We start from the raw sequence: 72089 nt of genomic DNA, 5'->3' as shown, positions 1-72089 counted from the left end.
ATGTAGCAAAACTGGGTCACCAATGCTTGATGAAGTTTAACAGGAGCTACTGTTTAGACTGGATTTGCTTGTGTTAATACACATTCATCAAAGAGAAAAGAAGCAGAAGTCTCCAAATTGCAGTGCTCTAAAAACCCATTAAGTCACAATCCAGATCAGCAAGTATTGGATGTACTTCAACATCAGTCCTTGATGTTGGCATCTTAAGGCAGGGCAACCTCCCACTCATGAGAAGAACAAAGAACAAACACAAAATAGCAATGACATCCTATATATTATAGCCATTACCTGCAGATTAAAGTCTTTCCATAGAGATAAGACTGGCCTGTATTTCTCTGGCTGCAAAAATCTTAAGGAATTTGATTTAGAATTAATTGTATTTTAATAATAATAATAAATTTATAAATAATAATTTAAAAAATTGCTGGATTAGGTAATGAGGAATATCCAATCGATATTATGAGGTTCCTCAGAGAAGAGGAGTATTATTCCATGTGCTGGAATATTCCATAGATTTTCAATGGTATGCCACCATGCTACAAGTTATATAAGTGTTAGAGGCAAACTTCCCTTATATTCCACAGAGCTCTGTATCAGGGGAATGTTTTCATTTGCTCATTGACTGTTACCATTAGCTTTAGGAAAGAGAAGCTGCTCATTTGTTAATAAAACATAAATGGAAAAATAGATTTATCTTTCTTTTCTGTTTCTAAAGACTGAACCTGAAAAATGTGATATTGCTTCAGTGAGAGAAACAAAGTGCAGCAAAGTTTAGTTATAACAGTGTCCTGAAAAGAAGGTGAAGTGTATTCATCCTTTTCCACAAATGATAACTGTTGTTATAGTACTGCAGCTTGTGAAACAGATTCTCTCAGCCCACATTTTCATAGCTGCACCATTAGTAAGCCCCATACTACCTGGTTTACACTTCAGTTTGGCTCCTCCATACCCTGTTATATTGCTGTGAACCTAGATACACAGGCCTGTGCTTGGTTTGGTTCCTGACAAAGCATTGTGCAGAGTGAACTTTCATGGATGTATGTTCCTGTAAAGCTTTCCCTGGTATGTAGGTATTAATCTCTGGATTCAAGAAAGAGCAACTTTTTAAGGGAAGCAAATGGAGCTGCATAAAAACCATTGTAAACACTTCCTGCAGCATTGGAAATGTCAGCTATTATGCATTCAGTGTACTTTTACACCCACAGGCATTTCCCCTGACTGATGATTCCCATGGCTGAATAAAATGCTCCAATCCATTATTCAGACGGTTTTACTTAAGTATGTTTCTTAAGTGACCTCTTCTCACCTTTGTGAACATGTGATTTTTTGCACTCATGTTGTGACTAACATGTATTAGGAGCAATCTAATGCATTAAAAAACACCTAATACACAAATCTCAAATAGCTGCCGATGGATAACCATTAATGAATGAAAAAGGCAAAAAAGCCCCCTATAGGCTCTGCAAGGATTGCTTCCAATCCTTCCACTGTTTTCAGCAGGTCGCCAGAGGCAAGTATGTATTTCCTGATGGTAAAATGTACTAATAATGCAAAGACTGAGGAGGTGGTTAAATCCTGGGTACAGGAGAAGCGTGGGATATTAGACCTGATCAGCAATCAGACTTAATGGAATTGTGGGCCCATGGAAGCGAAAGATGGAGGTTATGCATATGGAGGTAAAGGGTTCTGACAAGGGGTTGTTTTTGCAATCCAGTGGTGCAACAGCCCACAACCCATTGTCATATCAAGACATCTTAGGTGATCACCACAGGTGTGACAATGCTGAGCACATGAAAGAGACTCTTCTTCTTCATGGATGTTAGTCTTCTCTCTGCTCCAATTTGTGTGCACTTGGAAAAGGGTTTGAAGAAAACAATCAAGGGATGTGGTTTTGAAGAGTGGAGAAAATGCCCTGCAGTGAATGACAAAGTTACCTGGTTTCTTATCATGCTAATATGAAAAAGAAGTGACCTAATGATTATGAACAGTTATTTCTTCAGTATCTTTCTCCTGATACTTGTAGGTGCCCTATCACAACCACAGATCTTCCTCTTCGGGTGATTGTGTCTATACAATGATGCCACCTTCAGTCAGGTCTTCAACAAACCCAAACTCCTGCGTTTGCAGACTACACAGGGCTCCTGAACGGCTGTTAAGCTGCCTTAGAGTGAAGTGAGAGAGAATATAGTTTATTTACTAGACCCATTAATCAAGTGATTACAGCCCAAATTAATTTTTATGTATATTCCATCTTACCTGTCAAAACACAAAGCAGATGTTGTAGTGAAGACAGAGTCTACTCAGATCATTATCATATAGAATCACAGAATCATCAAATGGTTTGGGTCAGAAAGAACCTTTAGATCACCTAGTTCCAACCCCCATGCCATGGGCAGGGACACCTCACACTAAACCATGTCACACAAGGCTCTGTCCAGCCTGGCCTAGAACACTGCAGGGATTGAGAATTTATCACTTCTCTGGGCACCCTGTGCCAGCACCTCAGCACCCTCATGTTAAACAACTTCTTCCGTATCTCGAACCTGAGCTTCCCCTGCTTCAGTCTGAACCCATCACCCCTTGTCCTATTGCTGCAGTCCCTGATGAACAGTCCCTCTCCAGCATCCTTGTAGCCCCCTTCAGACACTGGAAGCTGCTCTAAGGTCTCCACACAGCTTCTCTTCTCCAGGCTGAACAGCCCCAACATTCTCAGCCTGTCTCCATACAGGAGGTGTTCCAGCCCCTGCTCATCCTCGTGGCTTCCTCTGGACTTGTTCTAACAGCTCCATGTCCTCCTTATGCTGAGGACACCAGAACTGCACACAGTGCTGCAAGTGAGGTCTCATGAGAGCAGAGTACAGGGGCAGGATCACCCCCTTTTGACCTGCTGCTCACTCTTCTTTGAAGGGTAAGCATTGAGAGATGTCAGCCTCACATTGGGTAGATTTACAGGTGAAAAATGATCACTGAGGATCACCCAATAACTCTTTCCTTTAAACCCAAACTTCAGCACATTTAAATTATATATTGGAAAAAAAAGAAGGGAGTTGGGCATGTTGACTATAGTGGTTCTGACTTGTCATTCTTTATCAGGCAATTAAGTGCAATGTAATATTTCCTTGACAAAGTAGCTCTGTACAGCTGTGTCTTTCTCCAGACGTAACATAAAGCAAATTAGGATGTGTGCATCCATAAATCTCCATGGCTGCAGCTGTAGCAGGAGTAGAAAGAGGAGGAGGAGGAGGGAGTGATGACGCATGGAGTGCTTTATAAAAGATCTGTATCATCTCCAGTTTAGTTTTCCTTTTGCTTTATTTTCTCTTTTTATTATCATCCTTGATTTCAAAATGATAAGATTATGTTACTCCATAAAAGCCCTTTCTGTCTAAGGATTTCAGCCTGTGGGCATCTTACATCTCCCTGGCTTTCACAGCAAGCCGCAGTTCCTTGGTGTGAAACTGATGGGCAAACTGAGACCTTCGGTAATGAAGCAATTTTATTACAGTTAGAATCATGGGGGGAAAAAAGCCAACCCCAAACCCACATGAAGACACCTCAAGTACATCCTGCTACGCCAAGGTAGAGCTTAGCTAAATCTTAATCCTTCTCTAGGCAGAACCCAGGTTTTTGTGTCCAAGACCAGTTCATTAATTCCAAATCCATCCTTCCCACCTGCTCCAGATGAATGTGTGTTGGCTGCTTTCCATTCAACACACACACTCTGACCCTGGCAAACAGAGCTTCTGTGCTAAATTGGTTTTTGCCGAGTGCAGATGCAGTTATTCTCTGGACTGAGTTTTTTGCAAACCTTAGAGATGGGAGGAAGTGAGGAGATTCCAGGCCTCCCTTGGGTCTGTTTTCCTGAAGCAAAACTGATTAGCCATTTCCCTGTGCTGGCTGGCAAACCGTCTCAACGCTGTGTTTACATAAATCACAATAAGCCTAATTCAAGCAGCAAGACGTGTGCAAACAGAAATCACTGCCAGATGCTCCTGCAGATGAGGACACTGAAGAAACCAGCAGCTAATTCAGTCACCAGCTCCCACAATCCCATTCTTTACGTTGGTAAACTTGGGGTAATGGACCCCAGAAGATGTGGGGAACAAGGTTTGGAGATTTGCAGCTGATAAATGCATCCACAATAGGATGTCAGAGAGCACTTAGAGCAGTAATGTTTTGCAAGTGAATACAAGTGTTTCTCACTTATACTGCAGTTATATGAATTTTATCCTATGAAAGGTCTATAAATTGTTGTCCTAAACAGACTATTCTGCAAACAGTTCAGCAGTGAAATGATGTTATAATCCTTACAAGTAGGATTAGAAGAGGTTGAGCTTGAAGGAAAGAAGCCCAGATTCACCATCTGAATGTTGTCCACATCTCTCCCTCGAGCTGCAACAGGGACTGATGTGTTGGGGGAGATTTTAATCTTCATTATGATTCTTCCATTTCCAGGAACAATTACTGTTTCTTAGAGATGAAGCCAGCTGTTGAGCTGTTGCGTCAAGTCTTCTACATTTGTGCTAAATCCCAAGTGTTTAGCAATACCTGGGAATCAAAGATAGAAATGATGGATTCTGCACTTAGGAAAGAGTAATGCTGGGCACAAGGATAAACTGGGAGAGGAGTAGCTGGACAGCAGCCTTGAAGAAAGGGATCTGGGGGTGCTGGCTGGGAGCAAGCAGGGGGCCATACCCATCAGACCTACATGAAGGCTGAAAATCAGCCTGCACCTAGAAAGCAGAGAACAGCGTATGCACAGCACTAACCACAAGTAGAGATCACAGCTTAGTGCAGGAAGACAAAACACAGGCAGGGAAACACAGACACAGTGTAGTGAAATGTCTGGGGCAAGGACATCTGAGCAGTCACAGCAAGAAAGCACCCTGTACCATCTCTAAGGCTTAGCTCCTTAGACCACACTATCTCTAACCCATCTGCTGCTAAGGAAGCTAGGCCAGGACAAAGAAAGATCCCATTTTCTCCCAGAATCATGGAATAGTTTGGGTTGGAAGGGACCTTCAAGGTCATCCAGTCCAAACCTCCTGCAATGAGCAGGGACATCTTCAGCTAGATCAGGTTGCCCAGAACCACATCCAGCCTCTCCTTGAATGTCTCCAGGAATGATGCATCCACAGCCTCAGAGAGGAAAGAATTTACCTCGTATTAGGCAGAGGCTAGAAGTGACTGTCAAGGTTGTTCTTACCTACAGACTTATTTAACTCTGTGCTAGTAATTGCAAAGGCAACAGGAAAAACAAAGTTATGCATCAGCCTCTGTGAATAAATGAAAACATGATGTGCGATGTTCAGCAGTCTTCATTAAAAACTGTTATTAGATGCTAAAATTTGTTCTCTGTTGGATGCCACATACATTTTATTAGCTACAGTCAGAGGAATCAGACTTCAAAACAGTGGATCTTAATTTGAGTAGGGAAAGAAACTTGTCTCTCGATGTTTAAAAATGGAGGAAGATTAGAGAAAGCAGAAGATAATAGAGGGAAGGGAAGGGAAGGGAAGGGAAGGGAAGGGAAGGGAAGGGAAGGGAAGGGAAGGGAAGGGAAGGGAAGGGAAGGGAAGGGAAGGGAAGGGAAGGGAAGGGAAGGGAAGGGAAGGGAAGGGAAGGGAAGGGAAGGGAAGGGAAGGGAAGGGAAGGGAAGGGAAGGGAAGGGAAGGAAAAGAAAGGGAAGAGAAAAAAAGAAGAGAAGAGAAGAGAAGAGAAGAGAAGAGAAGAGAAGAGAAGAGAAGAGAAGAGAAGAGAAGAGAAGAGAAGAGAAGAGAAGAGAGAGAAGAGAAAGAGAAAGAAGAGGAGAAGAGAAGAAGAGAAGAGAAGAGAAGAGAAGAGAAGAGAAGAGAAGAGAAGAGAAGAGAAGAGAAGAGAAAGAGAAAGAGAAGAGAAAGAAGAGAAGAGAAGAGAAAGAGAAAGAGAAAGAGAAGAGAAAGAAGAGAAGAGAGAGAAGAGAAAAGGAGAAGAGAAGAGGAGAAGAGAAGAGAAGAGAAGAGAAGAGAAGAGAAGAGAAGAGAAGAGAAGAGAAGAGAAGAGAAGAGAAGAGAAGAGAAGAGAAGAGAAGAGAAGAGAGAGAAGAGAAGAGAAGAGAAGAGAAAGTGGTTTATATCAGTTTAGGGGCACTGTTGGTCTGATTTCATCTCTAAGTCACATCTCTGGTTTGCCAATTTAATTCCACCTGTTTCAGCAATGTAACTTTACTCAGTTTAAAGCTGTTTCAGGGAAGGAGAAATATGCTCTGAATTAATCTTGGGAATGAACTGATGGAGAGTTGAGAGACAGAGGAGGGTGATCCCAGAGGGCAAAAGGCTCAGTTTCTCAGAATGTAGCTCTAAATAATTAATGTCTTGTTTCAGGTCCCTAGTAATATACTTTTGCTGTGGGACTCCTGCTTTCTACTGCTATTAAATGTATTACAAGTGCTCTGCATGAGTAACACCAGCTCACTAAAAATCTAATCTAAACTCTGCTCATCTCTTTGGTATGATTGTTTTCTCATTACAAGTCAAAGAAAGGAACCCTCCTGCTTTCTGTCAGCTTTGGAAGGAAAAAAGAGAAAATTACACTATTTTTCTGTTCCTTTCTGAAAAATCCATTGGTTCCAGCACAGAAGAATGGTAAAATAAGTATTGCTTTGTAATTATAATCCAAATTAATAGGACACAGCAAGCTTTGTGGGGTTCTGGACAGTGGGACATGGAAATCATGACCTTACTTGACCTAAAGAAAATAAAGTCAAGGAAAGACAAAGGTCAGAGTAAGTGCCAAGGCTCAGGTCTGCTGAATACACCAACAAATAGCAACAGGAGTTCTCAGTGTGGTGGTGTCTCATTCCCGTCTGATTCTTGTCAATGGGTGTAAGGACATATGGGCAGCAAGTACTTGTCCCCTGTTATCTCCTATGGATTAACCAGGTCCAGAGCAGCCCTGCAAAGAAGGACTTGGGAGTGCTGGCTGATGAGAAACTGAACATGAGCTGGTTTCAGTGTGTGCTTGAGCCCAGAAACCAGCCATGTGCTGGACTGCATCAAAAGGAGTGTGAGCAACAGGCTAGAGGTGATCCTGCCCCTCTACTCTGCTCTGGTGAGACCCCACTCGCAGCACTGTGTGCAGTTCTGGTGTCCTCAACATAAGGAGGACATGGAGCTGTTGGAACAAGTCCAGAGGAGGCCACAAGGATGAGCAGGGGCTGGAGCAGCTCCTGTATGGAGCCAGCCTGAGAACATTGAGGCTGTTCAGCCTGGAGAAGAGAAGCTGCGTGGAGACCTCAGAGCAGCTTCCAGTGTCTGAAGGGGCCTACAGGGATGCTGGAAAGGGACTCTTCATCAGTGACTGCAGTGATAGGACAAGGGGTGATGGGTTCAAAGTGAAACAGGGGAAGTTCAAGTTGGATATAAGGAAGAAGTTCTTTACTGTGAGGGTGCTGAGACACTGGCACACGGTGCCCAGAGAAGTGGTGAATGCTCCATCCCTGCAATGTTCAAGGCCAGGTTGGACAGAGCCTTGGGTGATATGGTCTGGTGTGAGGAGACCTTCCCCATGGCAGGGGGGTTGGAACTGGATGATCTTAAGGTCCTTTTCAACCCAAACCATTCTATGATTCTACACAACAAAATAATCTATTAAAAAAGAAAACCCACTGCCTGTAACTTCAGCAAACACAAATTGAACTTGCCTGCTTTGGAAAGAGCCTTGGTGGAGTGAAGGAAGGTCTTGTGGCTTCAGGGCTGGAAAAGGTTTGTTATGAAGCCAAGGGACCTACTTGTCATATAACTTGTTTCAGAGAGGGCATCAGGGTGAGACAGCACATGTTGCACAATGTGCATCTCTGCAATTACATTTGGTCTGGAAGAGTCAAAAAATCCCCACCTCCCCATGTCAGTGGTCACAGACCACTATCAGAATCACACAGCTTATAATAAAAGGCATAAAACCACAGCTACAATGAATAATAGTAGAACAGAAGAGGGAAGGAAGCCACTGCTCATATCATTAGAGTTTACCAAAGGGATTTGCTGAATCTGAGTGCTGGTGACCCCAGGAAAAGGGCTTTGCTCTAAAACACAGGGCGGAATGTGACATCCCCAGTAGACTAGGCTGGGAGAAAAGTTCTCTTCTAACTAAGCTTGACAACGGGTTCAAACAGAGTGTAGGCTGTAGTTATAGCATGGAAAGAGCACTGAGATCACTGCTGAACAGCCAGCCCTAATGCCCTGGATTCTTTGAAGCAGGCATTGACAGCCTGTGCCCTACACTGGAGCCTGGTGCTGTGTTTCATGCTTCTATTTCTATCTAAAAGGCAAGAAAACAAAGGAAAGAAAAAAGGAAAAGAAATCAAAAGCAGAGAAGAAACCCCTGAGGGCCATGATATATCCACTTCCTTCTTCTAGAATCATAGAATGGTTTGGGTTGGAAGGACCCTAATGCTTTTCTAGTTCCACCCCCGTGCCATGGGCAGGGACATCTTCCACTAGACAAGGTTGATCCATGCCTCATTCAACTGGACCTTGTACACTTCCATGGATTCCCATAATAAGGTGATATTGCCACCACACTGCAGAGGTTGGAGAAAAGGGGTCACACTGTCTGTAGAGTGCTAAATGTGGTTTGCCTTCCATAGTCAGTGGCAGGAGGCAGTCACCTTCCATACAGCAGCTCGGAGAGTTTTCAAAGGCTGGTCTGAGATGCTTTCCTGCAAGGAAGAAGTGGGTGTTGCCAGCTGCAGGTGGTTGGAGTTCATTCTGCGTCAAGGCACCCAGAGATGTGGATGATGTCTACAGAGCTGTCTGCTTTTTTAGGGTGTGCTCAACATATACATAACCTGGGCATTATTTGGGGAATAAACTTTACTTTTTATGGCAGGAAAATCCCTTATGGGGGTTCAAACAACTCCACATCAACAATGACACTGAAAACTTCGTTGATACAATGCATAAAATCATAGAATCATAGAGCAGTTAGGGTTGGAAAGGACCTTAAGATCATCCAGTTCCAACCCCCTGCCATGGGCAGGGACACCTTCCACTAAACCATGTCACACAAGGCTCTGTCCAACCCAGCCTTGAACACTGCCAGGGATGGAGCATTCACAACCTCCCTGGGCAACCCATTCTAGTACCTCACCACCCTCACAGTAAAGAATTTCTTATGTTTAATCTAAACCTCCCCTGTTTAAGTTTTAACCCATTACCTCTTGTCCTGTCACTACAGTCTCTGATGAAGAGTCCCTCTCCAGCATCCTTGCAGCCCCCTTCAGATACTGGAAGCTGCTCTGAGGTCTCCGCACAGCCTTTGCTTCTCCAGGCTGAACAGCACCAACTTCCTCAGCCTGTCTTCATACAGGAGGAGTTCCAGCCCCTGAGCATCCTCATGGCCTGCTCTGGACTTGTTCCAACAGCTCCATGTCCTTATGTTGAGGACACCAGAACTGCACACAATACTCCAAGTGAGGTCTCACAAGAGCAGAGGGTCAGGATCACCTCCTTTGACCTGCTGGTCATGCATTTTTTCATACAGCCCAGGATACAGTTGACCTCCTGGGTTGCAAGTGGACACTGCCACCTCATGTTCATAGAATGTTTGGGTTTGGAAGGGAACTTAAACATCGTATAGTTCCAACCCTGCTGACTGTCCAGCCTCCTGGTCTATTGGCCTAAGATCATGTTTCCTGATAGAATGGATCCAAGGGTCACTGTGCAGATGCTGGGGAGATAGGACTTTGTTGAATCCATTTATCTGTACATGTCTCATTTGCCTAACAGCTATCAGATCTAATGATTCTATTAATTCTGTATCATTAGCAAAACTGCCAGAGAAAGGATACCCTTAACTCTGGTCTCGACAAGTTTCTTGATGTCTCTTATGTTAAACAGAAATTGAAAAGGATACAGAAATAGCTTCACACATATGACCTCAAAGCTCAAGCTTTGCAAAGTCTACTGTTAACTTCTAAAATGAATCAATCCAATTAATTTTGTACATTGCAATCACTGGCTAGCAAAATGAATGTCTAGAGGATTCCCAGCCCCTCTATACCATTCTCTCAGGGCGATAAAAGGACTGTCTTGTGGATGGGATCTGTGGGTTCCCCTAGCAAAGGTACGAAACCCCAGTTTCAATACAAGAACTGAGGTACCTTTGGAGCTCAGGCACTTCCAGGCTTAGGGAGGAATGGGACTGAATTCTCTAGCTTACCCATCTGGAAGGTAAAATCCCTAATGTCCTTACTTTGGATAGGAAATCCCCAACCTGTGGGTCATGTACATCACTACTCACATCCTCATCAGACACAGAGTACTGTTTCAGTACATATTCTTATATCCATCATCCCTCATGCAGCCATGTCTAGGAAGACAGTTGAGATGCAGCTCAGTTGGGGTAATGCTATATTGATCTTGTATAGTACAGCTCATAAACAACCTGTCCTTCCCCCTGACCATAGTGCATAGCCTCTAATTTCCCATTGCAGTCACTGTTAGGTTCAGTTAGAAGTTGTGTTTCTGACAGGTGAGGCACGTACAGGCTGTGTTGATTTGGTCACATGTGCAAAGAATTTCATGTGTCTCTTACTGGATAAGACTCTTGGAGCTGGAACATTAGATTACATTAGAACATTAGATTACAAAGGAAAGTGAGGAAACAAAGTGAATGTCTGGAAGAGAAGAACAGAAAGATACTTTGAGTTGAGCATCTTGAGAGGTGCCTGAGTATTACAGTGACAAATGATACAGCACATGGAAAAGACAGATCAATAACTTGAGAATGATTTTACCTTCTCATTTTCCCAGACAGGTTGTGTTATGCCAACTGATAATATCTAGAGTCCCAAGTGGCTGTTAATGAGTCAAGGCTCACTACACACCTTTGCAATGATCACAAGGAGGGAAGCTGGGGCATTGAAGAATAGAGGCTTACTGCTGTGGCTTGGCAGGACTGTGGAATAGAAGTCAGACCTCAAAGATGCCCTTTGTGCTTTATCTGAGAACCACCTGCTCCACTCTAGATCTCAAAGTGAGAAATAGCTTGAATTTCAGCTATTCTTCCTCTTTTAATAGAAATGAGAAAATTGAATTCTCAAAGCGATCAGCCATCATCGATGAAATATTAAAGACTGAGTTATGTTCATGGAGGGATTAAAGAGCTCTGGGTTCCTGTAGAGAAATCCCCTATTCTTCATAAACCCGTTAAGGTTTTCAGGGAAGGAGGTCAAGGAGAGATTGTGTCAGGGCATCAAGATCTCTCTAGCTGGAAAGCAAGGGAAAGGAAAATACAGTGTCTGGTTGCATTTCCTGTCTCTGTTAGTCACTATTGAAGGATTATACTTCATAGAATCTCACTATTTGAGATAGAATCACAGAATCATGGAATGGTTTGGGTTAGAAAGGACCTTAAGATCATACAGTTCCAACCCCCCCACCATGGGCAGGGACACCTCACACTAAACCATGGCACCCAAGGTTCTGTCCAATCAGGCCTTGAACACCGCCATGGATGGAGCATTCACAACTTCCTTGGGCAACCCATTCCAGTGCCTCACCACCCTAACAGTAAAGAATTTCTATACCAAGAACTGATACCAAGTAAATGTTCAGCCTTCTGGAAGTGCACCATGATAAAATGCCATTGTGATCTTTCCATAGCGTCATCTAAGAAATACTTTCTCTGTGTGATGTGGTCACCACTGAAGAATGGACAATGCTAGCACACCCTTGTGAGGACAGGTCTGAATGTTGACTCCAGGCTTTTGTGGGAAATCATGGTAGAAGGGTTGGAACTGGATGATCTTAGGGTCCTTTCCAACCCAAATCATTCTATGATTCCAAGTGGGATTGTCATTTTTACCCCTCCCACATGGGTGGAAAAGGCAATTAGAAAGCATGAACTCACAATGTGAGTCTGTAGAAAACCGAAGGATTTCTGGGTCTGAAATGACCTGTTCCATCCTCACTTCTGCACATGACCTTTGCATTTGAGATGGACAAGTCAGTGACTTTGTTCCATTATAGTGAGAATGGTTGCCCCATCCCTGGCAGTGCTCAAGGCCAGGTTGGACACAGGGGCTTGGAGCAACCTGCTCTAATGGAAGGTGTCCCTACCCATGGCAGGAGTGTGGAACTAGATGATCTTTAAGATCCCTTCCAACCCAAACCATTCTGTGATTCTATGACATAAGTATTAAAGTTCTATAAACCTCTATCTTCTTATCGGAGAAGATCAGCAGAGCCCAGCTCCCTTGAGTGGAAGAGATCTTTGCTCCCTGTTGTGTCCAGAGAGCTTTGTCCATACTTCAATAAACATGTACACTTTCAAATTCTATAGCAGTAGGGGTATTTCACACATCAACTTTCCTTGCTCTTTAGCCTTAGTTTTTTCAGATTCATCTTTGTCCAGTTTGACATTCAAATCAATACATATATAAAAGTTATAAATCATCTAGTTTGTCTGAAATGCCAAGTTTCAGCATTGCCCTGAGAGCAGCTCAGCTGAGGAATACTTGAGAAACAAGATGCACAGAGAGGAAACCATTTGCAGTCGTGGGGGCAGAACTGGCATTGCTTACTAGTTGACAAGTTCTTTTCACATGCTAATAATACTAGTGAGTGCCTTATTCACAGTACCTTATATGCTGCCTTTCCATCACTTGTTTGAAAGAGGAAAAGAGAAAAAGAAGATGACATTCATGTGACCCTGTGGTGATATATTAGGTTGCATAAAGCTGGAGAAAGAGAAAACAAACAAGTAAACAAACCAATCTTGAACTTACACAGGAAATTAGTTTTATTTTCCATGTATGTCATGGATTGAAAAAAAATAGATTTAATTTTCACATTTCTGGAGTTTCTGTTAAAAAAAAAGAGACAAGGTTGCTTTAGGATTTTTTTAGTGACTGAATTATAAGTAGTAGGAGAAAATACCCTAAAAATCTATGAAAATAGGCACTGTTTTTCAAATATGCATATATTGCATTCAAGGCCACTTTTTCACCAGTAATACTTTACCAATAACACACCTTTGTAAGCACAGAGGGGAATTCCAAAATCTGCAATTATGTTCCATAACGTCTTGCATACATTTAACGTTTTGTGGACAAGGAACACACACTGAGAGCTCAACTCGGTTGTTCACACAGGGTATTTCATGCCATTTGGGTTGTTCTAGTGTATTAGGACTGGTAACCAGGAGTTACTCACACCCTTCCAGAGCAGCAGAGAGAGACCAGTTTGGAAATACCAGGACATCTGAAAGGATGCTCCGATGTCTTGGATGCAAGTAGAAAGGGAGATAGTGAACAGAATGAGGGATAATGGAGATGGGAATTTAAAGCTCCATCCAACAAAATACATGCATCTACTGTAGGTTAAGATGACTGATGCTTTGAACAACACCATCCCTCTCTCACAGTGGTCATAGCTCCATTTCCTATAGAAAGATGCCCAGCAGAGTTGGTGAGATGGACACATCTCCGTGGTGTGAATTTAGGGCATGATTCTCTTTCTCACACTTAGGCATTATGTGATGTTTAAGGGTATACACATTGGTAGGACACAGGCTCACAGGAGCCTCTGCCCTTCTTTACCCACAACTAGAAGCAGCATGGGATTCCTAGAGCATCTCCAAAACTGGCTACATATGGGCAACTGCATGAAGCCCATACGTCTTCAGACAGCTAAAACTAGGTGAACTGAATCCTACTTATCCTGGCCTTGTTCCTCCCTTAATTTTGACATCTATGTCCTTTTGTCATAATAACCTTTTCAGAGTGGTTTTGGCTACAGGAAATACTCTACAGATCAACTGCTACAGATTCATTATGCGAACAGTTGCCTTCATATTGCATTATATCATCTGTTGCATTTTTTAATGTGAAAATACTGCTTCAGTGTGATTACTTGAAAGAAATGTTAAATAAATTTCCGTCTAAGTATGGGAAATTTTAGATTCTCAGAGCTGGTGGCATTAAAAATATCATCAGGAAATTCTGTCCGGCCACACACTCTGTGAAGAGAGAACATTTCACTGTTATCAGACAGGTGGTTAAATGACCTTTAAATTCTTTCTTTCCCTTTTCCTCAGCAAGGCACTTTTAACATTGCAGAGATGCCTGAATAAAAATCTCTCTAATAATAATTACATTACCCAGCTCCTGTGCATTTGTCCCTAGATGACTCCTAAGTAAAGCCCACTAAACTGCAGGAAGCTTGGTTAGTTATAGCCATTTTAGACCACAGCCTTGGAGAAAAGAGGATTACTCACCGGAGGTGATAAATGACCTGAGGGCATTGAGTCTCCAGTGGATCAAAGGACATGAGCTGGGTTTTTCACAATAGTATTATTGTCCTTTATGCTTTGGCTCCAGCTTTTGCTGTTCCTGTAGCCCTAACCTTTCCCTCACTGTGTATGACAATGGCCTCCAAATCTATACAGGACTTCTCCAGTAACTGTGGCATAAGTTGCAGTAGCTCAGTGACCTTTCATTATCTCCTTTCCAAGGAAGAAGTTGTCTCTGTGAGTCATAAAAAATGGGTCCTAATAGTCTTAAAGTTGGTGTGAGAAACAAGTTCTCAGCGTTCATCAGCTCCATTCCTTGTCACACCTAGAGTTACTGTCTTCCAACAACCTTCATAGCATCCATGAAATAAGCTTACCCAAAACTTATCCCTGCCATCACTGTTGCTTCTCCTCTTATTTTCTCATGCTCTACTCACCCCAACCCAATTTTTCCAGGACAGAAGTCACACTATACAGATATATGAGGAGGTGGATATTCCACTTTGAAAACTGGAATTAATTCTTCTATCTTTTGAACATCTTTTGCAGATTTTAGATATTTCCAGGAGATGCACGGACTTACACAAAACATGTCTGAAGAGTTCTGTTTGCATAACCCAGGAACCTTGTGCGAACCAACTGACTTCTTTCCTCAAGGACAGTGCCTGCACTAGGAGCATGATGTCCATAGGACAAAGTGATCAAGAGCAATGCCTGCAGTTTACATGGCAAGGTTAAATCACTTTGAGACTTTCATCTTGAGATGGGAAATTTCAAAGGAAGGAGGAAGCACTCACAGGAGTCATCTTCGTCGCCATTTGAGTCAAGGGGTTTTAGTAAGCAGCTTGTATCATGTAACAGAGATGCTTACACTTATTGGACAACTCATAACTTGAGCTCCATGGTCTCCCTTGACTGGATCTCCATTGATTATAGTTGGATCCTGGGTGTCCAGGTCAGAGAGATAGACACACTGACACTGTAGGTGCAAAGTTAGGGAGCGCTCATCTGTGCTTGTAACTCAGTTCATAGGCATTTCTTAACACTTCTGCTAAAAGCAGCTGAATACAGTGAAAAACTCAGGGAAAACCACCCCAAAATCTCATGTGTGTGCAAACTGAGCTGAGGCATCCCATTTGAATAGCCCAGAGAAGTGGTAGAAGCCCCATCCCTGTAAACATTCAGGGTCAGACTGGGCAGAGCTCTGAGCAATCTGATCTAGCTGAAGATGTCCCTGCTCATGCCAGGGATGTAAAGGGTCCTTTAAAGGTCCCTTCCAAATCATTCTATAGTTCTATGATCATTGGGCCAAATGTGGAGTGAGACTCAAGGGCAGCACAAAGACTAAGATCTATTTGACATGCTCTGTCACATCCTGGGAATCGCTTCCCTCTGCCCTTTCTCCTCTTGTTTCCTGTTGCTCCCCACAGCCCAGGCCACTTGCAAGGTAAAACCCCCTTCATTCCTGCAGCACTGGAGCAATTCCCTCCTCTGCTGTCATGCTGGTGCTGCTCCTTCCATCCCTCCCTCCTCTCTGCCTAGTTCACGCTGACTTTTCACAGTGCAGTGACTGCTTGAAGTCATTTTACCACCAGCCTTGAAAGAGAGCTGATTTGTAAGGCACGGACACCCCCTCCTGGCTGCTAAGCTGAAAAGAAGAAGCCTGGATATCAATAATCATGAGCTTGTTTCAGAAGAGGCAGCCATGCATGTAATGGTCGCGGCAAAGCAGCTCTCATGAATACATCAGGAGAACATCCTGAGCATTCATGAGAGGTGCTGGCATGAAAGCAATTGCTTAATGCAGCAAGGAAATCACTCAGTCATAAAGGCAGTTTATACTTTGCATATTTCTTTTATTTATTTTTTATTATCACTTCCTAAAGAAAGTGGAATAGAGAAAACAATAATAATGGAATTACATGAAATGCTAACAGATCAGAACACGCTGATCCATCAACCCAGATGACAAAAGACATGATGATAACAACGTGGAGACAAGGAAATTTGTGTGTTGAACATTTTCATCTAGTATGAGAATGTCACCCTGTTAATGAGACATCCAAAGTGAAACTGATACTCAATTAAAACCTACAACTCAGAGCAAAACAAACTAAACTCTGCTTTCAGGTATGTGCCTGGGAAGTATCAGTATTTGTAGAGATGTCTAGAAACAGAATGTTGCTTTGAACCTGCTGTTATCACCTGAGCATCTGGTGCCAGGTCCACCAAAATCATGTCCTTCATTCAATGATGGGACATGGAAGCTTAAGAGTGGCCACACCAAGTTGTCCCACAGGTCCATGAAACACCATGTCTGCTTATTAGGATGTTGTTTCAGCTTCTAAAAATATCTGTGTGAGAAGATCCTGAATCAGGCATCTTGTATTTGAACTTTAAATTGCTTTTCTTCCATGGTTTGCCCCATTGCTTTGTGAACTCATCTAAATCTGTATCGCCTACAGGCCTCTGTAGCAAAGAGCTCCACAGTTTGATGTGATAAAAAACCAATCTTCTTTTCTTTGTTCTGAATTTACCACCCTCAAGCCCTCAGTTTTTGAACCTGGAGACTCTGTGGGCAGTTCTTTCCTATCTGTTTAAGCCACTAAACAGTTTAATAGACTTCTTTTATACCATGTCCCTTTTCTGGGCTTAAGAGTCCTGAGCTGAAGATCCCTGCACCATCAGATGTACTGAAGGGATTCCTTTTCCCATTACCCCTGCTCGACAAGAAAGTGCTCAATTTTCCTTTTCCCGTGGTTTCTAATGGTAGGTGATGGAGTCAGCTGTCTACAGTGTTGAAAAGGTAGTGGGAGGAAAAAGTAAATTTGCAGATATGAAACATTTAGTATTCATATTCCTTCTTTCCTGTTAAAATCAGCAAACGTAGCACATCTCCATCTCCTGTTTTTCTACAGTAGGTGGGGGAAGAAGCAGCAAGCATTCCCACTTGTCCTAGCAAACAAGCTAAAACTAGTTCTGACACACATTTCCCATACAAGGGCTTAGGTGGCCTGAAATGGGACCCAGCTTTTCACATAGACACCCACTTTGGTTCCTTGGGATACAATCTGGCATAGCTGCTTGAAGGGGTCTTGATACTGAGAGTTAATTTAGCTGCTGCCTTCAGTGCACAAAAGACTCCCACAAGGCAACACAAATCAATGTCTTGCGGCTAGTTTCAGCAAGGGGAAAATGACTCTGTGAGAGACACTCTGCACTGACTGTTCACACAACCCCCCCATCCTGAAAGATACTGGTTTTAATGACAATAGAAGTTGTATGGGAAGTCAGGAAATTCATACTCTGAGCCTTGCCGTGGTTTTACTTAATGTGAGGCACTGGAGCCATTTCCATAACACTATGACTTAGTTTCTAACCTGAAAGAAAACAAGACAACAATAGATGTCATCTTGTCTCTTGTCTTGCTGTGTATCTCTAAACTCAGTTCAAGTGAGTTAAGGGTTTAAAGTTCACCTGGAAGGTGCTTACATGTGCTTGTTATACCACTGTTTACTAGCTCCCATCATCACCTTCTTTCCACAAGCTGTGCATAGCCTTTAGGCTTAGCCATTTATATCAAATGTTGAGCTTTAATCACTACACTATTGTCATATCTTGTCTTAGAATCACAGAATCATAGAATAAGTAAGGTTAGAAGGAACCTTAAGATCATTTAATTCCAACCCCCTGCCATGGGCAGGGACACCTCACAGTAAACTATGTCACCCAAGACTGTCCAGCCTGGCCAAACCTGGGTCATTTACCTGTTTTATCCTTTCCACTAACCCTGTTCAATGCATAGGAATAAGTCAAGTGCAGAAACCCTCACCAGAACTATGGCTTTTGGTTCAGATGAGCCTGATTTCCAGCCTATTCTGATCTCTGAACTCCTATCGCAGCCTTGTGACAGTGCTTTCATCAGCCTCACCCTATCCTACAATTAAACAGCTCATCGGATAAGAAGAAATTCTTCCCAGTTACAAAGCAATCCTGACCACTGACTGAAAGAGAATGAGCAGCACATGTAACCCTTTTCATGGTCTTTAGAAGCCGAGTTTATCTGTGCTGCTTTTAGGATGTCCAACTTGGACATCTGCCCAGCTTGCACCAGGACCACATTACCATTACAGCACCCCAGCAATGGCACTTTGCTCAGGAGGCATTTGCTCAGTGGCTTATTGCCACAAGCTGGCATAAAGCCTGCCCAACCTCCAGCTGTGTTGGAATCTCCTACACGCTTGCCATAAGCCTGTCACATCCCTCAGCTGCTATTACCTAACAAACACGGTTCTGGGGTGCACCATCTCTCCCTCCTGGCAGTGATCTTCTGTTTTCACTGTAACATTTTGACATCTTTTTGCTAATGCTGATTCCCGTTATGATAATGATGAGAATTATCTTGGTATATAAAATTCCTCTACCTTACCAGGCTTATTCAGACTTTATATTGTGATACTCGTTGTGAGTACACCTGAGGTAGAGCACAGCAGCTGTTTCACAGAGCCCTATGGCTTCAAGAAGAGGTTGAGGAAGAGAAGAGACAAGTGCTGCCAAAGAGAATTTAAGGTAGCAGAATTCTAATGAAATGCTCACACTGCAGAATGTGTATTTTCCTTAAGTAAGAGCAATTCAACACTGCTGAACAACTGATACCTAGGAAATGAGAGATGTATTATCATTTGGGTTGTATAAATCAGAACCGTGGACACCCTTGTAAAGATGTGATAACTGGTTATTGCTGTAAGTGGAAGTGTTACATGCATGAGGTTCTGGTATGGTTTGTACACATAGTTCATGTGTCCTCCCAGGGCATCCACTTCCCACTGTATCCCTCACAGTCAAGCTGATCCAGAAATCAGGCAACATAAGACCACCAGAAGTTGACCTGTGACCACTACCATCAGCCATAATCTTTGTTCACAGACAAAAATGATGCCTTCAAAGGCCAGGCGAGTAATTGTGTGAGGGGTTGGTCTTGTACCTCAAACAACAATAACTTCTAACCTCACAGACCAGGGGAGCAGATGTGCTGTTGCTAAAGTCCAGTATAACATTGACATTGGAGGCCATGGATGTAAGTGTTCAGTTCCTTACAATGCGAGGGCACTGAAAGTGTCTATAGTGGGAAAGCCTCTCTTACCCACACTGATGGCCATCATGCACCCTCTTCCCCATGTTGGCCAGTAGGTGTTGACATTGGCAGAGTGCGTTGGCATGGCTGTTTCACTATCCCAATGACTGCATTACCCCACTCACATATGTCTTTATGGTCACTATAAAGCTTTTAGGTGAATATTGAAGAATGTCTTCAGGAAAAGGCATTGACTCTCCTCCACTTCCTCCAGTTTTGAGTCTGCAAGCTTCAAGGAACCGCTATCAATGCTAGTTAGTGCCAATCAGCTTCTAAGTACATCTAGCAACAAGACCAGCAGTGACCTAATACCCTTCTTAACACTGTCAGATGCAATCACTTCTTCACTTGTCTGCTTTATTTACTCTCCTCTTTGGGAACTTTGATATTCTCAAGTTAAACAGTGTGATTTCCTCTGGGTGATGAATGGCTTATAGACATATAAACGTACATTTGCTGTTTGAGGTCATAAAACTCAGTGACCACAGTAGTAAGTAGCCTGTTCACAGACTAATGTTGTTCTAAATAGGCTAACCAGCTGAACAATTGGAGCTATTCTTCAGCAGTAACTTTTGCATTGCTTTCTATTACAATGTCACTATATCCACATTGAAAATGCATTTACATATTAATCCCGATTCTGTTTCCTCAAGGTTAGTGGACAAAATGAAGCACCGAAGCAATCCAATCAGTCCTTGTGCTGTTGTTTGTTTTATTAAAATTCATGGCCTACCTTATCATTTTTGGTAAGCAAAAAAGCTATGTTAAAGCTAACAGCTCTATCAAAGGCAGATAAGATTTGGAGTATAGGAGTTTTGATCTCTATTTCCTTTTCTCCTAATAAACAGACTGTAAAATGGCATGCAGCAACTTTTGCTCTCTTCCTTTCATCTTATATGTGCTTTATCTTCACAATAGCAACAACACCACCTCATTGACTTTTGGAGCAGAGGACCCAGTGTACTCAACTATTGTGACCATCTGCCTCATCCAGGGATATACCCACTCACAACCCCCTATAAGAAAGAGCCACAATGCAGATTTTAAGTCTTGTTTCAGCTGTCATGGTTTTTTCTCACTCCTGTTTCCTACCTTGGATATTTTATGATTGGATTGCCCTGAGGAAACTGGAACTGAAAGCTAATATCTTCTGTTTTTTCCCAATCTCTTTGAGGTTAGCAACCAGCACAGTCAAAGTTTTGGTACATAGACTTATAGAATGGTTTGGATTGGAAAAGATCTTAAGATCATCCAGTTCCAGCCCCCTGCTATGGACAGGGATGCTTCACACTAAACCATGTTGCCCAAGGCTCTGTCCAGTCTGGCCTTAAACACTGCCAGTGATGGAGCATTCATAGCTTCTCTGGGCACCCTGTGCCAGTGCCTCAGCACCCTCATGTTAAACAACTTCTTTCTTATCTCCAACCTGAACTTCCTCTGTTTCACTTTAAACCCATCACTCCTTGTCCTATCACTGCAGTCCCTGATGAAGAGTTCCTCTCCAGCATCTTTGTAGCCCCCTTCAGATATTGGAAGCTGCTCTGAGGTCTCAAAGCAGCTTCTCTTTCCCAGGCTGAACAACCCCAGCTTTCTTAGTCTGTATGTGATCTCCTTCTCTTAGCTTGCACTGAGATAATATAGCCTGTGTCTTTATAGCCTGTTTCTTAGCTCTGGGGAAATACATGGTGACAAAATTGGGATCACTATCTTAGTGTAAAAGCTACCTGATTTATGGCCTCTTTGAGACTTTCTCCTTAGGGCTTAGATTGATTTTCTTCTAAACGTAGGACAGTGATTCCTAATGGCAGATCAGCAGGAATTTCCCACCTACTCCTCTGGTGTGAATTCTCCATGCAAGCTGAAGCATCCTCATAAAAAAGAAACATGTTTTAGCTAGCAGCACTGATGTGGTGGCTGCAATGAGTCTGATCTGTGGCTGTGTCAGGCAGTCATACCACCTTAAGCAAAATCAAGGAGACATGGAAATGGCATTAGGTTTTAAGGTCTGGATCCAGATTACCTCTGATAGCTACTGAATTGGTGTGAAAACTTATGGCCCACAAAACAGCAAATGAGAGGCCCTGATATGAGAAACAGAGCCCTAAAATACAATAGATGGAGCCTAATCTCCTAGAGAGTTGACACAGAGAATGGGAGAAAGCCTGAGGTCTCTTCTCAAGACCAAGTCCCCAACAGTCATCTCAGAGACAGACTTCAGCTTCTGCTGGATCCTGATTCTCTCTCAGGCCGGTGATGTCCCTGTTGAATGCAGAAGGGTTTAGAGGCCTTTCCAGCATATTGCTGGATCTACAGACTATGTATGCAGGGAATGCACATGCACTAGCAAGATGTTTCCAGCTGTCATTATCTTCAGTTAGGATGCTGCTGCCCTGCTCCCGTTGTCTGATGATTTATTAAGAGCTATTTATGCCTGAGCCAATATTTCCTTCTGTTACCCTATCTATTTGCAGTGTCCTCTCCAGCTCCACTACATTGCTTTGATTTATGATTCACGCTATTTTATTTTCTTCAGAGTTCTGCTGTATTTATTTATGTTGCCCTGAAGAGCCCATTTGCAAATGTACCAGTCCCAGCAACTTCAGCCATTCCCCCCTCCCTGCCTGCACACAATATCATCTCCTGCTTTTGAATAAGTCATTGCTTTTATGGAGAGCAATAAATTTCCATAAGGATTTTTCATATAAGACCCAGTGTGGGGTCATTAGTAAACATCTCTCACCTGTTAATGGGGATGATTTCAATTTGTGTAACGGTTTTTAACAGGCAAAGGTGTAGTTAAGACATTCATTAAAAAAATTAGCTGTTGTAATTAGTTATCTCTAATGGGGAGGGGGATTCATGGTTATGTAACTTTATTAGACTAAGATAAATGTATAGACTTTTCTAAAAGCCCTGTTTCTCTTGTCTTACAGAATATGCAAAATAAACCCATTGCTATCTGAGCTGGAATGAAATTCTAGGACACTGAAACCAAAGAGGCAGCAAAGATTCATTCCCTGCAGCCATTTCCCAGTGTATATCTGGACTATTTCAAATATTCTAAGCAACAGCACCCCTTTCCCTCCCTTTCATCAGCCTTGTGGGTATTTCCACTCTGACTCCATCTGTCTCCTTCTCTTTTATGCCACTTAGTAACTGCTCCCCAGTTCCATCATCCTGTATAATGTCTTTGCCACTGATGAGTAAGTGTAAAGTATATCAGTGGGTCTCCATTAGAGTGTATTTATTCTGCTGAGTAATAACTACACCTTTTTAACTCAATAAGAGATCCATACTGTGCTGAGGGCTTGACTTAACATTGCATGATGGAGAGAGACTGTACCCCCACCATGGTCCCTGATATCAATCAGGGGTGTAGGAGGGGTCTGTTGTTTCTCATGGTGCATTGCTGTGGTTGGTCTTGTTGCAAAACTTGTTACCATACATCAGGCAAGAGAGTCGGATCATTAAACTTCTCCTGGATATGATAACTATTTGTGGTCATATCCATTATATCCATTATATTCCCATGACTCTTCCTAGAGTCAAAATATTTGTTTGGCGGAGAAATGCTTTGCTCCTAGTACTAAACTAAGGAGTACTTGTGCTAGTGGGTCCCACACCCCCCCCATACCTGAAGCTGATTGTCCCTTCCTACCATTCAATCACAGATACCCTATCTCACTTATACCACTGTTTTCCACTGCATTGCCACACTTTTCCCTTCCCACAAGCACAAATAAACTTCATACTGCCCCACTGTATGCCTTTCTGATGGCTTATATTGACTGTGACTACTGAGCAGCTCAGCTACACTCCAAGTATCTCTCTCCAAAACATCTTCTTACAAACCCTTGTTCATTCCACTCACTACAGTACATGACAAATGATTGTGTCATCCTTCCACTCCAGGGTCCTGATCTGCGTGACAAAGAGCTTCTAATCTCACCCCATTGTTCATCACTTTCTCCCCTTAATCTTAGTCAGCTCAATGTGTCAACAGCACTTGCTCGAAATCACTTATCACACACCAAATTTATTTAGAATTAATCAGAGACAATTTGAGGTGTTTATTAAAGCAGCAACAATCTCAGCTTGACCTTGCAGCAGAATTTCTGTTTCAAAGAAACAACTCTCTTCTTTTTGCCTTACACGGAGTTGAAAAACTTTCATTAAGGAGCTAACGAAGGTGAAACCTGCTGCTGCACTTCAAGGAATGCCAGAGACAAATTCTGCTTCACAGACCTGATATGTTCTTGATTTCTTTTGTATTTGTTTGAGAGAAGAAGAACACACAAACCTTACAGGAGTCACCTGGCCTGGCTGAGAGGAGAAAGGATCTTTTTGTGCCTGGTTTAGCCCCAGAACTCATACACTCAGACAGGAGAAGTGGTAAAACGAAGGTCACATAGAATCATAGAATACTTAGGGTTGAAAAGGACTTTTAGATCATCCAGCTCCAAACCCCCTGCCATGGGCAGGGGCACCTCACACTAGATCGTGTCACCCAAGGTTCCGTCTAACCTGGCTTTGAACACTGCCAGGGATGGAGCATTCACCACTTCTCTGGGCACCCTGTGCCAGTGCCTCACCACCCTCACAGTAAAGAACTTCTTCCTTATATCCAACCTGAACTTCCCCTGTTTCAGTTTGAACCCATCACCCCTTGTCCTATCACTACAGTCCCTGATGAAGAGTTCCCCTCCAGCACCGTTGTTCAGCCCCGTTTAGACATTGGAAGGGTGTTACGAGGTGTCCACACATAGAAATGCTGTTCTGTTTCACCTTCCTTGATAGAACACTTGCAAACAGTGCAACATGTATGTAAGACACGGTTGAGTCTCTGGTACTGAAGATGCTCTAATTAAGCTGGGAGGGTTTTACCAAGAGAAACATAGAGTGCTCCTGGGAACAGAGACCCAGACATCAGATATATCCCTCTTCAGGTGAATGGTTACCCCCCAGAATGATAAAGAAATAAATCTAAAAGGGAATTCGTGTGTTGGTTCATTAATCAGGATAAAACTTTCAACTGCAGAGAAAGCCTTAGACCCACTTCTAGATATGGGCTGTGACCACTAAGTCCTACTGCATAAGTCAGACCTCTCCACTCAGTAGTCAGTCAGAGGTTTATTATGATAAGATGTATTTTCTCCTCTTTCATTCACCTAAGCCTAAGCATTTCAGAGCTGTTACAGATTTGAATGACCCCACATATTAATTCTGATCCAGTAATTCATGGCCCCTATATACAGAAGGCAGATGGTCTGCCATGTTCAAAGGAAATGCAAATTGAAAATCAAGTCTGTTGGCTCTGCTGGGAATGACTACTCCTGTTGAAACCTCAGCATCTGCAAAGACCTGTCTTTCTGGGAGTGCAGAAAGGCTTTCCAAGCTGCCAAGCCACTTGGCAGCTCCCTGTCAGCCAGAGATGATTAAACATCTCTTGTTAACAGCTCTCTCCTGCTACAAGTGCCTCAGTGCAAGGCACAGAGCAGCCAGCTCACTAAATGAAATAGCATCTTGGTCAGAGCCACTGACCCTGTGCTTCCAAAACCATATCTCCTTTAATCAGGCTTGTCAGAGGAGAAGGTTCTCCCAGGGAGATATCTGAGCTTCTGTCAGTGCCATCCACAATTCCTTCTCTCCCTATCTCTCCACCTCCTCCATCCAAGAGCTCATCCCTTCTCGTATTCAGAGTTATGTTCATCAATCAAGAGGATAAGATGGATGCAAGCTCCTGATTACACTGTAGGCAGAAAATTAGTAACTCCCACCAAATCACTACCCAAGAGGGCGATACATCAAATCCTACAGAAGCCCTTTTGTCTTACTAGCAGAGGGGAGTTCCAAACTCAGGGCTTTCTCCATAGACATCAGACCCTTTAACTCAGGCTTTAATATAAAATGTGATTCTTCCAAATAGGAAACAGAAAGGGAGCAATGTAATCTAATGCTGAGTCTATACATCACTTAGGGAGAACAAACTAAAACCATGTTTCCTTGCTTTTGGAATCTGTCCCCAAAATACTCTTTTTTCCCATGCAATTTCAGGATAAAAGAGAGCATTTGGGGCAGGTAATCAGTTTGCTAAGAAAAAATAATTTCCTAGCTCTTTCTTTGGGCATATTTAGCTTCTGTAGCCATCTCTTTGTCTTAAACTGGCCAAGAAAATTGCATAATAACATCATGTTCCAAAAGAGAAAAGCTGTAGGAAGATCACAAAGAAGGAAATACAGATTAATAATAAACACTTAAAATTTTAAACTTGGAACAAAGAAGTCCAACATAGTTACTTAGAAGCCAGAAATAAACTGCTGAAATCCATGAGCATGACAACCTGTCTTTGTAGCACCCATAATAAACATCATAATTAAAGCAAGTAAGAATATAAGCAGGATGACCCTGAACATGTCTTTCATGCTAAAGCTGCGGTAAAATAAGCACAGGGATGCCTGAATCAGTGAATACATCATGGTAACCATCAAGTGGTCGAAAAGAAATTGAACATATGCTGGCAGTGTCTGCTCACAGCCCAGAAACCGTCTGTATCCTGGGCTGCATCCGAAGGAGCGTGACCAGCAGGTTAAAGGAGGTGATCCTGCCCCTCTACTCTGCTCTTGTGAGACCCCACTTGCAGCACTGTGTGCAGTTCTGGTGTCCTCAACATAAGGACATGGAGCTGTTGGAGCAAGTGCAGAGGAGGCCACAAGGATGCTCAGGAGCTGGAGCACCTCCTGTATGGAGACAGGCTGAGAACACTGGGGCTGTTAAGCCTGGAGAAGAGAAGCTGCATGAAGACCTCAGAGCAGCTTCCAGTGTCTGAAGGGAGACTATAGGGATGCTGCAGAGGGACTCTTCATCAGGGACTGCAGTGATAGGACAAGGGGTGATGGGTTCAGACTGAAACAGGGGAAGTTCAGGTTGGAGATAGGGAAGAAGTTCTTTAGTGTGAGGGTGCTGAGGCGCTCTCACAGGATGCCCAAGGAAGTGGTGAATGCTCCATCCCTGGCAGTGTTCAAAGCCAGGTTAGACAGATCCTTGGGTGACATCTAGTGTGAGGCATCCTTGACCACGGCAGGGAATTGGAACTCCAGCCCAAACCATTCCATGATTCTAACTGATGTGCCAAGAAAGATCCTTGGGAACTCTCAGGCTCTCTACTCCTTGAGAACTGATTTTGCAACTGAGATTTCAAAATTAACCCATGAACAGCTTTTATTTGCACACCAATATTCTGCCGGACTGCGGAAATTAGAAGTTTATGTGTGTGTGGAGTTATCTCAGTTGGAATTATACTTCAACAATCTCATTTGCATAAGTCAGAGATTGTAATGACTTACTCAGCTGAGCATACCCATGTAGTTAATTACTTTTTTTCCAAATGAAATGCCAGAATTATTTCCCAGCAGAGAAAGGCAATTGCTTACCCAAAGCAGCACAGGATGCTGTTGGGTTTAAAACAATTAATATGGAATTAATTTTAACAGACCACTGAACCATATTTAGTAAGCAATGCGAAGCCTAATGTGACCGTACAGCAGCAGCTCAGTTGGCAAATCCACTTCTCTGCCATCGCTCACCAGGAAATGAGGAAACACATGAAGCAGCTTAGTCTTTAGAAGACAGCAGTCCTGGTTCTAGGGGAAAGCAGAGCCCCTGAGGGAGAAGAAGTTATCTTTGGAAGCACACATTAATGCAAACTCAGAAATAAGCAGGCGAAGGCAGGTTCCTTGTGTTCCTACCTCATATTCCCACCACACAAATGGGAATGGGAAACTTTCCAGTGCTTGAAGAAGATGGAGAAAATACTATGTCCTGGTTGAACAGCCAAGATAATGTCACAAATAAAAGGGATGACATGTTGGAACTGAATGGTCTTATGGTCCTTTCCAACCCTAACTATTCTATGATTCTATGACAATACCAGTCTGGGACTGTGCTGGTAAATTTGGGACATGTGGCCACTCTTATTTACTTACTTACATTTAGCTGAGGTTTGTCCTGAATTGGGTTGGTCCAGAATATCATGCTGTCTCTCCATGTGGGAATGGTGGGGGGGGGGGGGGAAGATGTCCATGTCTTTGGTCTGAGCGAAGTACCCAGTAAGATAAATCAGATTATAATAATACATTAGCATAGCCACTCACTGCCCTTACATCCGTACTGTGTGCCAGCCCTTCCAAGTCCCATGGTTTTTGGAAAGCCGTCTCCAGGAATTACACAGTGTGTGGCTATTCTCTGGTTTTTCCACTCCAGAACTCCTGGGCAGCTTGACAGGGTCTCTATAACTTCTGGCACAGTTGCACCAACATTAGAGTCCTTTCTGTTTCAGTCTGAACTCAAATGAATTTTCAACCTGCCAAATCCACTTTGAACAGATTGATCTTTCTCTGCCCTACACAACGCTCAAGTAATATCATTTGGAACTATTACAGAGCCCATATCACCCCCGCAGCTTATTGAAACCTGTCGTTGCCTCAACTAGAACATATTTAAACTGCAGAAAATATTAGCTGGTGCCTTGCAGGCACTCTTGTGAGAGGAGTTTTATACCACAAGGCAACTTTTCTACAGTGAATCCAATTCCAGCAGCCTTAATAGAAAAACCTTTAGACTGGAGGGGATGCACGGGGCACAGCAATCCACATAAAGGCATTGCTACACCCACAGCAAACTCAAGCCAAGCTGCAAAGCTTGTGACAAGAGGTAGTGAGTCTCTTACAATCTCTCTTTTCCTGCACATCTCTGTGTGGACAAGCTGGGGGCTGAAGGTGCTGTTACAGACAGCGAGTCAGAGAACAGAGAATTGCTCCATGACGTGAAGGTCTTGCAGCTCCACTGCACCCGTGTGTCAATAACTCACAGATTAGAGATGTGCGGATGCTATTTCCTCCTCAGAAAGTGCTTCTCAAGTAACCTGATTTACTTTGTTCTTAACGCATGGATTATCACTTTAATTTCCATGAGGTTTTTTAATCTTGAATTTAATTTAGGAGATTCTGTCAAGTGATTGTTGAAATTCGTTCTGCTGGGTGCACTCGGAGGAACTTCTGCCTTCCAAAAATACATCTCTTAGCTCTTATTGCAAAACTCAGATTCTTGTTACAACAATCCAGACACTTCAGATCCCTGAGAGCCACAAAGGCCTCTTCTCCTTTCCTCTGTGTGGCATGAATCCAGTGGAACTGCAAAGGGCTTTGTCCAACAAGTCTGTGGGAATGGCATTCAGGCCAAGGTACATGACTGTAAAGCAGGGGAATGACTATGAAAATCATTCTGACTCAGTGCAAAGTGCACAGTGGAAAGTGGGATGGAGAGACTGGACAAGGCTCTGCATCCCATCCCTGACAGTTATTGGTGGTAGATGCTGAAGGACTGATGATAAAGACCAGACATGGTAAGAGGGATCTGAAGGACATGGGGCAATATGACACAGAGATCCTCAATTAATTCAGATGGCTTTTGCAATCCCTTTCCTAAGTTGCAGAAGCAACTTAGCCCCAGTTCTTTGGATGCAAAATCTGACTTTGCTCACACTTTTTGCAAGCATTTAACTACATCTGAGTGATATGAATACAGGTAATTAAAAGTGTCTGGATTACATCAGCCCCGTGGTGTAACTCTTCTGCAATGCTAAGAACAGAATTGGTGTCTATGAGAAGAACTGCAGGGGTGATATTTTGGTGCATTTAACTTTTCAGGATGTGGTAGCATTTTGCTCATATCGGATATCTTGTGTTTTCATTTACTACTTATCTTTAAAAGCAAAAAAAAGGCAATCAAAGGCAAATGTGAGTGATAGCAGGATGTTTCCTTCCACATTAAATGGAAATTGAAACCTCCTTAGAACAAATAACTGCAGGTGCAAAGCTGCTATTTCTCCCATCCGCTCCTCAAGAAATGCACCTGGAGGCACTTCCATGACTGCGAACCCTGCCTCAAGTCAGCAGAAGTGTCTGGGAACAGTGTGTGCTACCCTTACCTTTCCTGCAGCAAGATTCACCCTTATTAAGTCTCTCTGCACAGGGTATTTGAGGGATTGGAGGAAATGTGAGCAGCTGGAAGAAGCTGATTTAAATCAGAACATCCTCCAAGGCTGGGATGAAGGACCTTACAATATGGTGCATCTCATCCCAACTGATTATCCTTTTTCTTGAGAGATGTATCTCAACCTCAGCCCAGCTGCCTAAGTATAAGCATCACTGGTCACCAATCTAGCTGTGAGCAACATGGATGGAGCTGAAGATGGGGGTAGATGAGCTGAGAGATGAGGTCTGGGACATGGGGTTGGTGCTCTTGAGCCTTGAGGACTTGACTTGCATGTGCTTTAATGTCTGTGTTGATAAAGAGACAAACTCCTCAGCATGTGGCAGTGCCCTGCTCTGCAACCAGTTATATAGTTAGCAGTTCTCTGTGGATCCCTATGGAAAGCACTCATTTATGATGCTTGAATAGAAATGAGGTGAGAATGGCTGCTGGGAGGAGAGAGGTTTTAGGCTGAAGGTTGCTTTGGGGAGGGATCTGAATTTGGTGTGATTTTTCCCATTTCCATGACAGTAAAGTAAAGGTGGAGCTGTGCTTGTGCTCAGAATGGTTTAAGAAAGGAACCTGATGACTGCTGCTTGTATCTCAAAACATAAGTGGCAAAATAGATCAGGCCTTCTTGCTTTCCTGATTCTGTGATATACCAGTGAAGGGTTTCCTACTTAGGGAGGTGATGGATTTGGGATCCTATTCCCACATCTCTTAATGCTAACTCAAACTCTTTCCAACTCAAACCACTCTATGATTCTAAGTACCAGGGTGGGGGATTCTAAGTACCTACATTTTCTTACTATAGGAATACCTAGCAGAAGGACTGCATGACCTTGAGAGCTATCAGCCTCTTTTAATCTACATGCAGCTTAGGGTTTTTTTAAGTCATTGTTTCTGAAGTTTGCAGTTTTAGCAAAACTAATTGCAGTTTTAGCTAGGTTGGACATGAATGTTGATAGCATCACGTTCCCTAACACCACCAGAAAAGTAAAAACAGGAGAAAAGCAGTGCTCCATTTTGCAAATGACAAGCTAATTAATTTCCCAAGCTATTACCAAGAAGCCATTAACGTTGCTGTATCATAATTAAAGCATATTGTGAATTTCAGGCTTGGTTTGATGGTTTGTTTAGCCGGGAGTTTTCATTTTCTTCCTGCTATCTATCATGAAAATCCTAAAAGGAAAGTCTGGGATCAAGCTGCTATGCAAGTTTCGTACTCAAGGTCTTATATTGGCTGGCCTTGACCTTTTTGCATAAGCATATATATGTGAACAGAAAGAAACATACCATTAATGCTAACACAAAAGTAAATCTTTTATTGTCTACATTCTCAGTTTTAAATTCTTCAACAAAGTGCACTCTTGTGATAAAGGGTTTTAATGTTTCTAAGCTAACCCTGTGTACAAATCAAGGGAGTATTATCCCATTGATTGCTGTGATCAAAATGGTTTATCCCATCCACTTGGAACTAAGTACTTCTAAACCTCAATCCTAATTCAAAGGCCCACCCTTCACACCAGACACTAAGTGGTAATTCTATCTCTATTCTATTGGAGATATCACTATTACTATCACTATTGCTACAGTGGTAATTTTATCTCTGTTCAGCCATGGTATGGTCCCCTGGTGTTCAAAGTTCAGGTGAAGATGAACCGAGAGTGGCTGCAATTCACAGAATCATAGAATGGTTAAGGTTGGAAAGGATGTTAAGATCTTCTATTTCCTGCCATGTGGTAGGGACATCTCCCACTAGACCAGGTTGCTCAAGGCCCCATACAGCCTGGCCTTGAACACTGCCAGTGATGGAGCATTCACCAATGTTCAGCTTTGCTCAGCTTGGCAGGCAGGTCTAGTTGGGATAACCCCAAGTACAGCAGGTACATCTGTATTCTGCAGAAGTCCTTCCACTTCCACATGCCAAGTTAGTGTTGAAAACACATGGAGTTTGATATTCAGCGGCATTGCTCCCAGACCCATCAAAACCAGCTGCCTCTACTCAGCACTCAGACAGCCAGGACCACATTTTACCTGCCGTTGCCAACAGGAGAGAACCCCTTGCAAAACTGCTGACTCAGAGGGAATGTCTTTCATCCAGGCACCTTTGTGGCCTAAAACTACTTAGTATGAAGAACAAAAACTGATAATTTCTCTTTTTGGAGTGGAGCTTGTGGCAAGTTGGTGCCCTCAAAAAATATATATTTAAAGTACAGTATATTTCACATGAACTAGATAATTTTAAGGTTCTTTCCAACCCTAATCATTCTATGAATATACAAGGCAATATATAGAACTTCTGAGAGAGCATGCATGGGTCTCTGTTGCGTAGCTGTGTGTTTGCATGCAAACATGTACCTGTGCCAATAACTGCTAAGAAACCACTGTCTCCCTGTGAGAAAAGAAATTTCAGGATTTTACATTTTGATTACACCAAAATGGGTCAAAACAATGCAAAATAATTAAAATTACCATGGATCAGGAATCCTCCAGAGCCTCAGAAATGGGTGGGATCAAACTGAATTTTCATTTTGAAGCTTGTTTTTCCATCTTTTAATTCTGTGTGGTTTCAAACTGAAACAGGAGAAGTTCAGGCTGGATATAAGGAGGTTTTTCCCTGTGAGGGTGGTGAAGCACTGAAACAGGGTGCCCAAAGAAGTGGTGAATGCCAGGCTGGACACAGCCTTGGGCAACATGGTCTAGTGTGAGGTCCAACCCATGGCAGGGGGTTGGAACTGGATGACCTTAAGGTCCTTTCCAACTCAAATCATTCTATGATTCTATGATTCACATGTAGACTCTTCTTTTTGATTCTTCCTTCTCCATTAACAAAGCACACAGTGATTGCAGCCCTGAAAATGGAGCTTTTTTGTTTTCTTTGGGCACAGCTCCACTGGGTGTTGCAGCATGTAAGAAATAACCTTGCCCAACATTTTCTGCAATGAAAACCTTGCTTTTCCCCATCTGACAGATCATCATGTTTTCCTGTGCAAACAGGTTCTGCCTGGGGATACTCCACCCAACATATACTCAAGCAGATATATTTAACGCAAGGTGGCATGAAAATTGCTTAATTGCAACTTATGTGGATGATAAATTCTATATGTATTGTGATAGTTGGAGTTTCACTGGAATGAAGTCATGCAATAAGCCTTATCTTTACTTAGAAGAGATAGTGAAAGCATTTATCACCTGAGATAAGGGTTCTGAGCAAAGCAGAGGTCTTCTTGAGTTTCATAGCAGTGTATCTCTGTTTATAAGGATAAACTACCCCACACTATGTATCCACCCAATCAGTTAATGCTGTTTTCTATGAAAGGTAGCAGCTTTTAAAAATCTATCCATCCAACATTTTAATCTCATGTGTGGATGCAAATTAGACATTAATTGCTCGACGGTTGAACTGATCATTGAGATACCCATCAAATTGAACATACCAGGGAGGTACAAATGATTACACAGTAGAACTGTGCCTCATTTCTGCTAATGGGAGATGAAATATGCATCAGCAAAGTCATTTCTTGCCCATCAGTCCTCTGCAGGGGTCTGACTGTGTCTTGCTCATTTAGACTCTTCCAGACCTCTTAACACTTTTGATTCCTAATTCATGAAGTCATTTGTGCTGAGTTTTGTAGGTGCAGATGATCATCAGATCCCTGACATGCTTATTCTTCTGGGTAATATAATAAGAGACAGTTTTGGCTTTAGCCCAAGAAATATGCCCTACAGAAAATGCCCTGGAAGATGAGGGAGGGATTAGTAAAATGTGTGAGATTACAGCATCCTCTGTGTGATGGCCATGATCAGGGATGCTCCTGGAAGCAGATACCCTCCTAAACCCTTGATCTCTATCGCCAGCTGATGCTCTTTCTAAGAGAGAAATGGTGAGTGGAGCACAGAGGCAACACGAGGACAGGAGAGAGCAGCCAAAACTCAATTACTTGTTTATTATCCCTGAGAGTTGATGAAATTGTTGTAATACTTCCCTTACTCTTTCAAGCCACTCTTCCAGCTGCCAAGCTGCTGAGTGGAGGTGAAGGTGTATGTGGAGGGGGTGAGGCTGAGGCACAGAGTTAAAAGCCAATGCACTTAACACATGATATAAATCATCAGTGACAGCCTGCAGCCAGGTAGTTCCTTTCATCATAGCTCTCAAAGCAATTAACAAAGCGTGGTAAGTGAACAGCGAAGTCAAAGCCCAGGAGAGGTGAAAGGGTTGCATGGAAGTCACAGCTCAGTTCAAGAGCGGAGGCAGAAGTTGCAGCCACCTCTTCTGACTAATATCATTTCAATTTCCCTACCTTCCCATACTAACCACAGAGCCAAGCTCTACAAAACACCTTAGGGTTAATTCAGGGCAGCACTCATCCATAAGTATTACTTTGACATACCCTTTCTTACAAGGCGCTATTCCTGTCTTCATGTGCACGTAAAACAGAAGCTTCACTGCATGGATGAACTTTCCAGAAGCTTGGATATTGTTGTAACAGGTTGGGAATGGTGTTTCTCTTCACTCTGCAGGAAGATTTTACCAATACTTTAGCTAAATTCCTGTTTAATCCCCAGGCAGATGGTAACTGCTTTTCACCAGCACCAAGGGACATGAGCATTTCTAAAGCTGGAAGGGAAAACAGGGAGTTGGTCACAGGAAGGTCATTTGACTCTAAAATCTCCAATATAGAAAGTTTTGAACCAAAGTAATCCCCAGAGAGAGCAATATAAATGTAATTCCCTTACATCAGAAGCTGAGAACAGAAAAGGAGCTGAAACCCCTCCAAAGTCTTCTGGTTCATCAGCTCATTTGGAGGATAAAGCTGAACCCCTCTGGGATACCATTTGTTAACATAAAGTACGTGCATGGATATTATTTTACTTTCTGAAAACCAATGTTTTTATAAACCTTTGTAATTCTGGTGTCTATTTTGGACCTTTTCTATGATCTAACTTTCAGCTAGCTTGGATTTAAAATAAATAAAAAGCCACTGGCACCATCAAAGTACTCTGATGCTGTTGATACATTGGCTTTTAAAGTCAGCCTAATGAGACAGTCTGGGTATGATTCAGAGCACACAGAGACAAAGGAGATGCCCTAGGGATATCTTCCTGTCCTCCAGGCACCCAACCAGAAGAGCTTGATCCTGACTTATATCAGCTTAACCTGTGTCTCACATCCTTTTGGGTGTCCAAGCTGGGATTTGGCAGCTGAATCCTGCCCCCAGAGTAACTACATTTCCAACAAATCACTCCATATTACTCATAGCGTTATGTACATTACTTTCTTCCATTGACGAATATAGAAGGTGGGAATCCACATGAAACAGGAGTTTTCTGGGGTGCAATTTTACCTAGGAAAAACCTCTAGCATGTAGCAGCACTATTTTCTTCTCTTCTTGTATTTAGTCTTTAAACCTGTGTTTGCTGGGGAGGGAAGGGGTCAGCAAAAGCTTTTTATACAGCATGCCTACAGAGCTTACATTAGTATTCCTTGCACTCAAAAACTAAGACAAAAGGAAGGCCATGGAAATTACTCTGCTCATGTCTCACAATTTCTCTACCTTTTAAGCCCTTTCTCTTTTGTCATCCTAACAGAAAATGGAATTTCCTAAGCATATACTACCCATCACAGTCAATCACTGCTTTTCCATAGCATGTTTTAGAGCAGACGGTTGAGCTGGGTGTTAGATTTAGGAATGAATGAATGATTGGGGCCAATAAAGGTCTGATCAATGGGCTGAAAATGAATCGTTATTCAAAGCCGTGTTCATCAACAGTGGTCCTGAGACAGCAGTCCTGGCAGGAGTGTGGGTTGAACCTGAATATTGTGAAGGCCCATATCATGGTCAAAATCCAGAAAGAATGTCTCTAAATTATTTAGAAAGAGAACTTTAGAAATCAAGCAGATGAAAGGTTTGTTTTGCATCTGCTTTTGGACAACGATAACTATGCCAGTTTTCAAGGAAGGAAGATGTCACAACCAGGACATGTGGCTAGAAAACTGGTTCTTGTACTGCAGCAAATTATTTCAATGCCACAAAAAGCATCTCCACAACCAGGTTCCAGCAGAAATGTAGAACACAGAATGGTTTGGGTTGGAAGGGACCTTAAAGGTCATCTACTTCCAACTAGCTTTCCATGGATCTGGACAACTTCCACTAGAGCAGGTTGTTCCAAGTCCCATCCAACCTGGCCTTGAACACTGCCAGTGATGGGGCAGCCACAGCTTCTCTGGGCAACCTGTTTCAATGCTTAACCATCCTTCCAGTAAAGAAGTATCAAAGTAGGTTTCAATACACTGAAAACAGTTTTTCCTATGGCAAACCCAGATGTCAGGTAGGTTTAGGTAATCAGCTCAGAACCATATCCTGCCAAAGCTTTTCATAGTGTTCTAACAGTCAGACCTAAACCAGGAGACCAGCCCTAAGAAGGATGCCATAAAACTGCATTTACTCGTGCTGGACTTCTCCTAGTCAGCCTGAGAACACTGCAAAGTGCATTAGCCTAGAACCTACCCCACACTAACTCAGTGACTTGGCTTTCATGATGCGCTCATTTGTGTTCAGATCATGGACAAAGCAAGTTCACATGGTCAGCATAGGACCCCAGCTTCCCAAAACTTAGTGCAGACTATCTGCCATCCAGTTCCTCCTTCTCCCTTGATTCTGCACATGAAGGGGCGATTGGTATTCTCCCTGTGATACCATGAGAGGGATGAGGGCAGTAAAAGTAATCCTGTCCCATTTTGCTACGGCCTCTTTGTGTATTTCCTAGAGAGAAATAAAATGCCAATTGAAACATATTTAAAGCCCTATTAAAAGCAACTTATTAGCTTGCTGGGGGATAAAAACCAACACTACATATATTTCATGGCCTGTGAGATATACAGCACTGTCCGGTGGGCACTTGAGCTCTGCTATATTAGCTCTTGTTTAGAATGAGTAACCACTTGGTGTTATAGATGATCTTGGTTAATTCCCTACCATGACACGAGCAGAGCAGTTTTATGCTGCAATTTTATGAGTCACAAACTGTGTTGGTAATAATACTAATTCTGCCACTAACCCTTAACTTTATATCTTAATTGGAGAGAACACAGTTTGATAGAGGTATGGCGAGATGGGTGGGAGAAGAGACAAGGGGAAAACTTCCACAAGCTCCCTACAGTGCTTGAGGTCCACAGTGCAACAGGAGGAGCAGGCTGCTTCTGAAAGAGGTGGTATAATTTAATGTCTATCATATCATACATGGACTTTGGAAAGTAAAAGAGGACCTGGGCATTCATTTCTCTGTCTCCAAGCACCTAGATCAGGACTGTGTTCACTGTAAACTCCCTCTCTGCATAGCTGAGAGAAATGGCTACCCAAAGAACTATTCAGTCTCCTAAGGTCCAAATCACTCCCTGAAACTACTTAGCTCCTCATTGGCTGTAGAAGTAGCCATATTTCATTTAGAATCATGGAATCATGAAACAACTAGGTTGAAAAAGACTTTAAAGATCATCAATTACAACCATTACCCCAGCACTGCCAAGGCCACCACTAAACCATGGCACCAAGGGTCTCATCTACATGGTTTTTAAACACTTCCAGGGACAGTATTACACCACATTTAGCTGCATTCATGCACATTTAAAGTGCATGAAGCTCTGTAGGGTGAAACTTGGACATGAATTGAGGTGCAGATTTCTCTTCATGTCACTGAGAAAATGGTTTTCCACCTCTACCATTCGTCTTCTGATCTGCACTATCGTGGTGCCTTGTTCATTTGATCTTTCTGAGTATCATTGGGTGGTAAGATCTTTGAGGGGAACAGGATTCAGCACAAGAAGATGCTGTTCCCTGTTAAGTCTCCAGTTCTTTCTGTCACTAATAGCTGAATCTGTGAAGGTTTCTCTGGACAAGTGTGCAGCACAAATGTGGGAGAGGAGAAAAGTCCCTCATGGACCAACTGCAGGGCAAATAAAGAGTATTCTAATCCATGAAGACCAATGCCTATGTGTGAGATGACATTTGGACTCCTGATAGCTGAAGAATGAATCAAGGATGATAGGGTTGAAAACTAGCATAATGCACCTGTCCTTACTCCAACTAACAGTGTGAAAACACATTTGTTCCATGGCTCATGATCAGGGAATGGCAAGAGAGAAAGTAAAACACTGAGAGTGCTTTTATCAGCCCCTCATTACCTTGCATAGGTATGCCAACTACAGCATGATCCTTTCATCCTGGATCTATCTCCTCCACCTTTTCTAGTTCTCCTCTTTGCTTTCTCAATAGGCATGGCTTGCCTTGGTACAGCTGGAGCAGTCCTCTTTGTTGTCCCTCTAACACATGTATTCCTATCTATGTGTGTGAAGTAGCTGCTGAGCCACCCTAAATAACATCCTGTGATGTAAAGGAAAGAAACCAGGAGCCAATTTTACTTAGCAGGGTCTACAAACTATGGTGGATACTTCATTGAGGTCTCTTCAATGGGGGAAGAAACCACATGGGTGTGAGAAGGGGTCACTATAGGGATCCCAAGAGCTCTAAGATGATGTCTCTGGACCTTTGAGATCTCGAGACAAGAATGCCTTGTCAAAAATTTCAGGAAAGGCATGTGAAAGTACAGAAACCAAGGGAAATTGCTGTTAATGTTCACTGGCTGGTATCCAGCCTGCTGGACTACCTTTTCACTTTTACCCCATAGAATCATAGAATGGCTTGAATTGGAAAGGACCTTAAGATCATTCAGTTCTAACTCCTCTGCCATGGGCAGGGACACCTCACACTAGACCATGTCACCCAAGGCTCTGTCCAACCTGGCCTTGAACACTTCCAGGGATGGAGAATTCACAGCTTCTTTGGGCAACCCATTCCAGTGCCTCAGCACCCTCACTTTCCTGATCTACAGGAAATTCCATCTTTTCTTAGGATGGAAAATTAAATTCAGAGTTGAAAAGTAGAATTTTTCAGAGCTTCTGTCTGAAGGGAGAACTCCATATGCTGCCCCAGCCTACTCTTCCCTCATGCATTTTCAAACTCTTCATCAGGAACTGCAGCAATAGGACAAGGGGCAATGGGCTTAAACTTAAAGTAGGGAAGTTCAGGCTAGTTCAGGAAGAAGTTCTTTACTGTGAGAGTGGTGAGGTGTTGGAAGAGGTTGCCCAAAGACGTGGTAAAAGCTCCATCCCTGGCAGTATTCAAGGCCAGGTTGGACAAAGCCTTGGGTAACATTGTCTAGTGTGAGGTGTCCCTCCCCATGGCAGGGTTTGTAACCGGATGACCTTAAGGTCCTTTCCAACACAAACCATTCTATGATTCTCTAATAACCAGAGCCTTTACCAGACCCTCAGTCTCTTCATTGCTTCCCAGAACTTTCAGCTCCTCAAGGTGCCATGTAAATTCTTCAGATATTATGGACCAATCTCTCCAGCTTCCATCTTTGCTACAGAAATGTCAACCCATTGAAACCCCCCAGTGCAACGTATTGAAAAGGCAAGATTATTCTAAGAAGTGAAAACCTTTAGTTTTATATTTATGACATAGAAATTGTAGTTGGGCTTACTCCAGTCTCAGCTAAGAACTTCCTGCAGACAGGAGTTTGTTTGAACACCTCATAAAAATGAATTCACACCAGGATTGTCTATTAATGTTGTTCAAGCATCTCAAATGCTGGCATTTCCCTTGTGAATGTTCTTGGCAATCTCATCATTCTTTTAACAGACTGTTTTCAAGTGATGAATAGGGAACATTATTTCAGGTTTGTAATGCTCTCTGAGGATGGAAAGTGTTCATATATGGCATCATATAGAAAGAACAGCAAAGTGAGTGAAGTGACTCTGGTTGACTTCAGTGTTTTGATCCAAGCCCTGAATCATAACAGCTATAATTCGGGATAATCAAAATGTGGATAATCAAAATGGGGATAATCCTACTGGGCAGGATACATAGAAGCTTAAAAAAAACCCTGCTTCCAGAAAATAGTAGGTATGCTTCTCTCATTAATGCTTTGATTTATTGCCAGAAATGCTGTAGAACAGGCTTCCTCCTTAAGCTAAAGAATTGAAACCTGAGCTCAAGATTTGCAAGATGATTTAACAGCCCTAGAACTCAGTGAATCAGATATTCTTGGTGCTGCTTGCTTTGGCCATATTCCCTTAAGCACATATGTCTTCATTCAGTAGCGCACTAAGGACTTTAAATGAGTATTTCATGCATGGCTGACATATTTTCAGAGGAAGTTGCCAATAAAACTTTCTCCTACATTGTTGTAAAGTACCTTTTCTTTTAGTGTGTTACATGGTGCCAGAAAGTTACAGAATTTACTGTCATAGTTTATTAAAAACCCCTTCTGGCATCTGGCCACTGGTAGAGGCAAAATATAAGACAGTAAAGGAGGTGTTGATAGAGATCTGTGGGTTTCCTAGTTGTATTTTGTTGTTGTTGTGCAGTCTAAAAGAGATGAAGTGGAACTCAGCTCTAAACTAAGCATGTAGAAAGACTTCTTTCATTCCTGGGTTAATAACATCAGTCATCCAAAGCATAACCAAAGGTTCAACTCATTGAACTGACAATGGGTGTAATCCTATTGTCCTAAGAAGAGCAAACTGGAGATAAAGGTTTCCTTGATCCCCTACCTGCATGTCTCCTCTATGCTTCATAGTTTATTAATCTCTTTGTCAAACAGGATGATTTACCCCAGACGAAAGCATTAGTTTGAGAATCCATGTATCAAAACGAAGTGCAAGCTATGTAACAGGGGATGAACAGGGCATGGAACAAGAGTCAAGAACAATCAATGGGTTATTGAATTTGTAATTGGAGGAACGTAGTTGTTTTTAATAATCAAGTTATAAATCAAAAGCCCCAGCCCGAGAGATGGGGATCAGACAGGAGGGAAAGAAGAAAAATCAGTTATTTCAGTGACTTGATTCTCAAGTCATGCATGGCCACGGTTCAGTCATAATCATTTCCTCATAAATTAATGCTTTTATTGCTCCCAGGAGTACAAAGGATGAACATGGTGCTGGCCTGGGTGGAGAGGGAATCACGATAGTGATAAAGTGGGGATTTATAGATTAAATTGAGCAATATTGTTTGGTTTTGTTTGACAAGGGAAGAAAGCTGCCTCACTTAAAGGATAATGACCCCTTTGGGGGGGTTTCTGCCTTATGGGGACATCTACCTTACAGATTGCAATGATGGGTTGATGGTGAGCTGGCTTTGAACCAGCCATTGTAGGCAGAGGCATTGAGTAGGCTGTGGTTATTCACATATAGGTGTGTTCAATGATAACTGAGGAGTTCATGCCAGGCAAATAAGAAACCACTAGCTCCCTACTGCCAAAGTACGAAGGGGAATATGCTATGGGAAACTGGATATCTGATCTTCTGTGAGAGCACAGAGCAAAATGGGATGTCTCCCATCTCCACATAAGCAGCAGGGGGGACTTTGGCTTCTCAAACGCGGCTTCAAAATAAGCATGGGGAAAAGGCTGTTGATAAAGGAATAGAACTTAAGGAATTTCTTCCCCATCTGAGCTTGACAGCTTTTGAAAGAGAGTTAAAAGCAGTGCTGGCTGCAAAGACCAATATTGTAAGGCATTGTGGAAACCCAGCTGGCAAAACCAAATCAAATGCTTGACCCTGAAGCCTCTTTTCATTCACTTTGCACTTGCGTAAAGGTTGAAAGTCCACACTTTGGTTTTACATAAGAGTCAGCCCAAATCACAGATACAGTTGAGGAAGAGCTTCCCAAATTGACATTATTGTAACAGATGTCTTCAGTACTGCAGATTCCAGCTGCCAGGATGATTTTACTCCTTGTGAAAGATGCCTTGGGAATGAAATCATGCAAAGATGCCTGCAATGTAAAGATCTATGTGTTTGATAATATGAACACCATGCTTTATACCTAGCTCAGATATGGATATCAGATCTACAGGTCTAAACCTAGCCATTTATTGTGTCCAGTGCAGTCACAATATGTATTTTCTTGTCTTAATCCACCATGAGCTGCAGTAGAATTAGTTATCTACCTAAAATCAGGCAACAAGTAGCCTGTTTGACTCCAGGTTTAACCTCATAGCTCACAATCTGTGCCTGGACCTAATGCCTAGGTCAGGATTTTGCATAGGACCCATTCAGTCAAATAGCTGCTCATAGAAGAGGATGGCTCTTAGGGTAGGAGAAGGATTATTAATATTTGCAGATGAAAGAAGGAGATAAGGGAAAGAACCAAGCCATTAATTGCTCAGAAACTTGGCTTAGCACAATTTCCCTGGGTTAGCAGCACAGCTATTGTAAGGGACATGCATTGTAAGGGAAATGTCTGGACTAACAAGTAATGAATTGTGAATGGGCTATGGAAATATTGCAAGGATTAGATGTTCGTTTAGTACAGCCTTAGTGAACTTAGGACCAGTGAGCTCTGGATCAGTTGCCATGACTTTGTGGACTACCAGGAGACCATAGCTTAGGAGCCATCTTTCAAGGAGATGTTTGTCATTAAGGGTAGGGGTAAGGTACATTTAAGGATAGGGTAGTTTGTCTTCTATGTAATAGAGTTTCTTGCTTGGAGTTAGGAAAAGGTGATTCAATCTGCAATTTTATACTAATGCCATAAGAAAATTGCCATCTCCTATGGTTTTTATTACGTTTCATGATTTTATCATAAGTCTTGCATTATTTATTATTTTTCCTCAAGTTCTAGCTACAGAATACATTAGGATGGAGTCGAACATTTGTGTAATACACATTGTGAGATTTCCTAGCTGGGGAAAGAAACTTGAAAAGATGAGACCTCCAGAGCCTGATGGCAAATAAAAATCACTTGAAGGGTATTCTATTACTATAGCTTTTATTTCTTTGTTCTACACCATGATTTTACAACCTGACCCAGGATTTTAGAGTGTTTTTCAGCTTGTGTATGGCAGTAAGCTATGTTCAGACTTCAAGGACTTTGAGTTTGTAAACTCAGTTAAGTAGAGCTTACACACCCCTCATCCTTAGCAGGAAAAGGAGATTGTTGAATAATAGTAATTAAAAATAAGAACACAGAATAACACCAGATCTCTTATCCAGTGAGCAAAAAGGACTCACAGTAACCAGGAACTAGCAAAAGTCCCTTTGCTGGGTCCTAGTAAGACAAAATGTCAAGTTCAGGGAGAAAAACAGCAACTGAGGTATTGGTATTCTGGGCTTCAGTTCTCTCTTCATTTGTGCCTATTGACTTGTGGCTATTTCAGGAGATCACAGACTTCTAAGAGAGGCCAAATTCTCAAACATATCCTGGGCTGCATCAAAAGGAGTGTGGGCAGCAGGTCAGAGGAGGTGATTCTGCCCCTCTATTCTGCTCGGAGACCCCACTTGCAGCACTGTGTGTAGTTCTTCTGTCTCCAACATAAGGAGGACATGGAGCTGTTGGATCAAGGCCAGAGGAGGCCACAAGGATGATCAGGAGCTGGAGCACCTCCTGTATGGAGACAGGCTGAGAAAGTTGGGGCTGTTCAGCCTGGAGAAGAGAAACTGCATGGAGACCTCAGAGCAGCTTCCAGTGTCTGAAGGGGGCTACAAGGATGCTGGAGAGGGACTCTTCATTAGGGACTGCAGTGATAGGACAAGGAGTGATGGGTTCAGACTGAAACAGGGGAAGTTCAAGTTGGATGTAAGGAAGAAGTTCTTTACTGTGAGGGTGCTGAGGCACTGGAATGGGTTGCCCAAAGAAGTGGTGAATGCTCCATATCTGGCAGTGTTCAAGGCCAGGTTGGATGAAGCCTTGAGTGATATGGTTTAGTGTGAGGTGTCCCTGCCCATGGCAGGGCATTGGAACTGGATGATCTTAAGGTCCTTTCCAACCCAAACCATTCCATGATTCTATGATTCTGTATGTGCTACAGCTTTTCTGCTGCATATTTGTGCATTCCCTGTTTCAAACACATCCCCTCTGGCAGTGCACAGGACATGGCATTTGTGTGTGTGACCTGGGCACAACAGTGCAACTCAAGGGTGCTGAAAGACAGATAGCAAGTCTCAAAAGGAGAAGAATGAGTTAATGATGAAGGAGATGCTTACCTCTTCAGAAGGAAATCCTGACTGGATTGAAGCAAGGGGCAAAATCCCCAACAGTTGTAACAAGGTCGTAAATTCAAACCTAGATTTTAATCACATTAAGAGTATGGGTTTGAATTTTTAATAAATAAAAGGCTGTGTACAGAAATAGCAGTGTTAGGTATAGATATATATATGCACAAATATATTGTTGGTGGGTATATGCTCCATCCATATGCATATATGTATATTATATACATTTAATATATAATACACATATTGTATAAGTGTATATATATATTGATGTGTCTTATACAAACCCATATTTATACCACTTGTAAAGATACAAAATACATTCTCTCTTTTTTTCTTCTTAAATTTCTCTTTTCTTGATTTTGTTTTGGGTTTAATTTGCTTTATTATAGAATGAACCCCAGGAATCACCCAGGGTACCTTAATGCCTTTATTCTTCCAAACACAGTGGTGTAATCTCACTATAACCCAGCAGGATTCAATGGATTTTAAAGCTTTATCTGTATCCCATAGAAAACAGGAATGAACTTTCATGATCTTTAAACAGAGCACAACCCCATGTTGTTAACCAAGGGTCTGGTCTGGGGAGGTCTGGCTCCTATCTGTGCTGAGCCAAGGTTAGTTTGGTGCAGAAATGAGAATCTCATTTTGCTGCAGAGGGCAGAATAAGTGAGCCTGAATATGAGAACAGCCAGAAGTCCTGAGCAGAATTAATGAAACATCTGTCTGTATCAGGCATATCCTCCCAACAAATCAAGGGCTTAAAGGCTGCAGGAGCTGTTGTTATAAGCTTTTGGTAGTGTTAATAGGAGAAAAAGCATTTCCAGCTAATGGCTTCATTCATGTGAGGCCAAGTAATCTACTCAGAGCTGCAGAAAGCAGAATCTTCAGGCTGCAAAACCTTTTCCTCATATTTGTATTTATGGTACTTTGCAGGGTAATAGCCATGATGGCACTCAGTTAATAGAAGTAATGACACTCCTTGCAGGTGTTTCTACTTAAATACTCATTAAGAGTCTAATTTTGCTCTTTTGCCTTAGACAATATTTCCATTCTTCAGAGGGCTACAGGGAAAGCAGTGATTTGAGAGAGCATCTCTGTGGTTCCAAGCCTGACTGAGGAGCAGCTCAGGAGTTGTCAGGAAAACACTGAGGTCCAGCACCTGTATCTTTAGCCTGGGCTAAAAATGATGCTTCAGAACTCTAAGGTCCTGTATGTCATTAACTTTCTTTGCAGCCAGTGAATAGAGACCATGGGATGACTGTACACATCCTGATTTCTTCCCTTGGATTAAGTGAGGGAGCAATGTCTGAGCAGGGAGTAAGTCCTAGAAGCTGAATGTTTCTTTTGCTGTATGTAAAAGCCTGGGGAGGTAATTTGACCATGAGGTACCTGTGATGCGTATTCACAGTACTAGAATTCCTCTTCCCGTAGATGACATATAAACTCATAGAATCATAGAATGGTTTGGGCTGGAAAACACCTTAAGATCATTCAGTCCCAACCTGTTGCCATAGGCAGGGATGCCTCACACTAGACCATGTCACCCACGACTCTGTCCAACCTGGCCAACAAATCAAGTACAAAGTGGTGTTACTTCTGCTACTTTAATGAATTGTGAGTGTGCATAGGTGTAGACCCTGCTTTGAGACCTATCCATGAATGTTAAATTCCTCCATCCAATCCATGAAGTCTTAATATGGATTTTCCTTAGTGTTTCATTGCAATTCTGTGTATCACATGGCAAAAAAAGATGAAGTTCAGGGCTTAAACTTTGACATGAATCATATTTAGGAAAAATAAATGGCTAGTAAAATCATCAGGTTTACTATTACCTCCCTGCAGTTAAATGGTGGGAAAAGACACATAAATGCCCTGCAATCTGCTTCTGCACTCAGTCTGTGTGGTTTAATGGATTTGGTACAAGTTGCTTTGGCTGCTGGAGATGGAGCACATACTGCAATCCATCATCTTTGTGTGCAGAAGCATTCATGCAAGCAAATACCTCTTCAGCACATTGAAAATAATATATTCAATGTGTTTCCAGGCTATGTGTGCATTTGGGCCCTTGTCTAGGGATGCCCAGCTCCTCAACAGCAGAGACAAGAATAGGACAATCCCATAGGCCATTCTAGTCCAGCTCTTGTAGCTACTGCAGTGCCCCAGCTCCCTCATCCCCATGGCACTGATTCCCAGGTGATTGCTAATTGAGATTGCCAGTGACTCTCTCTCTGCCTCATTCCACATTCATCCGGAGTCGCTTCCTTTCAAAATTCATTAGTAGCATTTATCCTCATTTAAATGAGAAGAAGCCACATAGGTAAGATATACAGATGGCATATTGTCAGTGGAGAATCATTAAAACTTGGAGAAGAACTCAAAATATATAAGTAAATAGAACAGAAGAAGAAGAATAGCATGCCAGGGAGATAAAAACTCCCATAGCAAATTATCCGTGGGAGAAAGAAAGACAAAGGTCTGCTGGAAGGCAGGGTTAACCCTTGGGAAGGAGTCAGGCAATCTCAGAAGGAGCAGAGGGGAATCTGTAGAGAGCATTTCACATCTCAGAGTCACAGGAAGATGAAAAAGCAGCACAAAGTGATTAAAGAGGTAGGCAGGAAGAGTGAACTGGTGAGTGGTGAGCAGAGGACTGAACAGAAGGAAGAGGAGTGAAGCTCAGACAGCAAAGTTATTTCTAGATACAGGACCTAGAAGTGCTGCCCAGAGCTCAAATCCTGCAGTTTTGGCCACGTCCTGGCCCCATATGAGAGCAAGGCCATGAGCCTTTCACCAGCCCTTTCCTTACTGCAGGCAGGGCCAGGGCCTCTGGGCCATTCTCCAAGAGATTCTGTTTCATGACCAGAGACATTTTCATTTGCAGCATAAATACATTCATGTTATACTTATAATTCTTTTTGTTCCATCTGTGCCTCTTACATTATTTTTCCTTTCCTTTCCATGTTTTTGACCCTTTATCTCTCCCTGTAGGGTATGAATAGTACAGTTCTACTCAGCATTTTCTTTTGGACATCTCTGCCCATTGCATGTATGTACTTGAATTGCACCACATGACTTAGGTAGCAGAGACCTGACAGCTCACATTAACTCCTGCCAGGGAGGAAGCAGCAATGAATTTCACACTAATATTACTTTACACACAACAGATTTCTTAGCCCTAACATCTGGGGGGTTTATGTCCTATGGGATCAATGCAAACCATTCCAACAGGCTGGTTGAAGATCAGCTCTCATAGGCAAAGGGAATGAAGATATATAGTTCTAGGGCAGCTCTTCAGCTTTGGTCCCGAATGGGTTTGAGGATATTTCCAATGGGCAACCCAGCATTCCCTATAGCAACTGTATCATCTAGGATTTCCCAGTATCTGAAGCAACCCACTGATTTTTGCCCATTCTCCCTTTGACATTCATTTTGGCATCAGTTTCAAAGCCTTCACTTATGTAGCACAAAATGTACCTGCAGTAGCCTGTAGTCCATAATTTGTACAAGACAGCATTTATATTCCTACATATTGTTACAAAGGAACATAACAGAAATCTGTTAGCAATATTATGTCCACTCTGTTCTTTCTGCAATTAGTATCTGCTCTGGGATAGGAACTATATTCTCTCATTGTATGCGTGCACATCACTTGTACAATGCAGGTTTGGAGCTTCTGTGTGTTTCCAAGAAGTCTGCAGGTTTATTGGATGACATTATTTATGCCAGATAAAGATGACTTCTTGGGCTGCAGCATCCATGAAGCTCACTTAGCAAGTGCTTCATTGTGGGTACATGTCCCCTGGTGCAGTCTTTAGCCAGCAGTGACAAACAAAACTAAAGGACATGCATTTTCCTATGGGCTCATCCATATAGCAAATATTGAATGATGTCAGTTCCTCTGTATTTTGCCTTGCTCTCCCCAATTTACTTCCTGTGGTTTATATACTCACTCAGTCCTTTGCAGCTGGCAAGCCCCTGTTATCTCTCAACCTGTTTTCAAGAACACTTTGTAGATGACATGCAGAGTAAGCAGAGGATGATCCTCCATGGTAGTGGAACTGATCTAGTCGGAGTCATTCCAGGGGTCAGACACATCAGTGTTCCCAGCTGCTGCCTCAGGAAGCTGGGAAGTGTGAGTAGGAGCTACTTACCCTAATTTAAAATCATATCTGCTATTTTCATATTAATGGACACTGTTTCCCTGCTGGCAGGGTAGCAACCCTTTAGGAACACCCAGCTGGACCAGCAGGAATGACAGACTGAAGAGCTGCTGCATGCTGGTTATTCACTGTCCAATGAATATTGCAAAGCATTTCCCAAACTCTTGCTATGCATTAGTGAATTATTCATAGAATCATAGAATGGTTTGGGTTAGAAAGGACCTGAAGATATCCAGTTCCAACCCCACTGATATGGGCAGAGACATCACACTAGACCATGTCACCCGAGGCTCTGTCCAGCCTGGCCTTGAACACTGCCAGGGATGAAGCATTGACCACTTCTTTGGGCAGCCTGTTCCAGTGCCTCATTACCCTCACAGGGAAGAACTTCTTCCTTATTTTTAACCTGAATATCTATCCTTATTGCTCTCACACTTGCATGAGGTTTTCCAGCTCTGGAACCATAACCACTTCTTCATTAGTCATGAGACTGCTTTGAAAGCCAGTGTATGCTACTGCTCCTGCTACTGAGTCTAATACACCGGCAGTCTCTCTTCCTGATCCTGCTTCACATTTTCAAGCTATTTCTCCAGGCACATGGGGGAGATACATCCCTTAAAAACCTCAATTCTGATTTTTGAGTAAATCTATGTCTCCAACAATTAGAGTTTACGAAATAGCAGGGCGAATTCCCTGGGGCTTGCAATAAACAAGTATAAAACCCATCTATACCTAATTGAACATACATCAAAGCACATTTGGTACCAGAAAAGGAGTATGTTCTGTCCAGGGAGGTCTGGCTATTAGGAGAATTTTCAAGGAAACAAAATGACATGCCGAAAGGCAGAATTGAAACACAAGATCTCATCCATGCATTATGCTAAGAGGTCATTTGCTGCAGCAGGCTTCTGAGAAAATAGATTTCTGTGCAATGGAGTCAAGCTATTTTTCCTTCTTTTATAACTATTAATCAGCTGTAAGTAACAATCAGCTAAGCCGCCTTGTCATCCTCTGTCATTCACTCTGCCCACATCCAGCTACAACCATTAACTCTCTCTTACAGCCTCTTTAAAAGTACAGAAAGGTGAAATCAGCCATAGATTATGGGGAAGAAATTCCAGAAGAGATTTTATAATAAGGGAACAGCATCAAATGTATCCACTTGGAATAAAACTGCTCAGTATTGTAAGCAGTGTGCATCCTTCAAAATATCTTCATATGAAAACATTCCTAAGTACTAACTGTGTGTTGCCCCATAGGAAAATGTTCATCCATTTGCAAAGCCAGGTACTTACAATTAGGTCAGCCACAAGCATTCAAAAGTCATGAGAAGATAAAAAATTAAAGGATTTTAAAATAGATGTATGAGTTCATTTATAACAATCTCCTGGTGTTCCTTGATTGTAGGATATGCTGTTTTCATGCAATTCTCCTCTTCTATGTGATCTGGAGCATACCAAGTGAAGACTAGTCAAAGGTCCCTTTTTGGTCCCAAAAGATCTTCTTTTGGGGGAGAAATTATCAATGTAGCAAAGGGTCTGTCACCAGAAATCCCAGCCCTCACAGTATAATGGCAAAAGCCAGGAGTCATATCATAGATTGGTTTGGGTGGGAAAGGACCTTAAGAACATCCAATTCCAACTTCCTGCCATGGGCAGGGACACCTCACACTAAACCATGTTGCCCAAGCCCTTGTGTCCAAGCTGGCCTTGAACACTGCAAGGGATGGGGCAGCCACAGCTTCTCTGGGCACCCTCTGCCAGTGCCTCAGCACACTCACAGTAAAGAATTTCTTCCTTATCTCCAACCTGAACTTCCCCTGTTTCAGTTTGAACCCATCACTGCTTGTCCTATGAGTCCTGTGATCACACAAGGTGAAGTTAGATCCTGAGCATGGAGTGATCTCCAAGCTAAAATCTAACTGTGGTGCCATTTTAATTAAAAGTCTGTACCCAGTTCAACATTTCCAGAGCGATCATTGACCTTTTAGAGTGGCCAATGTACCCTAAGAAGATATTCCAGTGGGGATAACAGAACAGAACAATTCCCTTCGGTTCAGTGCTTGCCACATCTGTAAGAACCCCTTTCTCACTAATAGCCGTATTTTACTTCTTGTGTTTTAATGGCTACAGCAAGGAGCTACAATTGTGTTTCCTGCTTCGCAGTTTGGAGAAGCAAAGTAAGTTTAATCAAAGATTATAACCACTTTTATTGACAATTAGTTTGGGCTGCTTCCACTATTTTCCATCTGCAATTACTGAGATAAGGGAGCTGGGATTTGGCAAGGAGATCATCAAGTCTCAGTCTAATAACTCTGCCACTCAGGTAAGGAGATGCTGTCTTCCCTTTGGCTAACAAGAGTGTCTTATTGTGAGCCATTGTTAGCAGTTTGCATTAAGGGATCCTGAGCTTCAACAAAGCCACTGAAAGAGGCTGCAAGGCAGAATGAGCATTCCCCAGCTCAAACCCTGTACTCTTATGAGAGATTGAGATAAGCAAGACTGCTCTAGAGGAAGGAAAAAAGATCAGTTTTGCCTTTTCCCCATTCCTTGCATATAGGCAACACAATTTAATTTACAATCTATGACTAAATAAAGCTAGATTTCCAATTAAAATTTTTATGGACAAGAAGGGTTTTCTCAGTGACTCAAATCTTCTTCTTTTTGCTCTGTCTACAGAACTGAGGCAATCAAGAATTAGTGTAGTTCGAGTTATTACATGTGGTGACAAAGTTGGCATTGAAAGCAAAGGGGTCTGATAACCAGCTCTGTCTCTTAGGCACTGTGATGGTCTGTCCTTCGTTCAGCAGTAGCAGCCATTTTTCTCCTTCTTAGTAGCTGGTGCAGTGCTGTGGTTTTGACTTTCAGCCTGGGAACAGCGCTGATAACACCGATGTTTTTAGTTGTTGCCCAGTAATGTTTACTCTGACCAAGGACTTTCTGAGTCTCATGCTCTGCCAGGGAGGAGGGGAAGCCAGAAGGAAGCAGAGACAGGACACCTGATCCAAACTAGCCAAAGAGGTATTCCATACCACAGCACGTCATGTCCACTGTATAAACTGGGCGCAGCTACCCAAAAGGGCTAGATCACTGCTCGGTTGGGCTGGGTATCAATTGACAGGTGGTGAGCGGTTGTATTCTCTTCCCTTGTTATTTCCCTTGTCATTAGTATTGGTGGTAGCAGCAGTGATTTGTGTTATACCTTAGTTACTAAACTGCTCTTATCTCAACCCATGGAAGTTACATTCTCTTGATTCTCCTCCCTATCTCTCCTGGAGTGGGGGGAGGAGGGGAGGAAGGAGAGGAGTGAACAAGGGTTACATGGTTCTGGGTTGCGGTCTGGGCTTAAACCACGACATGGTCCATGTCTATCTCCCATAGGTTAAGCATGTGTCTTGCCAAATCAAAGGCAACAACAAAGCACAGGTACTACTGTCACCAATATTTCCCTGGTGAGGGCCATCACTGCACACTGTCATCTATAGGGTAACAATAATCTTAGTGTCACATCCACAAAACCAACAGATTTTGAATGGGTGAAGGCAGTGGTCAGACAAAATGGTCCCATCAGCCATATGGAATTGAAGATGTCCTTCTCAGCTCCTCTGACACGTTTATAGCAGGCATATCGGGGCACATCCTTTCCTATGTTTACACCCAGTTTTTCACAATTATAACAATCAGCAATTGGAATAATGCATGTTTTAGTGTGAGGTGTCCCTGCCCATGGCAGGGGGATTGGAACTGGATGATCTTAAGGTCCTTTCCAACCCTAACTAATCTACGATTCTATGGTTCTATAATCTCCATAGGCAAGTGGTAGTGCTCCCAGTGCTGGACATTGGACAGGGTGTTAGAACATCTAGTCTAGGTGACGCATTAGAAAGGTTGGACCAAATGACCCTTGAGATCCCTTGTAACACGGTATATACTGTGACTCTATGATGCTGTACCTCATCAGCAGCTCAGCCAAGTATGTTTGGCAAAGCATTAATATAGCAGGTTTCTTCAGGACACAACACCACCCTTTCCTTGCTTTGTAGGGCATGCTTTGTCTGAGCCTTGTCTGAGCTGGAAACTGCAATACAGGTGCTGGATTATCTAATTTCAGAATGTTTGCAGAGCTCCCTTCCATCTAAAAGTCGTGGTAGAGTACCTTAATCCAGCCCTACTTAAAAAACATCACTGACTAAGCATAAAAGTTGTTAAACCTTTCAGATTCTGTTCAGTTATTCACTTTATGTTCTCTTGTGATTCAGCCTTTATGGGCTAAATGCAGAGACAGCATAAAACTCCTTGTGATATTTCAAAGTAGAAAACAAGAAGCAACTGAGATCATCCCTGAACATTTCATAAAGGAGAGTGTGGAAATGTAACATCATTTGCTGACTGCAGAAGTAATTAAATACGCAGAAAAGATCTAACTCTCACCAACATTGATCACAATTATCCATTATTCTTTTCTGGGTTTAATAAATGTTTATACTAAAAGCCTGCCTGAAGTTTTAACTAGAGTGCTATGACTGACATCTAGGTAATGAAATGCAGTGATTTAATATCCTTGGAGTTGCTGTTCCCAGAATGATCCCAAAGTGCTCTGCATTTTCTACAGTTCCGAACAATGGCATCCAAAATATCAAGTTTCCCTTTATTCAGCTCCCTTTCATTACTCTGTCTTAATGAACTATAAAGTGATAATCAGACTTGGACAGGAAGGCAAATATTCGTATCAGAAGAATAGAGAAAATTCTTTGTCTCTTGAAAGTATCCATCTTATGAAGCTTTGGCCTCTCAAATAAGACATTTAATTTCCTTTATTTGTCAGGTCTCAGTGCTTAAAGAAGGGCTGTAAAGACTTTCAGAGGACCATTCATCTCAGATACCTTAGCCGCCAGGTTAGTATGAGACAAATAACCATCAGGAAGTGCCTGTTTCTCTCCACCAGCTACAGAAGAGCCTAAACACTTATGTAGAATCAGTTGCTTAATGTCTAGATAGTAAGATAATTATGGTGGACTCTGCTTTTAGGGTTTAGGTATCTTCTTACCTTCATTATAGCATCATAGGGTAATGTACTGTCACGTCATTTCCCCATAAGTCCAGCCTTGTGAGGTTGAAAATTATGTATAATGCCTCATCCCTGGCACTGTTCAATTGTTCAAGGCCAGGTTAGACAGAGCCATGGGCAACATGATTTAGTGTGAGGTGTCCCTGTCCATGGCAGGGGTTTGGAACTGAATGATCTTAATGTCCTTTCCAACCCTGACTATTCTATGATTCTGTGCTTCTATGAAGACACCTTGCTTGATTTAAAAACGTGAAGAAAAGGAAAGTTAATTACTTCTGAGAATCTTTTATATATATGTATAATTAGTCATCTCTATTCATATTTGAAAGATTTCTATTCTTTGGTATTGGAATTTTTCTGACCTTGGTTCCAACCATTACCTCTTGTTATGTTTCTTTTTGCTAAAGAGCTGTTAGCAATTGTGTTTGGGGTTTTGTATTTGGTGGAGGCTTTTTTTCTCAGATTGAAAGGCTTTATTTGCCTAATCAAATCACTCTGAGTTATTTTGTTCAGATAAACAGATGGAATGCATTCTACATAACAACAGAAACAAACAAGTTAGATTTCTCCCACTTTTGGGAGTTCAGCTGTGGATAACATTGACTTTTCTACTTGCTTTCCTATGTTCCCAGGGCAGAGTGAATAAATACATGGGGTTCTGGAAGGATCAGAGTAATAGTGGGATGCATTTCTACCACTTTTCTTAGAGGAAATTGCTATCACTGAAAATGGATTGTAGTGGCAAATGGTAATGGAAAGGCCCTTAAAGATCATCATTCCAACCCCTCTGCCATGGGCAGGGACACCTTCCACTAGACCAGGTTTCTCAATGACTTCACTAAACATACAGCTTTTCCCTTTATTTTAATCTGAAAATGTCCTATGTACATTAAAGCATCCTCTTGCAAACCTCTGGCCTCAGCAGTGAAGGTAAAATATCCCTGAGAAATGATCATCAGGCTTTCCTTATTCTTCATCATTGTACCACGGTTCCTCTGGCCTTTGCCAAAGTAGGGTAGAAGCTTGTTACAAGCTCCTGAAAGAATGCTTTAAAAGGGTGTTGTTTGGGCTTTGAAACCCACTTTTATGTCTGCAGCAAAAACATTCAAACCTGATGATGCATCAGCAGCCCTGAAGCCAGCCAGCTTGCCCCAAGCCAGCAGGTGCCTTTGGACCTCTCCACATTGACTCCTGCCTCTCTCATTCTGCCTGGCCATGTATATCAGCTACTTTATACCAGACAGAAAGGCTCAGGAAGAGTTAGGCAGAGACTGCTGGTACCTGAAACACATCCCTATGCATCTACATTTGTTCTTCCTATCTCTTTGTTGTGCAGGTGCTTGAAAAAGGAGCCATAGGGGCCATACTCAATGCTTTTAAGTCTGTTTCTAGTTACTCAGGTACCAGGTTACTGGATGATGGAGGTCTCAGAAACCTATTCTAAAGATTATATGGGAACTGACAAGTAATAAGATAATGTAAACATTTTAGCTATACTAACCTTCACCTTTCCATTCTCCCATTCCAGTATCTCTTACTATTACATTTAATTGTGTTCCTCAGGGGGCTTAGTCTGCTTGTTACAGCTGAACAATTCTTTTATCACTTCAAGGCTGTCTATTAGTTATCTCCCTCTCTAAATCTTTCTCCTTAATTATTCTCTCACACTTTGCTTTTTTATTACTAGTTTTGAACTGAAGGTTCACTCAGCAGGTGCTGCAATTCCCAGAAAAGCCCTCATGCACCATCAATCATTCTTCCTCAGGTAGCTTTGAATCAGAACCATACAACCATAGAATTGTTTGGGTTGGAAAAGACCTTTAAGATCATTGAGTCCAAATGTTAACCCAGCATTGACAAATCTACAACTAAGCCATACCCCTAAGCACCACATCTACATGTCTTCTAAATACTCACAGGCCCAGGGCAACCTGTTCCAATGCCTGAGCACCCTGTGGGGCAGGAATTGTTCCTCAGCTCCATCTAAACCTGCCCTGGTGCAGCTTGAGGCCATTTCCTCTTGTCCCATCCCTTGTTCCTTGGGAGCAGAGCCCAGCCCCTCCTGGCTCCATCCTCCTCTCAGGCACTTGTAGGGAGCCATCAGGTCCCCCCTGAGCCTTCTCTTCTCCATCCGAACCCACCAGGTCCCTCAGCCATTCCCCATCTCTCTTGTGCTCCAGGCCCTGCACCAGCTCCATTCCCTTCTCTGGCCCTATTCCAGCACCTCAATGTGTCTCTTAGAGTGAGTGGCCCAAAACCAATACCCCCAGTTCTTTTCCCACCAGGCAGCTTCCCAGAAACTCTTCCCCAAGCCTATAGCATTGCATGGGTCTGCTGTGTCCCATGTGCAGGACTCAGAACTGAGCTTTATTGAACCTCATACCATTGGCCTTAGCCCATCATTACAGCTCATCTAGATCCCTCTGTAAAGCTTTCCTACCCTCAAACATATCAGCACTCCAACTGCCCAACTTGGTGTCATCTGCAAACTTATTGACAGTGCACTTGATCTGCTACCAATATCATTGATAAAGATTGCTGAAAAATGATGGAAAGAACTCTTTTTGTTGCTGATGTATTTATAAAACCATTTCTAATTGTCTCTCACAGAAGTAATTAGATGAAGATTTAGTTGTCACAGGATACTCCAGGGAGTTTAAGTCTGCGGAGAGCTGTGCTGGAATGAATCAGCTTTAAGTCAGTGGAATATACCAGGGAGAATAGTCTGTATAACAGCAGGTGCCCCCAGAGATTTGCTTTGCTTTCTGGAGATTGCTGGTTCTCCAATAGGAAATACCAGTGTTAAAAGCTTAATTTGTATGTATGCAAGAAAGACAGACTGGTGAAAGGTAGCATTGTAAACACCATTCCATCAATGGAGTACAAAGGCTTTGGGTAGCTTTTGCATGTTACTGGATGGATAGATGGATGGATGGATGGGTGGATGGATGGATGGATGGATGGATGGAGCTACTGTTTATTCTCAAGTGTGATATGTACAAACAGACACTGAACCTATTCCATGTTCTGTCTGACCTGTGGGCAAAGGGAATGGTTAAGAAGAAAATACTGTCCTCTCCCATGGAGTGTTGAGAAAGGCAGATTTAAAGCAGCTCTTTCTGACGTTAGTATACTGAGAACCTGTCTAGAGAATCAGGCATGCTGAGCCTTCTCAAGAAGTTTAAGGTGGCTCCATTAGCTAAGGAGTCCAAGATGATGACCTTGGGCATATGCCGAGATCCCTTTCTCCTGGGGCTGCATTCCAGCTATGACCTGGCCTGTCATGATGAAACCTGAACTTCTCTCTTGCTTCCTCTGGTGCTCTGTTGCCCATTATTTATTTCTCTTCCTCTGAGTCTTTCATCACTGCATTCAAACACAGCCTTAGTTATTATCTAATTCCTTCTTCAACGTGACAGGCAGAAGAAGATGGACACAGAGTCCAGTGGCTACCACTGGATACACACAGATGACAAGTTCTTTCCATAGTTTGCAATGTCATTCTACAGAAAATACATGAAAAACTGGAGTCCTGTCTGCAAAGAAGAAGCATCAGGCAACAAGAAATTTACTGGGACTCATCCATTGAAGATGTCAGATTGACAGGATCAATGGAACAGGAGGGCTTTAAAATGATGACGTTGAAGGGCTGCAAATCAGCTCCATTTTTGTGGGACACAGAACAGAACAATTTTCTTACTCTCTTCTTGGCAGTTCTTTCAAAGTCCACTGTTGCTTTTTTGTTTCTTTGTGTTTCAGCTACCCTGTAAGAAGCTGAGATACACAGCAATGATGAAGGAACAAACCTGTCAATCAGTGCAATCATCCGTAAGGCCTGAAGAAACCCCTACTCACAAAGACAGAAGGCAGCAAATGGTCATTAAGTGATCTGTGTAGGTGCTAGGACATGGGGAACCTCACAAGGGAGAGTATTAAACCCAAGTGATTTTGATGCTGGAAGCCCTGAAGCGAAACGCATTTGTTTGTGTTTGTGTGCATGCACCAGGAACATGTGTTTCTGCAAATTATCATTTTCCAGTTAACATTAGGAAAGACTGGGAGGCTGTTTTGACGCCAGGACTCCAGGCTGGTGATTTCTGACAGTGCAATGTTCAATCAGCCAAAGCCCTGTAATTGCAGTTTAGCAACCCAAATGGTTGTCCTGGAGGAGGGAGCCACCCCCTTCAGCTCACTGTTTGCCCAAATCAATTGTGCTCATTCATTCGGGATATCGATTTTGCTTCAGCCCTTTGCTCCAAGCCCTCTAGGTGGGCTGGTAAATCAGTGCGGTTGATGGAGTCCTACTGCATCCTTTAATGCCAGTTCTGACAAGGCACAGTCAATGTGCCCCAGCTGGACGAGGCAGCTGTGCTTTTACAGTCACCCTTGTTTACAAAGCAATCATCCAGTTACGTCCTGCCAGAGATAGGCGTGTTCATCCCATCAATAAGCAACGCATTCTGCACCCACCTTTTGTCAGTGCATGACAGGCAGCCCAAGACACCGTGCAATTAAAGCCTCTCTGCTTCAAAGCCTGCTGAAGACTGTTAAGGGGTTCACCCCTTCACAACAAGGTTTGTATGCTGAGATCTGAAGGGCAGTAATAACAAGTTGGGAACAAGGACAGGACCTAAGACATCTCTCCAACTTCCTCAGTATCAACCCATAACGATCTACACTCTCCACTTGACACTGCAACTCTTGCCTTGGGACAATAAGAAGGTGTTTTTCTCTCCCCCACATCAAAACAGGAGATGTAAACTCTTTTTTTCAGGCTACAAAGCCACCGAGACCTAAGCCTCTGTGTGCTCTCACACTCAGTTTAAAATAAAGGTAAAATGCAGTAGTAGCATTACACCCATGTCTAAAGAAAGGACATTTTTTATCACTCACCCCCACAATGAGGTGTGGGACACTTATGGCTCAGTAGGCTGTGCTGTTGTATTAGGTCCCCTCACTACAAGAGAGGCACTGAGGTGCTGGAACAGGGTCAGGGAAGGGCAATGGAGCTGGTGCAGGGCCTGGAGCACAAGAGAGATGGGGAAGGGCTGACGGACCTGGGAGTTCAGATGGAGAAGAGAAGGCTCAGGGGGGACCTGATGGCTCCCTACAAGTGCCTGACAGGAGGATGGAGCCAGGAGGGGCTGGGCTCTGTTCCCAGGGAACAAGGGATGGGACAAGAGGAAACGGCCTCAAGCTGCACCAGGGCAGGTTTAGATGGAGCTGAGGACCAATTCCTTGCCCAGAGGGTGCTCAGGCATTGGAACAGGCTGCCCAGGGCAGGGCTGCAGTCACCAGCCCTGCAACTGTTCACACAGCGTGGAGATGAGGCCTCAGTGCCATGGGGCAGTGGTGGCCTTGGCAGTGCTGGGAATGGTTGGACTGGATGGGCTTAAAGGGCTTTTCCAACCTGGTTGATTCTATGATTCTATGTTTTCTGCTTACACTGAACTCAAAAATGTCCCTATAGGTAACCCTATGTCTCTTACAACTTGCCAGCATCTCCATGATTTACTTTCCTGAGGTTTTAATCTCTGTGTGTATGTTTTCCAGGTAAACTGTTCAATCAGCTCCATCAGCTTGACTCAGAGCTACTGTCAGGTGTGTTACTTTTCAACAGCTACAGCTCTCCAAATGCCAACCTTTTACATCAGAGACCCAAAAAGCACATTCTTGCAAGTAAATAGGAACTTGATTGTCACTGCAATATAATTTGAACACAGATCTATTACTTTTTAATGGCAATATGGATTGCGTTTCCTCAAACTATTTTCCCCAAACTCTATTTTTTTTTTGCTTGTTTTTGCTTGTAGCTCTACATGCTACCAAGTCTTGACAGCAGGGAGCCATAGGGAAAGGCTTCACACCAAAAGCTTAAATGCTTTTGCCAGGCCTACAGCATTCACTAAGCAAATGATCTACTATTTCAGAAGATACTGTGTTTGATGAAGTATATCATGAGTGTAGATGAAGTATATCATGAGTGGCTTGGGGACAACAGATAAGAGTTAATTGTTCTGTTTCCTTCAGTGTGATGATGAGAGGTCATCAGGATGAAGCATCAGAAGAAACAAAAGCAAGTGGTTCATCATTCAAACTGTAGTTAAGCTGTCCCAGGTAATGATGAATGCTAAAAGCTTAGCTGGGTTCATGGAATAAATGGATAGGTCCTGGAAGATAAATCCATCAAAGGGTACTGGGACACAGAACAACCTCTGTCTCTGGAAGTCTCAGGGATAAAAACGATGGGTGGGAGACTAGGGGAGAACAAAATTCCTCCTGTGTTCACTCTACTGATCCTTTTCCCATGCTTCAAATCTGCTTTTGGTGACTTGGAGACAGGATGGTGTCCACATGGACCTTTACCTAACAAAGTACATCTGGTTTTAAGCTTTTTCCTGGGTAAGAGAGATGTGACAGAGGACAATGTGGTGAAGAAGACGAAGACTGAAGAAGATGAGAAGAGAAATCATCAGTACAAACATAAAGCTCAAGAACCATCTGCACCAGGGTCAGACAGGTCAGAAAAATCCCTAGATGGTTGTTGTAGCCCATGTGTTTCATCCTGACCTTTCTCCATCATGGTATGTCTGATTATAGAACTGGTTCCAGGTTACCAGCCATTCTAGCGTATCACTGGTGACAGAGCAGGAGATGCTGAGACCCTGAACAACAGCTCATCATTCCCTCTCCACCTGCCTCCTTATGTGCCTCTTCCTGGGATGCTGGATCTGCTATTCCTAGGCCTGGAGAATACATACAACTTCTGGAGTCCTCTTTAAGCATGTCACTGTGTTAGTAGGAGCTACAGTCAACAAACAGGATACCCAGAGAGCCACATGCTTCCCAAATATCTGCAGCTGTAAAGACAGCAATCTAGCTAGCAAAACATTGAGCTAGCAGTCAGAAGACCAGTCCTTTATTCCCACACCCATATTTAATGACCTAAATAACTGTGTACAAGCCCATTTTACCTACACATCTCCTCCAAGCTTGTACTCCTCCTATCTGAATTGTCCTTCCATGACAATTCCCCAGTGTCCGTGCACCCCTGGCAATGGGAAGGGCCACCTCAGTTCAGCCTGTTAGAATTTAGCCTATTAGAGGAAAAAGAAGATGATGGCCATTGATGGTCCTGCAGAAGAGCAACACTTAGGATGACCTCCAACATGGGGGTGTTCAGCAGATGCCACAGGAGTCAGGCAACTTTTCTCCCATGTGCGTGAAAGTGAGCAGCTCAGCCAGTCCATGACACTCCATGCTCTTCCTATGCTGCGGAGACTTTCCCTAAACCTGGAGTGGAAACCCTTTGTTGGCCAATGCATCTGCTACCACTTCCCATAAAAGGGAGAGTAATTAAAAATAACAAATTTACTTATATGTGACATCTCATGTACTTGTCCACATCTTTCACCATTGCTCTTCTTATCTTTTGCTGTTGCTTAATTTTGAGCCATTGGCCTCACTGGGCTGCTGACTTGCAGTTAATGAATACTTCTGCACCAAAAAGCAAATGAGGTGTAGTATTGTCTTATTTAACTTCTGGAGACTCAGATCTTGGAGCCTACTCAATATCATGTGCTATGTTAGCCCAAGTGTCTTGGCTGCTGTCCTGATGCACTAACCATCACATTACTGGAGCAAATCTTTCTGAGCTTACCCACTCCTTTTTGCATGGTCCATGGCACAGCCCTCTGGCAAATGGAGAAGTCCCATCTTCAGCTCTTTTCTGATTCCAAGGACCCATATGGAGCTGCCATACCAACTTTTTCAACAGCCAGGATCTGAAAGTGGGAAGTGGTAATACCATCTCTGGCAGTGTTCAAGGCAAGGCTGGACAGACCCTTGGGTGACATGGTCTAGTGTGAGGTGTCCCTGCCCATGGCAGGGGGTTGGAACTGGCTGATCTTAAGGTCCTTTCCAACCCAAACCATTCTGTGATTCTATGATCTTGCAATGATGTGTGGCACCTTCCCTCTGGCTCCTTCCCATATGAATAAAGAACCTTTAGGTGGTTATTCGGTGACTGGGCAGCATCAGAGATGCCTTGGACTATGTGTAAAAGCTCCAGTCTTTGCTATTGGTGTAGGCAGGGCATGATTTTAAATGGACACCTGCTATCAAGATCTGAAGGTAGGAAGTTGTTATCATTTCAGCAGTTTAGATAACTAGACATGGCAATAGTCTATCAGAAATCAGAAAGTGTTCTTCACTGCAGGACACTTAACTTTTAATATTGTTTTGCCTTTCTAACAGTGTTCTCCAAGTTATCCAGGAATTGTTTGATCCAGTGGATAAATTCCCCTTTCTCCTTTTATTCTGGGGATCAGAAGAAAGGGTCTGAAAAATTCATGACATGCATCTAGTCCTGCGTTTGCAGGACATAGAAAAAGCTCTCTGCTGGAGCAGTCAAAGTTCATTCTATTCCAACACATATATTTTGCTGTCAGTCTAATACACAGAAGATTTGCTGGAGTCAACACTTGTTTGTATTCTCGCACGGTTCTAAAATGATTCCTGTCCTGATTTAGAAATTGACAACGATGGATTATGCTCAATAACCCTGAAAAAATTTTATCCATCGACTATATTTAATATTAAAAAGAAACTTGAATCTGATTTCTTTGGATTTTTTAGCTTCAGTTTCTGGGTAGATGCTGATGAACCTTTGTTGGCTGAGCTAAATAGTCTGCTCCTGATGTAAATTTTGACAGAATGTGATCAAATAATTTTTGACCTTCTCTCTGTTATTTCCATTTTAAGCCAAACCCAATCCTTTAATAACTCTCTTAGCTGTATTCTGAACCTACTCCAATTTATCAGCTTCTTTCCACTATAACACAGGCCATAATCTCACCAGTGACAAACACAGAATTAACACAACCTCAGCCAAACTGAGGATCCATGTTTACATGTCAAGGAACCACATCAGCCCTTTTTGGCTCCTGTGCTGAAGTAGGAGCTTATATTTGGCTGATTATCTGCCATGAGTCTTTCTCGGTTACTGCTTATATAAGCCCTATAAAGAATCAATCCACTCTATATGTTAATTTGTAGGATGGAGCCAGCATCTGATGGATGACTGACCTGCTTTATTTGCTCTTAGATGTATGGAGTATTTTGACCTCTTTGAAATACACACTATTTGTCTGAACACGGTTTACCAAATGATCCATGTGTCACCATGCTGACAATCCCATCCTTCTTACTTAGTCTCCCCCAAGATTAGCGACATGTGTAAAATTTGATGGTTCTATTTTATCCCTGCCAAATAAATGGGGAGAAAGGTTTGATAATGAAAGGCCAAAAAATTGATCTTTTCAGGAGTCCATTATAAATAACTCTTTGGAACAGGATTGACAGAGCCTACATTACCTTATAGAACAGTTGCACAGGGAATTTCCCCTTTCTTGAGCTACAGTGGAAGACAACCCCAAATCTATTTTCTGCTGAGAAGCTCCAAGGCAAAACAAGGACAAGAAGACTGTTTTCCTTTTAAATCCAGAGGGGCACAATCAGGTTAAATAAGAACTTCAAATGCACGAAGACATCATCCTCTGACAAGAAGACATGACACAGTAGCGTGGGTTGAAGATGGCAACCCACTCAATGAATGACAAGAGCGAGCTGCCTTTACCTGATAGATGCTTTTAAGGGATATCTATTGACCTTACCTTTCTGTTTGGTTAGATGCTGATGTCTCTTTCTGATCCATTTTCTCCAGTGCTATCAATTCTGCTGCCCGATAGCTGGGACAATGGTGTAAAAGAGATCTGATGATGCCTTCAGTCAGTAAAGGATCAAGTCTTTATGCTTATTCCTGTTCTTTTCTGTGTCCACAAACTTTCCTAAATCACTCTCTGCTGGCAAGAGAAAGGAGTGCCAGACAGAACCCCCACACTATCAACCACTGCAGTTAGATGAGACAAATCCCAACTTAGGTGACCCTGAACCAGATCTCTAGTCTCCCTTTAAAAGCAAACTGAAGCCTACAAGGGAGGAGGAACACACCAAGGACAGGAAGCAGCAGAAAATTATCCCACCTGTCCTGGTTTTCCATTAATTGATAGATCCTTTAGATCATGTGAGACTACAACTCTGAAGTCTCTTAGTAGGTTTTCTTTATTGCAGTAAATAGCTGTGAATCAGTGCCCATATTTTCTGGGTGCTACATAACAAGCATACACAAATTAGTTTATATGATCTTCTAATAAAAAGACAGATCCTGCTATGAAGAAATGAACATCTAAGACCTATTTTAATTATAGGTATAATTATTACAGTTGGACATTCTTTAATGCACAATGCATACTTCAGAGAGACTCTAGGAAAGCATTCAGACCAGTTTATTAGCCACTTGTTCCTATTTTCTCCTTGCTTTTCAGACATTTTCTCTATGGATATAAGTACTTTTCTAGACGTATAACTGTATCCACATGAAAAGTGGTACTACTTCATCTCTGTATAATGACAATGCCATTTTGAATATAACAGACCTCAAGTAACCCTGTTGCTATGGCTTTTTGAAAACTCATCAAGCTGATATGAAGTGATCCTTTTTACATTAGGAAACACTGAAAAAAGTTCATTCACAGCACAGAGAATCTGCACATCAAAGTTCATTTAGATAGAATCAGGGTGTTAATGTAAAGCAGAAAAAACATTCTTAATTAACACACTTTATGCCTGCTATTGTTCCATAGTAAACAAGTCTTACGACAAATGAGTCCTCAAAACGGATTTTTAAGTTCACTCGAAACAAGGCTGTCTTGTTCTGGGATATACATATGCAGAAAAGTAGTTGATAAAGTTGAATCAATCTGGATTTGCTCCCTGGAGAAATAAGCCATTTCATAGAATCACAGAATCATAGGATGGTTTGAGTTGGAAAGGATCTGAAGATCACCCAGTTCCAACCCCATGCCATGGGCAGGGACACTTCACACTAGACCATGTCACCCAAGCTCTGTCCAGCCTCGCCTTGAACACTATCAGTGACAGGGCATTTAACACTTCTCTGGGCACCCTGTGCCAGTGTCTCACCACCCTCACAGTAAAGAACTTCTTCCTCATCTCCAACCTGAACTTCCCCTGTTTCAGTTTGGACCCCTTGTCCATCACCCCTTGTCCTATAGCTACAGTCCCTGATGAAGAGTCCCTCTCTGGCATCCTTGTAGGCCCCATTCAGACACTGGGAGGCTGCTAAGAAAGAAGCCATTTCATTGGGGGAAGTATTTAACTCTTTTAAACTGCCTCTCTTGATGGACCATGTAGATAAGGAATGCTTCTGACCCATCATGCTTGGTTTGAAAGTCCTCTCCAATATTTTTTGTCTCTTGGAGTACTCTTTTTCCTAACCAAACTGGAAATAATTGTCTGTGATATCGGAATTAGTCTGTGCAATTTTTATCAGGAACATTTGTAATTTAAATTGGATCTACAAAAGGAGGGGGATCAAAAAAAATGATGTTCATTTCATGCTCATTATGTATCTCCGCAAGACTGATGACATTTTAATATTAACATTGTTATGGGTTGCAGATAAAAAAATAAAGTCTGCTTAATATTCAGACTCTGCTGATTGGAGCCTGGTTATTCCTGACAAGGGAAAATCGATTGGTATTCTAATTAAAAAGAAGATCAGGGAAATAAACAAAACAATAAACAATAAGTATATTCCATATATTAGATGGAAGCTTGCGCTCGTTCCTTCTGAAGCACCTCCTCTCCTTGTTCAATATTTTCCCAGTTGCCTTGTTTGGACTGTGTCCTTGAGTTGGAAGATCAAAAGATCGAGGAAGCACAAGCTCAAAACTGAGCCATTAGAGAATCATAGTATCATAGGATGGTTTGGGTTGGAAAGGACTTTAAGGTCATCCAATTCCAACCCCCTGCCATGGGCAGGGACGCCTCACACTAGACCAGTTTGCTCCAAGCCCCATCCAACCTGGCCTTGAACACTGTCAGGGATGGAACATTCAGCAATTCTCCAGTGTTCAGCTTTCCTCAGAATGTCCTAAAGCTGTTCTTGTTTGCTTTTTCTTCAAAAGCAAAAGTCAAAGAGAATCCTCTTTTTGCAATTTCAATTTAAAAATAGACTTACAAAGTGATTTTCCTGCTTTCCCTCTTCTATCTTCTGTTTGCATGCTCTTAGCTGGAACAAAATGAAGAGAAAATGGGGAAAAAAAGGCAAATAAAGCATAGGAAAATAAGAATACATTATATTTTAATTTAGGATTTTTTAAAAAAGAGAAACTATTCATATTGATAAATAATAATTCTTATTTAATGATATGCTTAAAAGAAAGTTTCTGCTATAGTTCACAACCTTTCCAGAATCTTCCATCTCTGAGCTGTGTGTCTCCCAGAACTAACCCTCTTTTTAGGCATCCTTATTATATCTTTCTTTAAAATGAAGAGTGTGAGTAAACATGACTAAATCCTTGTTTGCTGACTGCAACACAGTCTCCTATTGACTGCAGACAATTTTTGGATCCAGCCACATAGGAAGGGAAATCACAGTGCTTCAGATCTTAAGCAATATAAGGGGGGAACATTTAAGCAGCACCTTCACATGAACATATAGCCTTTTATTCAGATCATGAAATTAATGTGGGTTCAAACTGAAACAGGGGAAGTTCCGGTTGGATATAAGGAAATTCTTTACTGTGAAGGTGCTAAGGCACTGGCACAGGGTGCCAAGAGAAGTGGTGAATGCTCCATCCCTGGCAGTGTTCAAGTATGAGGTGTCCCTGCCCATGGCAGGGGGTTGGAACTGGATGACCATAAGCTCCTTTCCACCCAAACCAGTCTATGATTCTACGATTCTAAATGTTCAATTTGGGTACTTGTTTCATGGGTCTATGAAAGCCCTTCCTCCAAAAAGATGTGTCTCTGCCACTCCAGACCAGTGCATCTCCATACTTATAGAATATTTAAATATTTATTGGACTCCTGATCAAAATTATCTGATTATGAAGTTGAAACTACCTTCAAGATCAGCCATGCTTTGAGCAGATTGTGGAGCAGAACTCTGGTGTTCCCTTCCAGTTTCAGGTAACCTTTTATTTTGTGAACATTCTCATTTCATCTGCTTTCCAAACCATTAAAGACCAAATAACCCCCAAAGGGTTATCAAGCATTGGAACTGGATGGAGTCACCATCTCTGGAGTGTGTGGATGTGGTGCTTAGGGTTATGATTTAGTGGTGATCTTGGCAGTGCTGGGTTAATGGTTGGACTTAATGATTGGACTTAATGCTTTTAAAGGTCTTTTCCAACCCAAACAATCTGTGATTCTAGCTACAGGGTAAACTTTGTCTGAGTTTTTCAGTCTATCTCCCTGAGTAATTTAAGAAGGTGTAAGCAAATATTTCTACCAAGAAAGGGCAATCTTCCACTTTACTGCTCTTACCAATATTTTTCTAAGTGATCAAGACTAATACAAGTAGTGGAAAAGGCAAATAAAGTGGGAGTGAAGAATCAAATTAAAATAAGGCTGTCAGAGAAGCATCAGGGTGGGAAAGGGTTATTAGCAAATTCACCTAAACATCAGTTTTGGGATTGAATTTACTTACTTTTTCCATTAATCATGATGATGCAAAACACAGAAGAGTCTTCAGTTCAATACCAAATTTACAAAGCATTTTCCTTAGCAAGAAGAATCAAGCTATCACAAAGAAAGAAACAAATTACATTGATGTTGGAAGTATTCAGAATGAGATGAAATTTAGCAGCATGAGGTGCAAGGACCATTAACAAGAAGGTGTGATCTAGTGAAGGAGTTTGTCAGCTGGAAATGATGGAGAAGAAAGTGCTGAGGATGTTAATCAAACTCAGTGGGGTGAGATCTCTCTCATTTAACATTCACTGTCTGCAGCACAGGTGAGCACAGGCTAATCACCCCAAAATCCCTTTCTACTAAATAAAGATTGACTTCCTGTATTGACCAAGTCAATAACATGAATCATGTACCCAAATGCTGGTGGCTTCTTCTAGTTGAGAAGAACAAATAACACCTTAAATATCACTAACTTTATCGACGTAACTTTTGTTTAGTCAAGGGAGTTTAGAATAACTTGTGCAAGATAGATGCCTCCACACTAGTTACTCACTGTTAACCATACTCATGTGATAAATGCATCCTTAGGAAGTAGTCACTGATATCTGGTGGGAAATGAAGAAAGAACTAAATCATTCAAGCCTCAAGTGCATCATGTGCATCTCCAATCACCAGTGCTCACAAAGAACAAATGCAACAAAGACTATGAGGGTTTTCAGGGGAAAGTGAACCTCTCTGACCTAATAAGATGGCTATGTGAGGCAAGTTCATGCAGCTGTGCAAAGAAATGCCTGGGCATGAACTGACTGTTGTCTATAAATGCAGTTGGGAGGCAAATGCCAAGGAATGAGAAGTACTAAAGGATATTACTGACAGAAGAAAACATAGCTCTAAACTAGCTATGCATAAATGCAAGAGAGAAAACAGAAGGAAATTGCAGTTGATTACAAGTCTTCCATTAGAGAAACAGAGGCAAATACTTTAGAGGAAACTCATATATTTAAAATAGAGATTTGGAGGCATGGTAGCAGTTGCCAAGAGGGCACCAGATTCAGTGCACCAATGTTATTTCTAGGTTCTTACATGCCTCCATGGAATATCTTTCATGTATGAACGACCATCCACCTTTAATGACAGATGAATGTGCTCCAGAGTTCAAACTAGCAATTCTTCCTGATTTTATCACAGCAAAATTCAAGTACTGGCAAAATGTAATAGCTCTGGATTGAATTTAACAGATGCCTCAGGTACATAATGTGGTGACAGAACTATAATACACTCCTGTAATACCTGCAGGATTTTCAGGGCTCTAATAATGCATTCAGCTGAGAAAAATATCATTCCATCACCAAAATCTCCAATACTGCAGTGTCAGACTGGTTTGGAAAGATTACTCCAGGGAATTCCCTTTTTCTGGTAGCACATTATATGTTTTTATGGAAGATTTTATGGTTGATTTTCCCCAGTCACTGTCCACATGCTTATCACACCACACGCTGAGTAAGCAGTGTGGACATGTCACTCTTTGAAGACATTACCTGTATATGCCCTTTTGCATGTCACACTTCCATTTAGCAGTGGTTTCTCAAGCTTTTCAAGGCCCAATCTAGTGAAGGAGGAAATCAACAAGAAGCAAATATGGACATATTTTACAGCTTGCTCATCTAACTTCATTGTTATGCTGAATTGCCCTTAAGCTCTTTGCCCAGCCTCCAGTTTGGCTGCCACTCAACCAAGGTGCCAGAAGAGTCAAAAGCCATGATGCCTTTTGAACTGATAGAAGGGTAAATCCCCTCTGACATAATCAGCGTCTCTTGCTAATTGTTTCTGGCTCATGGTGACCAGCAATTAGTTTTAATAGAGCAACTAAGTTAGCTCTGATGATGTGATATCAGCATCAATCACTTTAATGGCCCATCTGCTAGGAAGCCAACGCAAACTATTACAAAGACCAACTTCAGCCCATAAGAAGTCTGTGTGGCTATTAACACACGGCTATACCGTTCATTAGAGAGCAGTTGATTCATGTCTAAGTGATGGTTTTAACTACACAGAACTTCCCACCCGTCCTGGACAAATGTAGGCTCTTACCACCAACATTTACTCTAGTCCTGCTGAAATCAGTAATCATAGAATCATAGAATAGTTAGGGTTGGAAAGGAGCTTAATGAGAAACTGGGACTTCCAGATGGCAAGTCAGGCCACCAATGAGCTGAACTGTCGCTGTAAGGCACTTATCACTCATTGATGGAAGCTGAATAGACCCATAATATAGGTACTTCATTTCAGTGCTTAAAACCAGGTGGGTTGAATCTGAGCCTCTGTGCATTGGGAGCATGAGAAGAGCTGAATTCAGCAACATCACACGGCTATAAAAGTCTGTTTGTTGAAAGTATTTTCTGGCCCTTATCATTGGAATGACACAGTACTTTATTTATTAGATTATTTATCCTCATGCCTCCACTCAGAGCAATGCAAGTGTTATTGTTAGGCTGAATTGAAGCGTCAAAATTCAGTTCTGTGGGAAATGCTAATGTTTTAAAACCAAGTTTGTAAAAAATAAAACAGAAATAGTTTTAAAATGCAATTCTACAGAACAAGGTTGCTGAGGAAGACTTTTTTGGGAAAGCTTCTCATAATAGTGAGCCTTCCATTTTAAATTCTGGTATAGAATGTGCATCTTATGTCATGGCAGCAATAATTAGTGTGCTGTGTAGATTTTTAATGAGATTATTCATACCCAAGTCTCAAGATTAGTAAGAAGCTTGTACAATTATCCTGTTTTACAGACAGTGGAAAAGAGGCTCAGATGAATAACTTGATAACTAAGAGCTTAGGGATTAATTCCCAGCACATTCTCCAAATATGCCTCTGTGATGTAAATGTTACCTCCTTTTCATCCTAGGCCACCTTTTTCCCCAGCTATTGGGAAGATAGCTCCTCTCACCACTAATGGATGTGGCAAGAATCATAGAATCATTTAGGTTGGAAAAGACATTTAGGATCATCAAGTCCAAACATTGCCCACCACAGCCAAATCCACCGCTAAACCACATTCTTAAGTATCTGCCTATATGCCTTTTCAATAATTCCAGAGATGGTGCCTGCAGCCCTGCCCTGGGCAGCCTGTTCCAATGCCTGAGCACCCTCTGGGGCAGGAATTGTTCCTCAGCTCCATCTAAACCTGCCCTGGTGCAGCTTGAGGCCGTTTCCTCTTGTCCCATCCCTTGTTCCTTGGGAGCAGAGCCCAGCCCCTCCTGGCTCCATCCTCCTGTCAGGTAGCTGGAGGGAGCCATCAGGTCCCCCCTGAGCCTTCTCTTCTCCATCTGAACCCCCCAGGTCCCTCAGCTGCTCCCCATCTCTTGTGCTCCAGGCCCTGCATCAGCTCCAGTACCCTTCCTTGGCCCCACTCCAGCCCCTCAATGTCTCTCTTGCAGTGAGGGGCCCAGAGCTGAACATAGGATTCGAGGTGCAGCCTCACCAGTGCCCAGTGCAGGAGTCAATCACTTATCTTGTTCTATTGGCCACTCTATTGCTGATACAAGCCAGGATGCTCTTGGCCTTCTTGGCCACCTGGGCATACTGCTGGCTCATACTCAGCCTACTGTCAAAAAATACCCCCAGGTTCATTTCTGTCCTGCGGCTTTCCAGACATTCTTCCCCATTGCTGTGGAAATCACTGCAGTGGATTTGACTTGCATCTGGGCATTAGATTCTAATGCACAGATGTGGGTTTGTTTGAGACAAAAGTGCTGCAGACAAGCTTGAAAAGTATTTGATCACCCTGTAACAGGCTTCAGGTTCGTGGTATGATGCAGGTTGCAAATACAGGTATGTAGATGAGACTTTATCACAAGACGTTTTATCCCTCAGCTACATTCCTTCCATCTCCCATTGTATCGCTGGGTTACATAGAGGATGCTGGACTCGAGAGGTTGCCTGTGAAACAGAATTTACCATTAAAAAAATACCTTGGAATGAAAAGGATCAAAGAATTAGAGGACTCCTCCCAATAAGCTGCTGATCAAAAAGCCACGGAGCGAACAGGGCATGGTTATTATGAGAAAAGCTATCAGGAGGGATGGTGGATTAGAGGTGTTTCGGGTGGAAGGCAGCAGTGTGAGGAGTTAATGAATTCCCTGGGTAAAAAACAGCAAAACCCAGGCAAAAGCTACTCATACACAGCTTTATCGATTTTTCACCACACTAACTTCACATTAAGCAAAAGCAGGTCACAGCAGAGTCACGACAAATGCAAATGTAATTGTAGTCAGTGTGGGAGAGTGGACGTTTTGCTTTTGCATTAGTTGTGCCTTCAATACAGAGGCAGAAGTAACGTTTCAGCTTTGCTTTGCTTTTCCTCAGTGGCTTTATTCAGCCTCATTTCTCAAGACATTGGATTTTGAAGGGAGAGATATTCTTATTTGCTACATGCATACTTGCTCTGGATCATATGGGAGGGCTGTGAAGTTCCTGTCCCAGCATGACAGGCATGAAATAGAGCAGGAGGAACAGACAAAATGGAGATAACTGTTGTCCCTTGCTCTGTATCCTTCAGTTTGAGGGGGTACAGATGTCCTTGCTGTCAAATCCCATCATCAAAAATGGGTTCAACATTGGGTGTATATCTTTATTGCTAAATTAAACAAGCCTGTGAAGAGTCCCAGGCACTGATTTCAATGCTATTGTGCTGTTACAATAGCCCATGCCAAAAGCTTATTCCTCTGTGCACTTCCCAGTCATGGGACAAGAGTTAGTACAGGTCAAAGACCATCCCCAACAGGCAGTATTGATGAGAATACCTCATTTGGGGAAGTAAAAGAGCTGAATAGCAGGAAATAATGTCACTATGGTCTGGGTCCCTCATCTACAATACCCTTATCCTGAGGCTGGCTGAGAAGTGGCTGATCCCTTTACTTTCCCTGCTGTGCACTTGTGCTCCATAGTGTAATGGTGCCTGTGCTCTTTCTCTTGCCTTTAGCAAAAAGACTTTTGCAGAGTTTTCTGTAAGAATCCTCCTGCCCTAAACTCCATTAACTGAAAAAGGAGCAGGAACTGCAGATGGGTTGACTTGCTTGGGGACAGAAACCTGCATTCCAGGCAACCAAACTGATTAATCCATAATGAATCAGTACTCTTGGATGGGGAGATGATTTCCCCTTCTCCCTGAACGCACAGAGAAAAGATTACAAAGGCTTTCCCAGTGCAGTTTGGTTTCATCAACAGCAAATGTGCTGAGGAGCTTTATGGCTGGAGGAATTGCTAAGATGTAAATGATACATGTCAAATTGTATGCATACGTGTGTGTGCAGGAGGCATGTCATATGCGAAAGGGACAGAATACTTTGATGTGAGTATGCTAACAGAGAACATTCGTATCCTGAGTGGCTATGAAATAACCTTAACAGCATCTAAAACTTTTACTATTGTACAGTCTATTTAGCAGAAAGAAAATAATTTCTTTAACTTTTCATAGCAAAGGTGATGAGGAGCCAAATTCAAGCAACATTAGAAGGTTCTGCTCGCACATTTCATCTCTTTCTAGGCATTTTAAACCACACTTGTCATCATGGTGTCTGAGCTGAGTATCTCAAGCTGGCTTCAAAGCCCAAGCCAAGCACTAATTCAAAGCTTTAATGCATTTTTCAGTGTGCTGCAACATTAAAACGAACTTGAAACTTTTTTCTGAGCTGATGCAATTTCTGAGTGCTCTGATCAGACACATACGTGCTCTTCATTGGCAAACACTGAGTGCCTTAGAATGCATCTGCTTGGGCTGAAAGTCATTGTGTTTTGTGCTGTA

The sequence above is a fragment of the Melopsittacus undulatus genome, chromosome 1 (genome assembly GCF_012275295.1).
Source record: "Melopsittacus undulatus isolate bMelUnd1 chromosome 1, bMelUnd1.mat.Z, whole genome shotgun sequence".
Classification (NCBI taxonomy): domain Eukaryota; kingdom Metazoa; phylum Chordata; class Aves; order Psittaciformes; family Psittaculidae; genus Melopsittacus; species Melopsittacus undulatus.
Note: the sequence above shows the minus strand (reverse complement) of the source record.